General features: G+C 45.7%; 3 protein-coding genes across 3 annotated transcripts; all 3 read right to left on the reverse strand.

Moving 5' to 3' along the window:
- Positions 1-14,909: 14,909 nt before the first annotated feature.
- On the reverse strand, positions 14,910-16,882 carry LOC125536702 (transcription factor MYB41-like). Its single transcript, XM_048699945.1, has 3 exons — positions 16,484-16,882; positions 16,247-16,376; positions 14,910-16,104 (listed from the first exon to the last, which is right to left on the reverse strand). The coding sequence occupies exons 1-3, from the start codon at positions 16,614-16,616 to the stop codon at positions 15,318-15,320; spliced, it is 1,050 nt and encodes a 349-aa protein (XP_048555902.1). The 5' UTR covers positions 16,617-16,882; the 3' UTR covers positions 14,910-15,317.
- A 6,371-nt stretch (positions 16,883-23,253) lies between these two features.
- On the reverse strand, positions 23,254-28,129 carry LOC125536703 (putative PAP-specific phosphatase, mitochondrial). Its single transcript, XM_048699946.1, has 9 exons — positions 27,969-28,129; positions 27,730-27,862; positions 26,046-26,148; positions 25,721-25,956; positions 25,576-25,635; positions 24,005-24,378; positions 23,813-23,891; positions 23,673-23,723; positions 23,254-23,565 (listed from the first exon to the last, which is right to left on the reverse strand). Exons 1-9 carry the CDS (start codon positions 28,067-28,069, stop codon positions 23,422-23,424), a joined length of 1,281 nt encoding a protein of 426 aa, XP_048555903.1. The 5' UTR covers positions 28,070-28,129; the 3' UTR covers positions 23,254-23,421.
- Positions 28,130-31,643: 3,514 nt separating this feature from the next.
- Positions 31,644-32,634, reverse strand: LOC125541392 (laccase-4-like). Its single transcript, XM_048704817.1, has 2 exons — positions 32,021-32,634; positions 31,644-31,921 (listed from the first exon to the last, which is right to left on the reverse strand). Exons 1-2 carry the CDS (start codon positions 32,538-32,540, stop codon positions 31,794-31,796), a joined length of 648 nt encoding a protein of 215 aa, XP_048560774.1. The 5' UTR covers positions 32,541-32,634; the 3' UTR covers positions 31,644-31,793.
- Between the last annotated feature and the right edge of the window lie 39,455 nt (positions 32,635-72,089).

Genomic DNA, 72,089 nt, shown 5'->3' on the forward strand with positions numbered 1-72,089 from the left:
AACGAAAGACCTCGGTGAAGCTGCTTATATATTGGGCATCAAGATCTATAGAGATAGATCAAGATGCTTGATTGGACTTTCACAAAGCACATACCTTGATAAAGTTTTGAAGAAGTTCAAAATGGATCAGGCAAAGAAAGGGTTCTTGTCTGTATTACAAGGTGTGAAGTTGAGTCAGACTCAATGCCGGACATTGCAGAAGATAGAGAGAAAATGAAAGGTGTTCCCTATGCTTCAGCAATAGGCTCTATCATGTATGCAATGTTGTGTACCAGACCTGATGTGTGCCTTGCTATAAGTTTAGCAGGGAGGTACCAAAGTAATCTAGGAGTGGATCACTGGACAGCGGTCAAGAACATCCTGAAATACCTGAAAAGGACTAAGGATATGTTTCTCGTATATGGAGGTGACAAAGAGCTCGTCGTAAACGGTTACGTCGATGCAAGCTTTGACACTAATCCAGATGACCCTAAGTCACAAACCGGATACGTGTTTCTATTGAATGGTGGAGCTATCAGTTGGTGCAGTTCCAAGCAGAGCGTCGTGGCGGGATCTACGTGTGAAGCGGAATACATAGCTGCTTCGGAAGCAGCAAATGAAGGAGTCTGGATGAAGGATTTCATATTTTAGGTGTCATACCTAGTGCATCGGGTACAATGAAAATCTTTTGTGACAATACTGCTGCAATTGCCTTGGCAAAGGAATCCAGATTTCACAAGAGAACCAAGCACATCAAGAGACGCTTCAATTCCATCCGCGATCAAGTCAAGGAGGGAGACATAGAGATTTGCAAGATACATACAGATCTGAATGTTGCAGACTCGTTGAATAAGCCTCTCTCAAGAGCAAAACATGACCATCACCAAGACTCCATGGGTGTTAGAATCATTACAATGTAATCTAGATTATTGACTCTAGTGCAAGTGGGAGACTGAAGGAAATATGCCCTAGAGGCAATAATAAATTTATTATTTATATTTCTTTATATCATGATAAATGTTTATTATTCATGCTAGAATTGTATTAACCGGAAACTTAGTACATGTGTGAATACATATACAAACAGAGTGTCACTAGTTTACCTCTACTTGACTAGCTCGTTGAATCAATGATGGTTATGTTTCCTAACCATAGACATGAGTTGTCATTTGATTAATGGGATCACATCATTAGAAAATAATGTGATTGACTTGACCCATCCGTTAGCTTAGCATGATGATCGTTTAGTTTTTTGCTATTGCTTTCTCCATAACCATATATAGATGTTCCTATGACTATGAGATCATGCAACTCCCGAATACCGGAGGAACACTTTGTGCGCTACCAAACGTCACAACGTAACTTGATGATTATAAAGGTGCTCTACAGGTATCTCCGATGGTGTTTGTTGAGTTTGCATGGATCAAGATTAGGATTTGTCACTCTGATTGTCGGAGAGGTATCTCTGGGCCCTCTCGGTAATGTACATCACTATAAGCCTTGCAAGAAACGTAGCTAATGAGTTAGTTACGGGATGAAGCATTATGAAACGAGTAAAGAGACTTGATGGTAACGAGATTGAACTAGGTATTGAGATACCGACGATCGAATCTCGGGCAAGTAACATACCGATGTCAAAGGGAACAACATATATCGTTATGCGGTTTGACCGATAAAGATCTTCATAGAATATGTAGGAACCAATATGAGCATCCAGGTTCCGCTATTGGCTATTGACCGGAGACATGTATCGGTCATGTCTACATAGTTCTCGAACCCATAGGGTCTGCACGCTTAACGTTCGGTGACCATCGGTATTACGAGTTTATGTGTTTTGATGTACCGAAGGTAGTTTGGAGTCTCGGATTTGATCACGGGCATGGCGAGGAGTCTCGAAATGCTCGAGACGTAAAGGTCGATATATTGGAAGCCTATGTTTGTGTTGGAAATATTCCCTAGAGGCAATAATAAAATGGTTATTATTATATTTCCTTGTTCATGATAATTGTCTACGGTTCATGCTATAATTGTGTTATCCGGAAATCGTAATACATGTGTGAATACATAGACCACAACATGTCCCTAGTGAGCCTCTAGTTGACTAGCTCGTTGATCAATAGATGGTTACGGTTTCCTGACCATGGACATTGGATGTCATTGATAACGGGATCACATCATTAGGAGAATGATGTGATGGACAAGAACCAATCCTAAGCATAGCACAAGATCGTGTAGTTTGTCTGCTAAAGCTTTTCTAATGTCAAGTATCTTTTCCTTAGACCATGAGATTGTGCAACTCTCGGATACTATAGGAATGCTTTGGGTGTGCCAAATGTCACAACATAACTGGGTGGCTATAAAGGTGCACTACGGGTATCTCCGAAAGTGTCTGTTGGGTTGGCACGAATCGAGACTGGGATTTGTCACTCTGTATGACAGAGAGGTATCTCTGGGCCCACTCGGTAATGCATCATCATAATAAGCTCAATGTGTCTAAGCAGTTAGTCACGGGACCATACATTACGGAACGAGTAAAGTGACTTGCCATTAACGAGATTGAACGAGGTATTGGGATATCGATGATCGAATCTCGGGCAAGTAATGTACCGATTGACAAAGGGAATTGTATACGGGATTGATTGAATCCTCGACATCGTGGTTCATCCGATGAGATAATCATGGAACATGTGGGAGCCAACATGGGTATCCAGATCCCGATGTTGGTTATTGGCCAGAGAGATGTCTCGGTCATGTCTGCATGATTCCCGAACCCATAGGGTCTACACACTTAAGGTTCGGTGACACTAGAGTTGTTATGGGATTTAGTATGTGGTTACCGAATGTTGTTCGGAGTCCCGGATGAGATCCCGGACGTCACAAGGAGTTCCGGAATGGTCTGGAGATAAAGATTTATATATGGGAAGTCCTTATCTGGTCGCCAGAAGTGTTCGGGAGATTATCGGTATTGTACCGGGACCACCGAAGGGGTTCTGGGGGTCCACAGGGAGGGTCCACCTGCCCCGGAGGGCCCTATGGGCTGAATATGGAGGGGAACCAGCCCCTAAGTGGGCTGGGCGCCAAACCCCCTAGGGCCCATGTGCCTAGGGTTTAGGGGAAACCCTAAATGGGGCGCCCCCTTTGGCTTGGGGGCAAGCCGCCCCGCTTGGCTGCCCCCCCCCCCCTCTAGATCCATCTGGAGGGGGCCGGCCCCCTCTCCCTTTCCCCTATAAATAGAGGGGAGGTGGGAGGGCTACCGCACCCTTCCCCTGGCGCAGTCCTCTCCCTCCCCAACACCTCCTCCTTCGTGGTAGTGCTTGGCGAAGCCCTGCCGGAGAACCACAAGCTCCACCACCACGCCGCCTGTGCTACCGGAGCTTATCCTCAACTTCTCCTCTCCCTTTCTGGATCAAGAAGGAGGAGACGTTCTCGGGCTGTACGTGTGTTGAACGCGGAGGCGCCATTGTTCGACGCTTAGATCGGAATCAACCGCGATCTGAATCGCTGCGAGTACGACTCCTTCATCCACGTTCTTGTAACGCTTCCGCATCGCGATCTTCAAGGGTATGAATATACACTCTCCTCGCTCTTGTTGCTAGTCTCTCCATAGATTGATCTTGGTGATGCATAGAATTTTTTTAATTTCTGCAACGACCCCCAACAGTGGCATCATGAGCTAGGTCTATGCGTAGTTTCTACGCACGAGTAGAATACAAGTTGTTGTGGGCGTCGATTTTGTCAATTTACTTGCCGTTACTAGTCTTATCTTGATTCGGTGGCATCGTGGGATGAAGCGGCCCAGACCGACCTTACACGTACGCTTACGTGAGACAGGTTCCACCGACTGACATGCACTAGTTGCATAAGGTGGCTAGCGTGTGTCTGTCTCTCCCACTTTAGTCGGATCGGGTTCGATGAAAAGGGTCCTTATGAAGGGTAAATAGAAATTGGCATATCACACTGTGGTTTTGGCGTAGGTAAGAAACATTCTTGCTAGAAACCTATAGCAGCCACGCAAAAACTTGCAACAACAATTAGAGGACGTCTAACTTGTTCTTGCAGCATATGCCGTGTGATGTGATATGGCCAAAAGGATGTGATGAATGATATATGTGATGTATGAGATTGATCATGTTCTTGTAATAGGAATCATGGCTTGCATGTCGATGAGTATGACAACCGGCAGGAGCCACAGGAGTTGTCTTAATTTATTGTATGACCTGCGTGTCAATGAAAACGCGATGTAATTACTTTATTTTATTGCTAACTGTTAGCCATAGTAGAAGAAGTAACAGTTGGCGAGACAACTTCATAAAGACACGATGATGGAGATCATGGTGTCATGCCGGTGACGATGATGATCATGGCGCCCCAAAGATGGAGATCAAAAGGAGCAAAATGAAATTGGCCATATCATGTCACTATTTGATTGCATGTGATGTTTATCATGTTTATACATCTTATTTGCTTAGAACGGCGGTAGCTTAAATAAGATGATCCCTCGCTAAAATTTCAAGAAAGTTTTCCCCCTAATTGTGCATCGTTGCGAAGGTTCGTTGTTTCTAAGCACCACGTGATGATCGGGTGTGATAGATTCTCACGTTCAAATACAACGGGTGTAAGCCAGATTTACACATGCAAAACACTTAGGTTGACTTGACGAGCCTAGCATGTACAGACATGGCCCCGGAACATGAGAGACCGAAAGGTCAAACATGAGTCGTATAGTAGATACGATCAACATGGAGATGTTCACCGTTGATGACTAGTCCGTCTCACGTGATGATCGGACACGGCCTAGTCGATTCGGATCATGTATCACTTAGATGACTAGAGGGATGTCTGTCTGAGTGGGAGTTTATGAAATAATTTGATTAGACGAGCTTAATTATCATGAACATAGTATAAAATCTTTGCAATATGTCTTGTAGATCAAATGGCCCACGCTAATGTTGCCCTCAACTTCAATGCGTTCCTAGAGAAAACCAAGCTGAAAGACGATGGTAGCAACTATACGGACTGGGTCCATAACTTGAGGATCATCCTTGTAGCTGCCAAGAAAGAATATGTCCTTGAAGCACCACTAGGTGAAGCGCCCATTTTCCCAGCAACTCAAGACGTTATGAACGCCTAGCAGTCGTGTAGTGATGATTACTCCCTGGTTCAGTGCGGCATGCTTTACAGCTTAGAACCGGGGCTCCAAAAGCGTTTTGAGCAACACGGAGCATATGAGATGTTCCAAGAGCTGAAAATGGTTTTCCAAGCTCATGCCCGGGTCGAGAGATATGAAGTCTCCGACAAGTTCTACAATTGTAAGATGGAAGAGAATAGTTCTGTCAGCGAGCACATACTCAAAATTTCTGGGTTGCACAACCGCTTGTCTCAGCTAGGAGTTAATCTCCTGGATGACGCGGTCGTTGACAGAATCCTTCAGTCGCTCCCACCTAGCTACAAGAGCTTTGTGATGAATTTCAATATGCATGGATGGAGAAAACCATTCCTAAGGTATATTCAATGCTAAAATCAGCGGAGGTGGAGATAAAAAAAGGAACATCAAGTGTTGATGGTCAATAAAACCACTAGTTTCAAGAAAGGCAAGGGTAAGAAGAACTTCAAGAAGGACGGCAAGGGAGTTGTCGTGCCCGGTAAGCCAGTTGCCGGGAAGAAGCCAAAGCATGGACCCAAGCCTGAGAATGAGTGCTTTTATTGCAAGGGAAACAGTCACTGGAAGCAGAACTGCCCCAAGTACTTAGCGGATAAGAAGTCCGGCAATACCAAAGGTATATATGATATACATGTTATTAATGTGTACCTTACCAGCACTTGTAGTAGCTCCTGGGTATTTGATACCGGTGCGGTTGCACATATTTGTAACTCAAAACAAGAGCTGTGGAATAAGCGGAGACTGGCGAAGGACAAGGTGACGATGCGCGTCGGGAATGGTTCCAAGGTCGATGTGATCGCCATCGGCACGCTCGCTCTACCTCTACCTACGGTATTAGTTTTAAACCTCAATAATTGTTATTTAGTACCAACTTTGAGCATGAACATTGTATCTAGATCTCGTTTAATGCGAGATGGATACTCATTTAAATCCGAGAATAATGGTTGTTCCATTTATATGAGAGATATGTTTTATGGTCATGCCCCGCTGGTCAATGGTTTATTATTGTTTAATCTCGAACGTGATGTTACACATATTCATAGTGTGAATGCCAAGAAGTGTAAGGTTGATAATGATAGTCCCACATACTTGTGGCACTGCCGCCTTGGTCACATTGGTGTCAAACGCATGAAGAAACTCCATGCAGATGGACTTTTGGAGTCTCTTGATTATGAATCATTTGACACGTGCGAACCATGCCTCATGGGAAAAATGACCAAGACTCCGTTCTTTGGAACAATGGAGCGAGCAACCAACTTATTGGAAATCATACATACTAATGTGTGCGGTCCAATGAGCGTTGAGGCTCGCGGTGGCTATCTATGTTCTCACCCTCGCTGATGACTTGAGTAGATATGGGTATGTCTACTTAATGGAACACAAGTCTGAGACCTTTGAAAAGTTCAAGGAATTTCAGAATGAGGTAGAGAATCAACGTGACAAGAAAATAAATTTCTTATGATCAAATCATGGGGGAGAATATTTGAGTCACAAATTTGGCACGCACTTAAGGAAATGTGGAATTGTTTCACAACTCACGCCGCCTAAAACACCTCACTGTAATGGTGTGTCCTAACGTCATAATCGCACTCTATTGGATATGGTGCGATCTATGATGTCTCTTACCGATCTGCCGCTATCATTTTGGGGTTATACTTTAGAGACTGCCGCATTCACTTTAAATAGGGCTCCGTCGAAATCCGTTGAGACGACACCGTATGAATTATGGTTTGGGAAGAGACCTAAGCTATTGTTTCTGAAACTTTGGGGATGCGATGCTTATGTCAAGAAACTTCAACCTGAAAAGCTCGAACCCAAGTCGGAAAAATGTGTCTTCATAGGATACCCTAAGGAAACTATTGGGTATACCTTCTACCTCAAATCCGAAGGCAAGGTATTTTTTGCCAAGAATGGATCCTTTCTGGAGAAAGAGTTTCTCTAGAAAGAAGTAAGTGGGAGGAAAGTAGAACTTGATGAGGTATTGCCTCTTGAACCGGAGAGTGGCGCAGCTCAGGAAGATGTTTCTGTGGTGCCTGCACTGACTAGAGAGGAAGTTAATGATGATGATCATGAAACTTCAGATCAAGTTGCTACTGAGATTCATAGGTCCACAAGGACACGTTCCGCACGAGAGTGGTACGGCAACCCTGTCCTGGAAATCATGTTGTTAGACAATGGTGAACCTACGAACTATGAAGAAGCGATGGCGGGCCCGGATTCCAACAAATGGCTTGAAGCCATGAAATCCGAGGTAGGATCCATGTATGAAAATGAAGTATGGACTTTGACTGACTTGCCTGATGATCGGCGAGCCATAGAAAATAAATGGATCTTTAAGAAGAAGACAAACGCAGATGGTAATGTGACCATCTATAAGGCTCGGCTTGTCTCTAAGGGTTATCGACAAGTTCAAGGGGTTGACTACGATGAGACCTTCTCACCCGTAGCGAAGCTGAAGTCCGTCTGAATCATGTTAGCAATTGCCGCATTCTATGATTATGAGATATGGCAGATGGACGTCAAAACGACATTCCTTAATGGTTTCCTTAAGGAAGAATTGTATGTGATGCAACCGGAAGGTTTTCTCAATCCTAAGAATGCTGACAAGGTATGCAAGCTCCAGCGCTCAATCTATGGGCTGGTGCAAGCATCTCGGAGTTGGAACATTCGCTTTGATGAGATGATCAAAGCATTTGGGTTTACACAGACTTATGGAGAAGCATGTGTTTACAAGAAAGCGAGTGGGAGCTCTGTGGCATTTCTCATATTATATGTGGATGACATACTATTCATGGGAAATGATATAGAATTCTTGGAAAGCATAAAGGCCTACTTGAATAAGTGTTGTTCAATGAAGGACCTTGGAGAAGTTGCTTACATATTAGGCATCAAGATCTATAGAGATAGATCGAGACACCTCATTGGTCTTTCACAAAGCACATACCTTGACAAGATATTGAAGAAGTTCAATATGGATCAGTCCAAGAAGGGGTTCTTGCCAGTATTGCAAGGTGTGATATTGAGCACGGCTCAATGCTTGACCACGGCAAAAGATAGAGAAAAGATGAGTGACATCCCCTATGCCTCGGCCATAGGGTCTATTATGTATGCCATGTTGTGTACCAGACCTGATGTGAACCTTGTCGTAAGTTTGGTAGGAAGGTACCAAAGTAATCCCGGCATGGAACACTGGACAACAGTCAAGAATATCCTGAAGTACCTAAAAAGGACTAAGGATTTGTTTCTCGTTTATGGAGGTGACGAAGAGCTCATCGTAAAGGTTTACGTCGATGCTAGCTTCGACACAGATATGGATGACTCCAAGTCACAAACCGGATACGTGTATATTTTGAATGGTGGGGCAGTCAGCTGGTGCAGTTGCAAGCAAAGCATCTTGGCGGGATCTACATGTGAAGCGGAGTACATGGCAGCCTTGGAGGCAGCACATGAAGAAATCTGGATGAAGGAGTTCATTACCGACCTAGGAGTTATTCCCAATGCGTAGGGCCCGATGACTCTCTTCTGTGACAACACTGGTGCTATTGCCCTTGCCAAGGAGCCCATGTTTCACAAGAAGACGAGGCATATCAAGCGTCGCTTCAACTCCATTCGTGAAAATGTTCAAGATGGAAACATAGATATTTATAAAGTGCATACGGACCTGAATGTCGCAGATCCGTTGACTAAACCTCTTCCACGAGCAAAACTTGATCAACACCAGAACTCTATGGGTGTTCGAATGATCACAATGTAACTAGATTATTGACTCTGGTGCAAGTGGGAGACTGTTGGAAATATGCCCTAGAGGCAATAATAAAATGGTTATTATTATATTTCCTTGTTCATGATAATTGTCTATTGTTCATGCTATAATTGTGTTATCCAGAAATCGTAATACATGTGTGAATACATAGACCACAACATGTCCCTAGTGAGCCTCTAGTTGACTAGCTCATTGATCAATAGATGGTTACGGTTTCCTGACCATGGACATTGGATGTTATTGATAACAAGATCACATCATTAGGAGAATGATGTGATGGACAAGACCCAATCCTAAGCATAGCACAAGATCGTGTAGTTCGTCTGCTAAAGCTTTTCTAATGTCAAGTATCTTTTCCTTAGACGATGAGGTTGTGCAACTCCCGGATACTGTAGAAATGCTTTGGGTGTGCCAAACGTCACAACATAACTGGGTGGCTATAACGGTGCACTACAGGTATCTCCGAAAGTGTCAGTTGGGTTGGCACGAATCGAGACTGGGATTTGTCACTCCGTATGACAGAGAGGTATCTCTGGGCCCACTCGGTAATGCATCATCATAATGAGCTCAATGTGTCTAAGCAGTTAGTCACGGGATCATGCATTATGGAACGAGTAAAGTGACTTGCCGGTAATGAGATTGAACGAGGTATTGGGATACCGATGATCGAATCTCGGGCAAGTAACGTATCGATTGACAAAGGGAATTGTATACGGGATTGATTGAATCCTCGACATCATGGTTCATCCGATGAGATCATCGTGGAACATGTGGGAGCCAACATGGGTATCCAGATCCCACTGTTGGTTATTGGCCAGAGAGATGTCTCGGTCATGTCTGCATGATTCCCGAACCCGTAGGGTCTACACACTTAAGGTTTGGTGACGCTAGAGTTGTTATGGGAATTAGTATGTGGTTACCGAATGTTGTTCGGAGTCCCGGATGAGATCCCAAACGTCACGAGGAGTTCCGGAATGGTCCGGAGATAAAGATTTATATATGGGAAGTCCTTATTCGGTCGCCGGAAGTGTTTGGGGGTTTATCGGTATTGTACCGGGACCACCGAAGGGGTTCCCGGGGTCCACCGGGAGGGTCCACCTGCCCCGGAGGGCCCTATGGGCTGAATATGGAGGGGAACCAACCCCTAAGTGGGCCGGGTGCCAAACCCCCCTAGGGCCCATGCGCGTAGGGTTTAGGGGAAACCCTAAAGGGGGCGCCCCCCTTGGCCTGGGGGGCAAGCCACCCCCTTGCCCCCCCCCCTCTAGATCCATCTGGAGGGGGCCAGCCCCCTCTCCCTTGCCCCTATAAATAGAGGGGAGGTGGGAGGGCTGCCGCACCCTTCCCCTGGCGCAGCCCTCTCCATCCCCAACACATCCTCCTTCGTAGTAGTGCTTGGCGAAGCCCGGCCGGAGAACCGCAAGCTCCACCACCACGCCGTCGTGCTGTCGGAGCTCTTCCTCAACTTCTCCTCTCCCCTTGCTGGATCAAGAAGGAGGAGGCATTCCCGGGTTATACGTGTGTTGAACACGAAGGCGCCGTTGTTCGGCGCTTATATCGGAATCAACCGTGATCTGAATCGCCGTGAGTACGACTCCTTCATCCGCGTTCTTGTAACGCTTCCGCATCGCGATCTTCAAGGGTATGAAGATACACTCTCCTCTATCTTGTTGCTAGTCTCTCCATAGATTGATCTTGGTGATGCGTAGAACTTTTTTTAATTTCTGCAACGATCCCCGACAGTTTGGACATCGGAATGGTTCCGGATGAAATCGAGAGTATACCAGAGCACCGGGAGGTTACCGGAACCCCTCGGGAGGTATATGGGCCTTATTGGGCCTTAGTGGAAGAGAGGGAAAAGAAGCAAAGGAGGGGGCGCCCTCCCCCCCCCAAGCCCAATCCGAATTGGGAGGGGGGTCGCCCCCCCCTTCCTTCCTTCTTCTCCTCCTTCCTTCTCTGCTAGAACCAACAAAGGGAAGGGGGAATCCTACTCCTGGTGGGAGTAGGACTCCCTTGGGGCGCGCCTAGAGAGGCCGACCCCCTCCCCCTCCTCCACTCCTTTATATACGGGGGAGGGGGGAACCTCATGGACACACAAGTTGATCATTGATCTCTTAGCCGTGTGTGGTGCCCCCGTCCACCATAATCCACCTCGATCATTGTTGGGGAACGTTGCAGAAAACAAAAAAAATTCCTACTCGTTTCACCAAGATCCATCTAGGAGTTCATCTAGCAACGAGCCATCGGATGCATCTACATACCTTTGTAGATGGCGCACGGAAGCGTTCAAAGAACGGTGATGATGTAGTCGTACATGACGTGATCCAAATCACCGATGACCAAGCGCCGAACGGACGGCACCTCCGCGTTCAACACACGTACGGGACGGGAGACGTCTCCTCCTTCTTGATCCATCAAGGGGGGAGGAGAGGTTGATGAAGATCCAGCAGCACGACGGCGTGGTGGTGGATGCAGGGCGTCACAGTAGCAGGGCTTCGCCTATACTACGAGGGAGAGACGTAACGGGAGGAGAGGGAGGCGCCAAAGCTCAGGTGTGAAGTCCTCCCCTCTCCTCAACTATATATAGGGGTGCCAAGGGGGGGGCGCCGGCCCTAGTAGATGGATCTACTAGGGGGGGCGGCGGCCAAGGGGTGGGGGGCTTGCCCCCCAAGCAAGGGGGCGCCCCCTTTAGGGTTTCCCCCAACCTTAGCCGCATGGGCCCTTGGGGGGTTGGCGCCCCAGCCCACTTTGGGCTGGGTCCCTTCCCACTTCAGCCCATGGGGCCCCCCGGGATAGGTGGCCCCACCCGGTGGACCCCCGGGACCCTTCCGGTGGTCCCGGTACAATACCGGTGACCCCGAAACTTGTCCCGATGGCCGAAATAGCACTTCCTATATATAATTCTTTACCTCCGGACCATTCCGGAACTCCTCGTGACGTACGGGATCTCATCCGGGACTCCGAACAATATTCGGGTTACTGCATATACATATCTTCACAACCCTAGCGTCACCGAACCTTAAGTGTGTAGACCCTACGGGTTCGGGAGACAAGCAGACATGACCGAGACGACTCTCCGGTCAATAACCAACAGCGGGATATGGATACCCATGTTGGCTCCCACATGCTCCACGATGATCTCATCGAATGAACCACGATGTCGAGGATTCAATCAACCCCGTATACAATTCCCTTTGTCAATCGGTATGCTACTTGCCCGAGATTCGATCGTCGGTATCCCAATACCTCGTTCAATCTCGTTACCGGCAAGTCACTTTACTCGTACCGTAATGCATGATCCCGTGACCAGACATTTGGTCACTTTGAGCTCATTATGATGATGCATTACCGAGTGGGCCCAGTGATACCTCTCCGTCATACGGAGTGACAAATCCCAGTCTCGATCCGTGTCAACCCAACAGACGCTTTCGGAGATACCCGTAGTCTACCTTTATAGTCACCCAGTTACGTTGTGACGTTTGGTAGACCCAAAGCACTCCTACGGTATCCGGAAGTTACACGATCTCATGGTCTAAGGAAAAGATACTTTGACATTAGAAAACTCTAGCAAACGAACTATACGATCTTGTACTATGTTTAGGATTGGGTCTTGTCCATCACATCATTCTCCTAATGATGTGATCTCGTTATCAATGACATCCAATGTCCATAGTCAGGAAACCATGACTATCTGTTGATCAACGAGCTAGTCAACTAGAGGCATACTAGGGACATGTTGGTGTCTGTTATTCACACATGTATTACGATTTCCGGATAACACAATTATAGCATGAATACAGACAATTATCATGAACAAGGAAATATAATAATAATCCTTTTTATTATTGCCTCTAGGGCATATTTCCAACAATCATATCGTAGCAGTGCTTAGGCAAAGCCCTGTTCCGGTAGCATCATCATCACCATCATCACGTCGTCGTGCTGATGAAGCTCTCCCTCGATACTCAGCTGGATCGAGAGTTTATGGGACGTCACCGAGCCGAACATGTGTAGATTGCGGAGGTGCCGTACTTTCGGTACTAGGATCGGTCGATCGTGAAGATGTGTGACTACATCAACCGCGATGTCATAACGCTTCCGCTTACGGTCTACGAGGGTACGTAGACAACACTCTCCCCTCTCGTTGCTATGCATTACCATGATCTTGCGTGTGCGTAGGAAATTTTTGAAATTACTGCGTTCCCCAACACCCCCCCCCCCCCCAAGAAATTATCATACAAGGATGCTGGAACATATGGATCTAACGAAATGGTAAAGTTTTCATAAATGAAGTAGCAAGTGTGAACTGCAGGAAATTCAAATTAAAGTAGACTTACAATTCTTGGAGTACAGAATAAAGTCAAAGCACCTAAGGGCTCTGCAAGATTGGATAGCAGCTTCGATGATGATCGGCTAGAGTTTAATCATTTTCAACGAAATGATTGTGACACGAACTGGTATTGGTTAGTTGCTTTTATTTTGGAAGCTTAAACTCCTTGTAATTGATTTGTAAATATTTTTAATGAAAATTACAGTAGAACTATTATTCTACGGTTTGCGCTTAAAAAAAGAATAAACAACTGCACACAAGAGACATTCATAGATATTGAAGAAAACAAAGGGTGCCTCTCTAAATGGAGATTAAAGTTCATGTGAGTATTTAGATTGTTAGAGACATGGAAGGTTTTTTGGAATGAAGGCCCATCTTTTGTTATGTGGTAGCAAGTCTACATGCTTGAACTAGAAATGATAGGTCATTGAGCTAGAAAGTAAAATACGCCTTCACCGTTTATGGATTGCCTAAGATCCTTGTGATGTCTTATTATTTGGCCAACTCCAGGCATCATGTTGGAGAAAGCAATGAGTTTCCGCTCTTGCCTGGGATCCATGGTCGTTCCGATCTTCACGACTCATGGGCAGGTTGGAGGAGTCTAGCACGATTTCATTGGTTCTGTCGTGACTAGTCAAGAGCACATTCGGTCTAAGTGGTTCTGGATGCCCACGAATACAGTGATGGTCATGACCAGGATAGAGATCGGTAGTGTCGCAATTGCACCGCTTGTGGGTTGACAAACAAAATACAGCTAGGCTCCAGGCGTGCGTGAGCTGCCGATAATTGATTCACCGTCGATCTTAAGGTCAAAATGAGGGGTCATGAAGAAACAATAGAGAGAGTGGTAGTGTCCGGAGGGATCTCATAGGAAACATGGTAGTTTAACAAGGTCTAGGCCCACTAAAGGTACCTACTTATATACTCCCTCTGTAACATATCCAATGCATGTTTGTTCATCAAAGTTGTTGTTGAATAATGAGCTCGACGGACAGTGGCTCCATTTGAGCAAACATATTATGCGTACATAATTACACAATGCATTTAAAGACAAGGTCATGGCCTCATTAATCTGATGTTTTTTCCAGTTAAGGCCTTAAATACGTACGGAAATAATGATATGCCATACGTATAACTAAGAATGCATGCATACATTGAGTTACTTTGGTATGTGTGTACGTACACTACACACATTGGCCTTGGAGGTGTACCACGACCTAGGCTCATGCAGCCTTGTACGAGTTGTGTGTGTTGACCTGACCATACCCAAACAAGACGGTTATATATATCAAACTACAACTACAACATATAGTATTACGAGGAATGTAAACTTTGATGAAGCTTGCTAATTAATCCATTGCCATAGATTTCTCTTTGACTTACAGAAAAACAAATACATATGTGGTCGATCGGGTAACTGTTGGTCGCTCATCGATCAGACGGAGCAGGCAGCAGCAATGATTAAGTTGCACACCAACTCCAGTCTATTTTCCCAACGATTTAAGAATAATTGCTTGTCATGTGACCATCAGTGACTTGACAGTTACTTGTGTCCTTATTCTAGTTGGTTTTTCTCCCTCCCTTTGATTTCTTCTATTATACTTATATTAAATTCTCAGCAGTGCAGTAACCAATGAAATAGAAGAGGCAGCAAAATTAAACTAAAGAAATCGAATGAACAAGAACAAACAGACAATAAAAGTAGCATTCTAAGAAAAGCAACCGGAGTGACCCTATTTTTCTTCACTGGAGACAAAGCATATGATGCAAGTGAGAGGGATAGCAGCCGCCTCCACCAATCATATGAAGCCACCTTTGCCATGATTTCCCCACACTGACATGCACCACACACACCAATGAATTGAAGATCGAAATAAGAATAACAGGAAAAACAAAAGTGAAGTTTCTAACAGTAACCAGTGACCATGAACTGGATAAAAATGGTACAATCCTGTACAAAAACGGCTCTCGTACGAGATCATCATCGTATGCATGTTTTGCCCCCTGTCGGTCGGTACGTGATGAACTGTTCGACCTAGCTTCCACATGCATGCAGATGCAGGTGGAACCCGTACTTGTATTTTTCATTACATGTAGTCGCTCACATCCAGGAGATCGGACAGGTGCATGTCGAACAGCCCGGCGGCGTCGGCGCTGAAGGCGTCGATGTTGCTCGCGTTGGCGCAGAAGGTTGTCGGTGAAGCCGAGTTCACACGCCCCGCGGGGCTCGATGACGGCGTGGATACGCCGGAGCCGACGTTGCAGTTGTTGTTGTTGTTGCTACTTGTGACCGGGCTGCTCCACTGCAGGTTCGACGTGTCTGACGCCATCTGCATCAGCGCCGGCACGTAGTCGAGCTCGAGCTGGTTGTCGTAGCCCGGGAGCTGCCCGTAGTCAGAGGGCACCATGTGATCCTGGTGTAGTTGCTGCGCGGGGTTCGCGTGAACCAGACCCGGCATTTGGCACGCCGAGCTGGGCTGCAAAAACATGTCTGCGGCCGTGGCATGTTGAGGCGGCGCCTGAGATACCTGCTGCGCCATCTGCGCCTGGATCAGCCAAGGGAGGAGCATCTGCTGTTCGGTCGTGGGCTGCGAGGAGGTTGTGGTCGGGGCTGCGAGGAGGGTGGAGGCGAGGCGGAGGAGGTCCGGGTAGTTGGCGAGCGGCTCGAGGGCGCGGAGCGTGTCGAGGTCGGCCTGTGTGGGGTAGTAGGCGGCGGGCTTGAGGAGCGAGGAGAGGTCGAGGAGGTCGAGGCGCGGCGCGTGGGTAACGGGGTCGATGCCCATGCGGAGGAGGCGCTTGCGGATGTGCGTGTTCCAGTAGTTCTTGATCTCGTTGTCCGTCCGTCCGGGCAGCCTCGCCGCAATGGCTGACCACCTGAGCAATCATGCAAAAAAGCACATCAAAATCAAACTCGCCAGGAAACCGTACGCCTAGCTGCTGCTGCTGCTGCTATAGCAACAGAGACGCCTAGCTAGTACTACGTCGAGTTGAATGATGTGAAGTGAGTAGTTCTTACTTGTTGCCGAGGATGCTGTGTAGCTGGATGATGGTCTCCTCCTCCTCGAAGGAGAAGCGGCCGCGCTTGATGTCCGGCCGGAGGTAGTTGGTCCACCGCAGCCGGCAGCTCTTCCCGCACCGCTCAAGGTCTGCACACACAGACGCAACACAGTTAATTATTGTGTGGGATCGATCGGTGGATAACTAACTAACCAACTTGGCAGAGCAAGCAGCTGCATGAGTCCGAGTCGCTTACCGGCATTCTTGGGGAGGGTGCGCCAGTTGCCCTGGCCGTGCTTCTTGATGTAGGCGACGAGCTTCTCGTCCTCCTCCTGCGTCCACGGCCCCTTCTTCAGCCCGGTCCTGTCGCAGCACGGCGCGCGCCCCATCTAATCGCGTATACAACTGTAGAGTAGAGACGGATTGGGCGATGGAGCGAGCAGGAAAAGGCTCAGTTTGTCTCGCAGCCGCTGTAGAGGATGGAGAGGAGCTAGCTAGCTAGCCAGCCAGGAGAGTGTGAAAACTGAAAACTGGACGGATGGATGGAGGTAGAGGACGGGAGACGAAGGTGTGTGGGGGCGAGGGAAAGGCTTATAAAGGGCGCGAGCGCGACGGGCCGGGGGTGGCGGTCCAAGTCAACAGGATTCGGTGCCGGCCTTTGTTTATCGCGGCCGCGACGTGGCTCTCCTGCCGGCTGCGGGCTGCGTCTCGTCTCACGGCCACGCCCACGGCAGCGACCGTCTCGTCCGTTGGATGAGGATGGAAGGGGTAAAAAAGGGTCGCGACCGGAAGACAAGAAACGCACGCAGGGCGGGACGCCACCCCCCAAAGTGGCCAAGCAGATCCCACGGCACGCGCTGGCGTGCCACCCCGACTATCCCATCGTCGCAGGCAAGGCTAGCCCGTAGCCCCGTGCAACATTGTCTCGTGTTTTGACTGACTAGGATAATCACATGTGTCGATCCTTGCGGAGTAGAGTGCGCTTCCCTTTGCCAGTTCCATCAGGAACATGCCATTTTTACCGATGGTGGTAGAATCTAGTACTAGACTCCATCAGGCTGAACGTACGAGCTAGGAAACAAAACACAATGATGGAGTGAAAAACGGTCAACTGTACTGTATTTTACTTTTACTACTACTATAGACCAAGGATGTACTGGGCAGGGTAAATTTCTTGGCGGGCAAAAACATCCGATCCAATCCAATCCAATCAATGGATATTGACTCGTGTTTCGCCACTCCCGTCGGCTAGCTGGCGTTGACGAACGTCCCCGCCCCGCCCTGCCTTGTGGCGCCCGCCCTCCTGCGCCACCTCGCCCCGCTGACGGAACGCAGCGCCGGGGACGGACGGCCCAGACTCGTGCCGGCCCGGCCAACTCTTATCTCTAGCTCGCCCTTGTGGTCGAGGAACTGCACGGACGCTGCTGCGTGGAAGGAAAACCGCACTGCCCTGCTCCCACGGCCACGGGCCATGGCCATGGCAGCAGCAGCAGCGGCGGGAGGGGCCAGCAGCACCAGCGATAAACTGGCAAGGCGGCAGAGGCCCGCGTGCAGCTTTCCTTTTAATTCCTGTGCATGGGCCTGCGCCCGCACCGCCTTCCCGCCGTACGTCCTCGCTACCTGCCATGCCGGCCGGCCACATGACAGTCTCGCCCCGCCGTGGTCCGTAACGAAAGAAGATCTGACTAAAGGAGGCGCGCCACGCGCATGTGTTCGAAATCGAATTCGGGACGGACGCTCTTGCTCGGGGGCCTCGCCCTCGCCCTCGTGTGTGTTTGAGCCGACGTCGACGTCGAGATCTATCTGCGGATCATGCAAGATCCCGACGTGGCCACGTTTTTGCTTCTTTTTTTGCTCGTTTTTGGATTTGCGTCGTGTAAAACGACCGATGGATCGATTTTCGCGCGGAGGTTTTTAGAGGCTCCCCACGTACGTCGTGTGCCGGCCGGCGACCGTGTGTGTGGCTGACAAGTACGCGGGTGTGCACAGGTGTGCCACCTGCTCATGTGGTGTGAGGGCTCGTGTGCTTCTTTTCGGGCAATTGCGACTCGTACTTGGTGTCCCTTCACAACCAGCAGGTGCGGTTTCTTCGCTGATATTACTAGTTAATATGTAAAGCGAAAACAAATGTCAAAAAAGTTTGCCCAAGCATATCAGAGTGTGTGTAAAGGAAAATGAAAGTGACATCAAGCCAGGAAAATGCGACCTTGGAGATAATATCATATTTGTACTGCCTTGCTGTACGGATGCTATCCACGAGTGAACGAAGCATGAACTATTGATGTCGCAAGTGAAGGCTCATATATGGAGTAGTACAAAACAGCATGTACGTACATACCCTGAGTGGAGTACCTAATAATATTACTAAAAAGATTACTACGTTCCGGTTAAATCACCCGCAAAGAAGAAGATCTTAGTTAAATGGGTGAAAATGAAACATACTTGGCATTTAGCATCGTCTTTTTGTTGTCCTAGTTCCATGAAACACGCAAAACTCACTTGGTACTCCGCTAAGCTCTCTCTCTTTGGTAGGGACGCGTGTCTGCCAATCGAGCTTCTAGTGTCCATGTCAATTGACCTTTTGTGCATCACAATAATTGCTCGACACGGCCGGCACACATCAAGCCACTCGTACATGCCAGTACAACACGAGAGCACGCTTGAATGAAGTTTTTGACAGTCTTACGTTTTCCTCCAGGACGGAGCATTAATTTGTTGATTTAATTAATGTTCAAATATAAGGTGACGCAAAACAAGCTACTAGTAGCGCAGACGAAACCAACGAGCAGGTTCAATTTAGCTGATGAGCACATCCACAAATAGAAGATTAATTTGGAGAAGGGACGAAAAGAAAGCCAAAGTGTGCCGCTTACGGCAAAGTTAACAATGCACAAATATCTCATCCACTCCATCAAACGCGCAACGACTAAAACAGTCAATGCCCTATAGAATGCTTGCTTGCTTGCGGTGAATACTAATGTAATAAGATTAATAATGAACTCTGTTGCCCAACTACAAACCTGTACCGCGACCCCCTGATTAGCCAGCCCTCCAAACTAAGGCACCCATCTTAATAATTAGTTTAAGCAAGAGGGCGGGGAACCAAGTCCAAATTAGGCAAGGCGATTAGTATGCAGGTCGCTCCACTAACGGTACGGATTCACACAGCGACATTATAATTTTGGGAGGCAGTGGCCGCTTTTGGCATACGTTTCCAAATGCAGACATCATATACGTATGTCATGAAAATAACCCCGCGTCCAATAAAACAGTGCTGTTTCGGACTAGTTGGCCGACCGTCCTTCTCTTAGACTTAATTGGGGAGCATGGGCAATGCATGCATGCATGCTATCAATGGTCTACATGCAATCACTGTTTCAGCTAAGATTACATGATTGCATGTAACCTTTTATTTACCACATACTAGTACTTTGTAGTGCTCAATTAATTGAGCATGCGTGATGAGCTCAATTGTACTGTACGTGCCAATCGACTGGTCCGAACGAAACTGGAGGCAAAAATTACCGAGAGGTGATTAGACTAGCGTGCAGACGTAACGACGACAGCGCCTCGCCGTGTGAGCGCACCGTGCACACCTGTGAAGTGCCAGCGAGCAACGCTTGCCGATGCTTCCGGGGATCGACCGGCGTACTTTAACCTGTGTCCGTACACGGATCGCTATTAGCAATAGGGAAAGTATATGTAGTGATAAAAGTACGGGCAGTGAGATCACACTCTCGCGCAGCTTCCGCTGGCGATCGTTGTTCATACGGCAACGCAGATACTACGCCAGTACGTACGCATATCGCATATATATGCATACGTGTACGCATTTCCTTTTTTGCCGGGAATAAACCTACCGAGCTCGCTACGTAGCTATAGCTAGTAGATTTGCTTCAAGACTTGACAGGTCGTCGTATACGTATTACTAGTAGATAAGACGAACAAGGTACGTAGACATGCATGTTACACCATTTGTTAATCCGCATGAGATACACTGATACATACACATGGCGTATACAATTAACCCACCTACCTAGCTACTTAATCAGGCAGAGCTTGCACACAGAGATAACCTAGCCAGCTAGCTAGATTTGGTAGTAACTTAACTCTACTTATAATCAACATATAAGCTGCATACGCCTCCATGTCTCTCGCCATGGAGACACCGGCCCTCTTCCACGCAGTAGCTACTCAAAACAAATCCCCAGCAGTTTTCAACACACGCCCTCAAATTAACAACCATTAACCCGCCCACACGAAGCTCTTAAGTATTCCCGTAATACCTGATCGGGGGGTCGCGTGGCGCGCGATCAGGATTCCATGGCGTATCCCCTGCCCGAAACGGAGCTCCGCCGACGTCGCTCCGTTTGACGGACGGGCAGATGGTTGCTGCGACTGCGAATAACGCGACGCACACACGCGCCTACGTGTCCCCCGGCCTCCAATAGTCTAGGCGCTACGGCGTCCTTCTCTATAATACGCGCGCGTGCATAGTTAATTCGCGGTTGGGTGATCCGGGAGATCTCCGTGAGGTCACCCCGGTCTCGCCTGCTTCATCCTAACATTGACGTTTATCCTATTCAAATCCCTCTCATAATTGTGTATTTTTAGCCTGGGATCCGTGGGTTTGATTGTTTGGACGCAAAAGGCACCGGATTGGAAGAGCAAACCGCGCGTTAGATACTGTAGATTAATGCGGAGCTGGATGGCCAAGGCAACTCTGACTTTGTCTTGCTGCACTTTACGCGGATGTGATCGCGTTTTCTACTCCGGGATGGTTGATTAGCACCTGCGATCACGGATCAGGGTCTGCCACGTTGGAACACGATCAGATCGACCAAGGTAAAAGTAAAATGGTCCACTAGCTGCTGTGCGCATCGGCCAATTGATCTTTACCTCCATCGTTCGTGGTATAGGGCATCCATGCATAGTTAAGTGTAAGTGTATTATCTGAACCAGATTCTGCTAGAACATTCATTTGGTGATCAGGCATGAACATGATTGAGAGGTTAGTTAATTGCGATAGCTGTGACGATCTCCTATACTATTTCTTTTCTTTTTTGGCATCTCTGCGAGCCTGTGATCACTGTTCATGCGTGCGGTCCGTATAAAACTATGGTATTTGCATGGGGGTCGAGGTACGTACATACGTGGATCCATGGATGAGGTGTCAACAAACTGTCAACTCAACACACAAACTGGCGCCTCCGTTGCATCACGCCCCAGCTGCTCCATATAAGTATTTGTGACTGGCCAGGATGAGGCGCCCGTGGCTGTGGTTGCGTTTGGTTGTGACCTGGATCGCCTCCGCCTATGGTTAGCAAGAGTAGATGGGCGGGAAGCATTGTTATTTCATGTGATGGAACATGCATATCGTACTTGCTCCCTGGATGCATATGGCTTGGAAACGGCAAGAAGGGCATTTAATTTTCTAGGGGTGTATCTTTCTTATGCGACATTATTGTCATCTGGATGCGGCAAGTTGGTGGCATAATAAAAACAGCTAGCGCACTTGGTTCCGTATATGCCTTGGACCTTGGTCGATTCAGCATATGGGTCAGAGCATCAGAGGACAATTCATGATGGAGTGCAATCTGTGGCTAGAAAGAGAAGGGGAGAAATTAATGTTCATATGTCTGACTGAAAAGACGTGCTGAGGAGTATATTAGTCGGAATTATTCAGAACATTTGGAACCTGTTTTCAGCTGTTCATATGTAGTACGTAGTACATTGGTTGGCCGTTCCGACGCTAGCTCATGCTCGTGCACTCGGAGAGAGTTTTCTTCCATTTGTGTCTTTATACATTAATTTCCTGTAAGCTTTTTATGTACACCAAAGACATTGGTTTTGATAATGAAATCGGAGGGAGCGCTCTCTTTTTTGGAGCAAAAAAGAGCTCATGCTTAGTGGCCAATACGCACAGCTTGTTGTTAAGCAGCAAAACAACAATTTCCTTGATGTTTTTATATGGTGTCAAGTGAGATACCAAGATTTCAGTTGCGTGGCTCAATACGCGAAACTTGCGCCGACAATGCTCGATCTCGGACGCCAGCGCAAATAGTAGTTCACCAGCACATACACTTGAGAGCATTTGGCACTTGATCTCTTGGGCAAGAAGGGCATTGGCTCGTTCCATACACTTTCACGGTATCTGAAGTCCAACCACTTGTACATCCAAGTCATGTCATTTCCGGTGGTCAATCAGCCGGGGTTTGCCGGAATGGCTGACTCTTGGCAAGCATGGGCGGTTCCTGCAGCAAGCGACAGGCAGCATTTCAGTATCCAGTTAACCCTCTTGATGCCTTCGACAACTTAATTTCACCCTGATAGCTAAGCTAGCTTGCTTACGCAGCAGAGCTATTCTGAAGACGCGTACGGCAATCGCGACTTCGTGCAGGCAAAAACATCTGATCAGTAGCCTTTCTTATATTACGCCCATCAAAGTCAGCATGGGCTACAGCAAGAAGATATAATGTCGGGTCATCTCGGTTTACTGAACCCGCGGCAGGCGGAGGTACGTGTCACCGGAGAGGCCAACGGATCAGTGTCCAGACCGTCGTGCTGGCTGCAGCAGTAAAGCTCGCCCTGGTGTACGTGACGGGGATTTGCTGGGCTAATCATGCTTATGCTTGGAAGGTGCCGATTTTGCATTACGAACGATCGCTGCAGGTCGTTATCCTGCGAGCTTTGGGGGTGTCTTTTTCTTGGGCTTGAATTGGTGGCCAAACATGTTGCAAGGTGCAGCGATGTCAGATTGGTCCGAGATTTCGCTTCTCCATGCTGCAAGCTTCGCCTGAATGAGGCCTACGGCTCAGGGGTGCGTGCCTGCGTGGACGTCGTACGACCATGCAATGCAAGCTTCTGAGGGTTATCCAACAGGTTCAGAGACTCTGAAGGCCAAGGACTGTAGAATCCTGAAGGCGATTTAGATGCCGACTCAAGGGAACATCGAGCACGGTACCGCATTTCATCACGCCTATAGCTTCTGGGTGACGTTGCTTGACAAGTTCATTCAGGTGCTCATTAGTCAAAGGGAACTGTGCTGTTTGATTCATGTAAAATATTCTGAACAAGGATGCGTTTTTTTCCCCTCTCTGAATGCGAGACCCGATACAGATTGTTGGTCCACACGGTAAAATGTTACAGACAAAACAAAATTGTGCTCCTGTTTGAAGCTGTGAAACATTGCATCTATTCGTGGTTTGCTGATATCAGTTCGACGAGTTCGTCGTGCACAGCACCGTTTGTCACAAGAACACCGCCTGAAGGGTAGAGAATTCTGCGCCCTGTTAGGTCAGCTGCAAGATCCAACGGTTTCCCACTCCAGTCACTGATCTGCCAGTTTCAAAAAAAAAAAGGTTATAATACTAATGCCGGTGAATCGATAGAACAAATGTACATTTGACTGAGTTCTGGCTTAACAGACAGAGGTGTGTATATACCTGACCGCCAGCTTCCTGCACACAAATCATCCCAACAGCATGATCCCAAGCCTATGCAAACAGTGGGAGTAGAAAAGGTCAGCGTATGTGTAAACATATTCCACAAGTTGGAACCATTGGAATTTCAAGCAAGCGGACACCTTGATTTGAGTGTTCACCCGGGCTCGACTGAAAAAAACTGAGGCTCTCCCAGATGCTACCATTATATATTTGCACAAGCTACAAAACATCAGCAAGAGCATTATCACTCACCGATGATTAGTCTAAGATAGTCACTATCAACCTAACATACTTTTCTAGTATAGTGGTAATAAACAGAAAATGCAACAAACCTGCCACAGCAAGCATATCGGAGAAGAATTTTATTCTCATCTCGAGTATCAGATTCGTCCGTCGTTGAGTCAAAGAGGAGGGATAATGGTATCATGTTCCAAGTTTGGCTATCCGGAATGCAGAAGCGTGCCATGTGCACAACTGAACATGCATCAACAAAACATCTCTTCCAAACATCCTGTGCTGTGGTGAGCTGGCCAATCTCAGGAGACAAGTGCCTAGACCAAGTACCACAGCCTACATGAGACACCATAAGGATGCCATTGCCAGGACAGGGATCAAGATTTTCTTCTTTCTTGTTTGCCGTGGTCCAATTTGGACATCCCATCACTCCTACTGCTACCTTTCCGTTCACCACAAGAGCCAAACCGACCTTAAGACAAAGCAAGAATAGCTTCATATCAGAATAAAAAGAATACGAAAATGTAGTGACCATGATCTATTGCCCAGATAGCACTTAGAATTTTAGAAAGCATGGACCTGCAAAATTCAGGCTGAACAGCTACCATAGATGAGCGAACAAAAATGGTATTTACAAACCCTAATTTGCCAAACTAAGTATTCAGACATCCTATTTTGTCAAACTTGGTATTATCAAAGTTTGCAAATTCAAAAGGACAGTGCTTCATTAAAAAAAACTGCAAGAAAACTTTACGCCGGTAAATAAAATGACGATGTTACAATGTTAAATATGGTTTGTTTCAGTGAGGAACCATGTGGAAAATCATCAAGCTACAAACATCAACGTGCTATGAATCTCATAATGTTGATTGTGGCTTTTGATACATGCATCTGGATCGCTTATGCTACAGGGAACACATGATGGAGGCCCAGAGACAAGCTACACATATAAATAGTCCAATATGCATCATCACGACATTTTCTAGTACAATACACATTTTAATGTGTGTTTGAGAAAATAGTGTCCGACACACATAATGCCCAGAAACAGGATGCGGTCAGCAATACCCAGTGATAAGCCTTATAATGAACACAGAGCCACCCCACCAAGAGAGGATGGCCTTCAGGAACAATCTTGCCCCGCACTGACACATCACAGAAAACGGTGTTCCAACTATGCCTGTTATGCTCCTTGTTGCTAAATTTGTGCGGAATACAGTACTCAGCTGGCTAGGCTGTGACATCATGAATATTGTGGACTCTTACAACTTGGTTTCCCTGTCAGCTTTGTGACAAGAGAAAGGTACAATTTTCAAAAGAAAGGTGTCGAATGACTCCATTGGGTTAGTTATGCATAGCTGGTAGAATGTATGCAAGTAGAGGAGTAGTAGAATCTTGCAGAATCAACCCTTAAGTCCAAGATAGAATGCACGCGAAGTTCGTGAGGACAATGAACAATGGGATGGAGCAATGATAGACTGCTAGCTACCTACTTAGCTCAGCCAGCCTAATGCTGTTTCTGCAAGCTCCTGTACAGATTAAATAGTTTTGGCACCTAGCTGTTTGTCTTTTAGCCCCCTGTACATAATCTTTCCCTCCCATAAAATAATTAGGAAGAGCTCCTGCCGTTCATTCAAGCAAAAAGAAACAAATAAACAGAGAGCTGTACCACATACAGAGCATCATCTCCTTTCAAGAAACCTTTAGTGCCATCAATTGGATCAAGTACCTTCAAAACCGCAGCATCATGATAACTCAGTGGAACGAACTTTTACAGATCCTGATATGCGATTAATGAAACCTTGGCAGTTTACCCAATAAGTAGCAGGATTTGAATCAAAGGAGACAGCATCCTTGCCTCCTCTATCAATAGCTCTCAACACATCATCATGAGTTAAAGGTGAACCACTATTTTTCACTTTGTCTGTGACAGCACTTGAAATTGACTCAATGAGTACATTACCACTGTTATCATCAGGATTAGATGACTTCAGAAATGTTGAGTCCTCTTCTGCCACCAGAGGTATTGATGGAAACAGTTGCTGGAGCTCTTCCAGTAGCACCAGGGTAAATGTGGCATCAGATGAAGGCACAAAGTGCATATGGTAAGCTGAACTAAGGAATTATGCTATGAATTACCGAAGCTGATAAGGGCCTGAACTCCAAAATCTGCAATTGTCACAGGACTTTGGTCATTCTTTTCAAGAATCTTCCTTCCACCTGAAAGAAGTGATCTCTTCACCTGTCAAAGCATACAAATTAACCAGCAAAATGTAGCTCAGGTCATCAGCTAGATAATCGATGACATGCTAGGCATTTGAATTTATTACATCACCATTAAATGATGCACTGAGCACTCGCAAAGTCAACGTTTGGGTTTAGTGCAGTTTATTGCTGCTGAAACCTTTGGGGCTTCTGTTTTTTACTTATGCTCTTCTCAGTAACCGCAACAAAACTGGCTAGACCAAAATGGGTCTTTGCCAATTTGAACCTAAACGAAGAGATACACAAGAAATAATTCTGGCTTCCGTGAATGCATGTACCTCTCATTTCCTAACTATCCCATAGTTTATACTTATTTTCAGGTATATATGTTGGAATTTGGGAAGAATTTAGACATACTAAACTGAGTGATGTCAATACTTCAGAAATAAACGGTGCATAATATGAAGCATTTGATGGCCGTATGATCCACAATGCCAACTATGTCTGGGGGAGCCGGAAATGGCCATGCACCTCTGCAAGAACTGCCCCTTCTTGACAGCGGTCTGGAGCCACATTAAAGATTGGACGGGAGAGAATATGGATATGGCGGCGGACCCAACACTTCTATTCACCATGGCAGTCTCACATTGGTGGGACGAGATGATCCCCAATAGCCTGAAGGAGGTCAAGCGACACCAGAGTGGTATTCTCTTATACACGTTGTGGAACATATGGAAGAAACACAACCATCGCATCTTCAGCGGAACCCGCCTCACCCATTTTGAGGTTGCTGCTCTAGCTCTCCAACGCGACATGGCTTTTGGGCGCACCCATGCCACGGAAGGTATTGGCTATAAGGTACTCCCTCCGTAAAGAAATACTATAAGATCGTTTAGATCACTAGTTTAGTGATCTAAACGCTCTTATTTTTCTTTACAGAGGGAGAAATAGTCAGTCTGTTCCTGTCTTATGGTTTCCACCAAGTTCCCTTAAAAAACATGACACATCTGTACATAAACCTTCTTCTTCGTCCAAATGAAAAGGCAGTGCTCCTGCCGGTTCCTCGAAAAAAAATGAAGTGTATTATTGTTGTTCTACTCTGTATGGTTAAATTTTTCCAAATGAGATTGTGTACCTTTTATGATCACACTCACATGGCGACCACAATACACAACTGTGTTTTAGAATAGGTAAATCATTTTGATGATTTTACTAAAGCTACCGAGTACATGAAATGACTTGATTTTCTCTGTGTCTAGCATACCGCATTACGCATTGGATGCTTAATGTTCTGTCTTGCAAAACTTTACCCCAGAAATAAACCTCTTCACACAATATGTCTCGTGCTTTATCATACAGTTGCAAGGACTGACATTTTGGTGTTCCACGGAGCTTTTCACTCATTTTTTGCAAAACAAATTGCAACACCGCAGGAATTGACTTCAGAGAATAATATGCAAATTAGTTGATCCTTCCTAATTTTTTTTCTCAACTTTGTTGTCATCGAACTTTACATCAAGAGAGCTACTTTACAGTGGTAAATCACTGCTATGCCACCGAATGGCAACTACCCCGGCGCCCAATCTGAAACCTAGAGGAGGGGATGAGGTCAACTCACGTCTACGCAGAGGCGGCAGGCGCGCTCGACAGAGGCAGCGGCCGCGGCGAGCTCGCGGTGGTGGGGAGCGCGCTCTGGAGGGAAGGGGAGATCGCTTCCATCCTCCGCGGCTGACGATATCAACGCTGCCGCCCTGTCCAATAACAGAACAGATCAGCCGAAGAGGCGGCGGCGGCGGCTGCTGCTACCAAAATCACATCGGAGGATGGATGTATGGCCTGGGAGCTTGCGAGGGAAACCTTATCGAGATACGAGAGGGAGGAGGCGTCGGCGGGGCGAATAGTCGCCGGCGGCCGACGAGGAGACGGTGCGGCGGAAGCGAGAGGTGGAGGAGCGGCATGTGTGATATGGGTGTGTGTGGCGGGAGCAGGACGGCTGATACTGTTGAATGATGTTTTTTTTCTTCAGAAAATTATGTACCCATTTGTTGATCACATGACAAAAGTATTTGGAACAAACCAAACTTGTGTTGGATGGTTAAGAGGATAGTGATATCCTTAGTCCACCAGGATTCAAAATTTTAATATTTATATTATTTTAGATTTATTTTAGAATTTTCGGCGACGCAAGAGATGTTTTCGTCTACTACGAAAGTCAGGCCTCTGTTGGATCAATCAGCCAAACAAACAGGCCGAAATTATTTCAAAGGCAAGTGTGTGAGCTTTGTTCAGAAATATTTTTTCAAGAAACTTTTAATCCATTTATTGTTAATTATGACAATTGACAGTACAAATGACATCAAAGCTAATAAAAATTACAGCCAGTTCCATGGACCACCTAGCAACGATTATAAACACACGTGCAAGTTGAAGACGTGCCACCGTCATCGCCTTTCCTTTTCCGAAGTCGGACAAATCTAGTTATAATAGACAGTCGAGAAGTCGTGTGCTAAGGCCACCAACGCATTAGAGAAGCAACCATTGTTGATGAAAAAAGTCGTAGATCGAAAAGATCGAACCAATAAACATACAAATGAAGATGAACGAAGACCAAATCGAAACAGATTCACCGAAAACCAACACCGACCGAATCCCACGAGATCCGACAAAGACACACCTTTACACGCCCTCTATAACGCTCCGGACACACCTGTCGGTGGTCGTTACTCCTGGCGGGATATAGACTGGCCCCACAGATCAATACTAGTTTTTTCTGCGCATTTTGTCCTCACTCGCGCACCCGGAAGCAACTTCCCGATCGGTCACCCGTTCTGAAATTACTCCAAGCTGAGCACGCTTAACTTTGGACTTCTGTCCGAATGGGCTTCCGGAAAAGAAGGAATTCCTTATTGATATGAGTAGTCTATCATCTCTGTTAAGCCAGGCTATCACATACACCCCCACTCAGAGAAACCGACACCCTTGTCGGGTCACAGGAACGTTTCCTCTTGGCACATACGTCTGTGCATCCAGTCCGGTACATGTGTCATGTCGTGTGCCACGACGGGTCACAAACGTCATGGACAACATGACCGTGCATCTGTCCGCAAACATCCGTGTAACCGCGAGGGTTGGCTCTGATACCAACTTGTAATGCCCCGGACACATTCGCCGGTGGTCGTTACTCCTGGCGGGATCTAGACTGGCTCCACAGATCATTACTAGTCTTTTCTGCATACTTTGTCCTCACTCGTGCGCACCCGGGAGCAACTTCCCGATCGGTCACCCATCCTGAAATTACTCCAAACTGATCACAGTTAACTTTGGAGTTCTGTCCGAATGGGCTTCCGAAAAAGAAGGAATTCCTTATTGATATGAGTAGTCTATCATCCCTATTAAGCCAGGCTATCACACTCTCCAATGAAGCCTAGACACGCGATCAGGACGGGATAGAATGTGGGAGACATTATTCCTGCCGAGGGACGTCGTTGCCGCCACACAACCCCAACCAAGACACTGAACCTAACAAGAATGAGAACGAGATCCCTCCCGCTGGCAGGGGGCCGAGGTCCTCTGCACCTACATGGCCCAAATGTCATCGAAGATGAGGCGGAAAGCAATATCATCAAAATCTGATCCTATAGCCATAATCTCATTAGCAATTAGAAAGTATTGGCTTGTCATGATCCTCTACCAAGGAGAGAGCCTCTCGCAATGCAAGTGCTTTGACAATTTCAGTGTCTGATACCCCTCAAAAACTGTTGAGGATGCCCCGGGAAATCACTACTACCGCAAGCAACAACTGCCACTGTAAACACAAAATCACCATATATAGACTTTAATTTGTTTCCTTATTCTGCCATTTAACAACCCACACTTGTATGAACAACATTAGTTTTAAAAGTAATCATGTACACATTCTTAAGAAAATTAAGTAAATTGCATCAACCACAAATAAAGCATCATGCACACATTCAACGTCATGTGCAAATCACACATGGCATGTTCTCATCTGCACACCGTCCCCTCCTCCAATGTGTTAGGCTCTCCATGCCACCCTAAAAAGCGTGATCTCCACTCGCGCTATCTCCCAAAGATTGCCATGTATTACTTTGACTAAGGTGTTGATGGAAATAAATCGGGAAGTATCCGTCATGTGATAAATCACATCCAATTTCACTGGGAAATGGAAATTTCCTAATATAAATGCTAAATAGTTCAAAATGTGGAACAAATGGTTCAAAACAAATACTTGTAGCACTCTATATTCATCGAGCATGTGAAGATAAGAATTGAAGTTTATTTTAGCTCAAGTAAGTTTAGCCAATCATGCTATTTGTACCTCTAAAGATAGTTTCACTGAAACTAATGAACATTTATTTTTAACAACAAACTAGTGAAATACCAACAAAAAATGGCTTAAAGATTTGGACATTCTATTGAAGTCATTGTTTATTCGAGAAGAGTCAAAACATTGTCGCTACAAAGTATTAATAAAATATTTAGAAATCACAAGAAAATTACAAGACCAACACACTGATTAAATACACTAAAAATCTTCTGAAGGAGAAAACAATTGCTAGTTAGCAAACCGGTAAATGAGGAAAAATCAACAACTTTGATCCTCTCCGACTAGCATTTGGGAAGATCGGATGGCGGGGGGAGCAGCTTCTGGTTCGGTAGGCTCCCGTCTTGCACCAGCCATGCCATTCGTAGTCCCCAAGTTGTGTGCACCTCCAAATGGCAATGCATGAACCATACACCTGTGGATACATGCATACCACAAATATGAGCACAGGCTACGCATTCAGTTTCATGAATAGATAGTAAGTATATACAACTCTGCTTTACCTGGGTTGTCGGCGAGAAAACGTATGGCCACCCATCCACCAGCTGGCACGCCAACGGTGTTTCGCTCGACGGGGTCGACGAGGTTAAACCTCGTTGGGTCATTCACAGGGTCGTAGTTGCCAAAGCCTTGCCCCACGACAAAGAAATTGAAGCCGTGAAGGTGCAGAGGGTGGCTCTCGATGCCAAGGATGCTCGTGTCCTGCATCACCAGCTCCACCGTGGCGTTGAATGGCAGGCGTGTGGTTGGCGACGGAGAAGAAGAGCTCGTCGTTAAGAGCAGCGTTGATGAGGCGCAACATGTATGTTTTTCCAGGTTTCACCTTCAGTTTGAACGTGTCTGCAATATGCCATGGATGCACGGTAAGTATATAAATCCTTGACGATTACCGAAGGTGTAACATAAAAGATGCATGGAAGCATAGAGTGAGTGCAATGTACCTTTAGCGGAGCAGTTGTATAGCGGCCCAGGAAGGCCATTGATGGTGAAAGCATCTGAGATGTTTGGGGCGCCGCCCGTCCGGAGCGCCTGGCTGACCACCGCCTCTGTGTCCGCCCTCCACCACTCGCCGAAGAGAAGAGGAACTTCCTTGTGCGGCGCAACGAACGGGTAAGGCACGCCGAGCTTGGGGAGGATGACGATGGCGCCGTATACGGTGGCGCGTAGCCAGGAGATGTGCGCGTGCCACCACAGCGTGCCGCGCTGCCCGGCGACGGTGAAGTTGTAGACGTAGCTCTGGCCCGTCTGAATCGGGCACTGCGTAACGTACGCCGGCCCGTCGGCCCAGCCGCTCCGCAGCTGCCGGATGCCGTGCCAGTGCAGCGTCATGTTGTGCGCTACGCGGTTGGTGACGCAGACGATACAGACGGGTTGGCGACGGAGAAGAATAGCTCGTCGTTGAGAGCAGCGTTGATGAGGCGCAGTAGGTATGTTTTCCCAGGTTCCACCTTCAGCTTGAACGTGTCTGCAAAGTGGCATGGGCGCACGGTAAGCATACTGGTCACTAGGTTTATAAATCTTTGAAGATTAAGATGCATGGAAGCACAGAGTGAGCGCAATGTACCTTTAGCGGAGCAGTTGTATAGCGGCCCAGGGAGGCCATTGATGGTGAAAGCGTCTGAGATATTTGGGGCGCCGCCCGTCCGGAGCGCCTGGCTGACCAGTGCCTCCGTGTCCGCCCTCCACCACTCACCGAAGAGAACTGGAACTTCCTTGTGTGGCGCAACGAAGGGGTAAAGGACGCCGAGCTTGGGAAGGATGACGATGACGCCGTAGACGGTGGCGCGTAGCCAGGAGATGTGCGCGTGCCACCAGAGTGTGCCGCGCTGCCCGGTGACGGTGAAGTTGTAGACGTAGCTCTGGCCCGTCTGAATCGGGCACTGCGTGACGTACGCCGGCCCGTCGGCCCAGCCGCTCCGCAGCTGCCGGATGCCGTGCCAGTGCAGCGTCATGTTGTGCGCTACGTGGTTGGTGACGCGGACGAGCACGCGATCGCCCTCCCTCGCCACCAGCGTCGGGCCGGGGTACTCCCCGTTCACCGTCACGATGCTCTTGCTGGCGCACAGCCTCGTCACGTTCGCCATTTGCACCTGCAGAGATCAAGGTTATGAAGACGATCCCCGTCCATGTGAGAAAATGCATGTAGAACATAGATGAATGCGGACGTACGTGCATATATACGTACATTGAAATCGTAGTGCCTGTGATGCTTTGTGCCTGGACGATGAGTAGCATGAGAGTCGCCATGAGGAGAGAGCATGGAGCCGGAAGACGGGAGGAAATCGCCATGGTCAGAGTTTTCAAGTATGCCCCGATCAGCTAGCTGATCGATGTTGAGCTCTTGAGGGGAAGATGTATGGCCAGGTGAGGATGGAATGCTTTTGCTCGAACAGGTACTTGAGTTTATATATACATGTATGTAGGAAGTGGCAAGCGTGTACCACCAGCTACGTACCACCGTCCCATTTCTTTGAGGTTTTCTACGTGGTCAATTTTCGTTAGGTGCTTCGGTGGATGAACTATCAAGGCAGGAGCTTGAGCTGGAGTGCTATAGCTTTGGAGTCGAGCGAAAGACAGTGCATTCGTTCCATCCATCACCTCTGGTTTAATTTGCATGCCTCCTACCCCCAGTCACGTACGGCTTCCGTTGCCGATCGACAAGTAGGGTAAAGCTAATAATAGGGACGCCGAATTTTGTGGCCAAAAACAACAAATATGACCTATGATCGAAATCAATTCACAAACTGAACTGTTGATGAAATTTTTTCGCTCCGCTAATCCTTTCGTGTAACGCCCGACAGCCAAACATCACACTACACTATGCAGGTAGGGTAGGCGCTACACGCCTGGCCAGCGTCGCATCCTAGGTTGCTTGAAAATTGCTAAGTCAGTGTACAATGCCTGACAGCTAGGCGCTACACTATAAACGCTAGGCGATGCACTAGTAGCTGCTTCGTCTTGTAGTAGCAAATAGTGCAGCCACTAGTGCAACGCCTAGACACTAGGCGCTACACTATATAGTGTAGCACCTAACCCTATCCCGCTCCCGTGGGGTGCCGCGGTGCCGCACCGGAGCGTCCCCGTCGGCTGCCTCCTCCCATTCACTTCAGCACCTCCTCCCCCCGCCGCCGCCACCGGGGGCGTCGCAGGCAAAGCCTGTGTGCTGCAGCGGCATCGGCGTTCCTCCTCAGCCCGCGCTTCGGTCAGAACGGCGGCGACCCGTGATGGCCGGATCTACGGCAGGGTGTGAGGGGAGGCGGCGGCGTACGACAGCAGGTCCAGCGACGGCGCTCGATTTCGGCCCGGATGGGCTTCGGCGAGTCGCAACCTCGTGTACCGTTCCATCAATGGCTTGCTGTCCCTGGGATCGACCGGCAACTCGAGGATGTCGGGGGCTGCGGCCCTGGGCGTGGCGGTGGTGGCCACCTCCTCCGCCGAAGATGGGTCGGCCTGAGACTAGGTGGTCGGATCTGCAGATTCGGCATCTAGTCTCGGCTGTGAGTTGGGGAGACAGAGTTGCCAATGAAAACCGAGCCGATGGCGGGCGATCGAGGTGTTTTGCGTCGCTACCTTGATGAAGGCATCGTCGTGTAACCTCTGTCGACCCACTCGTGTTGCTTTGGGGGAAACCCTAAGATCTGGTCATCCAGATCGGATGATGGCGGTACTTCGATATCGTTACTCTCTTGGGAGCATCGTTTGTGGAGCAGCGCTGGAAGTCAGAGGCAGGAGGTAGAGCGGCTAAGTCTTGCACGGAGCTTTGGTTGAGATGTCAAGTCATGACTGACAGACAGGTGCTACGTTGTGTCATGCCTGGTCGGCAGGTGCCACACATGATAGATCTTCCAGAGTTTTCGCGTCTGGATGATTGCGCGCAGGACGGTGGCCCGTTGGGCGCCGTGGTGGCATTGATGAATGTCTAAATTGGCAAGGATGATGCGGATATCTATCCTGAAAATGGGTCAGCGGTCCGAGGATGATGGCGGCTTCTGGCTTCTAAAACGTGTGCATGTGGTGCACGCTTTAGGTCTGCTGCACCAGCTGTTGGTCCCGATATGTTATGTGGATGGATCGGCGACGACACTGATTTTAGATATGAAGGGTGAGAGCACTCCATATTATTAAGTTTGTAGGTGTGAGTTGTGGCTTTGGGTGGCTTGATGTATTTTCTTGTCAGACCTTTGTGAAATAATTAATAAAGATGGATGTATATATCGGCTGTTGCAGAGGCAGATGGTTTAACCTCCTTTTCCAAAAAAATACTATATAGTGTAGCGCCTAACTCTCAGGCGTTGCACACTGACTTAGCAATTTTGAGACCGTCCGAGGTGCGACGTTGGCCAGGCGTGTAGCACCTGTTAGTCAGGCGTTGCACAGTATAATGTGGCGTCTAACCGTCGGGCGCTACACGAAAAGATTAAAGGAGTGAAATTTTTTCGCCAACAGTTTAGTTTGTGAATTGATTTCCATCACAGGTTAGAATAATGACTTTTGCCAATTTTGTGCTCCTCGGTGGACGATGGTTTCGCATCAATCTTTCCTACTGTATATATATGACAGATTTGGGATGTTGTTTACCGGAGTAGTCGATCAAAATTGACGTTTACATTATGTTTAATCCAAGGTATTCTGGATTAGCTCCTGGAGAAAAGGCAGAAACATCAGTCAAAGTTAGGTTCTGCAGCTTAATCATCGAAACATCACTTGCATGGTACAGCAAGATTGGCTAGCTCCTGGAGAAAGGCACAACACAATGGAAAATTAGTTCAGCCGGTCACTGTCGCCAAAGCAACCAGCATAGCTCCGAAACAAGTCCCACAGAATCGCAGGTAACTTCAGTTCGTAGCACCATCTTTCCTTCACCTACTACAGTCCAATATACGAATATAGTATCAGTATCCTATGTGCATGTACCAACGTTTGCATGATTACTTAACAATTCGACATGGTTGTTGACATCTCTTTCTATCTTTGACGTGTGTTCTCGACGGTTCTGGACGCGGAGTTTCTGCACCCGAGCTCAAATGAGCTCGGGTGAACAGTAAAATCAAAACTAAATCAAAAAAAATTTAAAAAAATCCAATTTTTTTTGGAAGAAACATTGACAAAAGTTCTAAGTGCTTACAAAAATTCGCCATGAAATCACATTTCTAGAAGGCGTGGCAAAAAAAAACAAAATCAGTACTCTGAAAAAGCTACTTTCAAAAGCATTTTGGAGCACTGAATTTGTTTTTTTGCCACACTTTACAGGAATGTGATTTCATGATGAATTTTTGCAAGCACTTAGAACTTTTGTCAATGTTTCTCCCCAAATTAGAATTTTTTGAATTTTTTTTGATTTTTTTTCGATTTTACTGTTCACCGAGCTCAAATGAGCTCGGGAGCAGAAAGGCACTTTGGGTTCTCGACTTCTTTCCTTGTACAATTCCCAATGGAGAGAAGGATGCCTTACCCAACCCGATCAACGTTTTTCAGTTGTTAACTCTCGCGAGAGGATTTTTGTCTTAGGGGAAGCAGATGTTTCTTTAGACAACACAACTAAGCTTTATTGATTAATCGTGTCATACGACGTGATCAAGTAAAATGCACATAACCACCACTTTCACGTCATAACTTTTGAAAAACCACCATTTTACAAAACGTGACACTTTGCATCAAACCGAAAATTTGATAGTGGCAAAAAAGCACCGATGAAAAATACTAAGCATTTGGATGACATCACTAATTGGTCAGACCCGCTGGTCAGGCTGAGTTGGCAGAATTTTTTTGCCACATACACAAATTGACTTGGTCTTCTTCTTCTTCTTCTTCTTCTTCTTTCTCATCCCCTCTCTCACACACACATCTGGCAAAGGGAAGCGGCCCAGGCGCGTGGTCGAGGCGGGGCATTGTCTCCCTCGTGCTACTGCACGAACAGGAGGTCCATGGCGGCGACGTGCTCGATCTCGAGCTGGGGAAGGTGTGCAGCAGCGGGAAGGAGCAGATCCGGACGAGGAGGTGCCTGGGTGGACGGATCTGGCGGCGGAGCTTGAAGCTAACAGTCATGGCGGGCTCCCTGTGCAAATGATGAGAGAGAGACTATTCTAACCATACCCATAACCGTATCAAAGTTGAAGGAAAGCCCATTTCCCTCATTATAGCCTGCAAATATGTCCATTCAACCCTATATAGGCTTTCATCATATCAAGCTCTAGAGCACAGTAGATATTCTTCTTCGCCCTATTTTGCTTCATGAAATGCAAACATTCATATGCTGAGATGATATTATCAGTTATGAGCACAATATATATGAATGCATGATGTTATTCTTCCGAAACAATTTTCGACAAAATCATATTTAGTCGGTTGGCCACAACTTTAGAAACAATTTTGTACAGTACACTTCATAGACTGGTTGGTCAGAAATGTGACAAGAGAGTGAGATTTGGTACCTTTGGAATGAGAAGCAAAATGGTGCCATTTATGCACTCCGCACTTTTCTCCCTGCGAACAGTCCTGGTCGCTGGGCCGCACACATCCCAATGGCATCGAAAAAATGTGTCTGGTATATATCTTGTCTCCGTGCTTTTGTCGGGAACATCTCGAACAATGCCTTATTAACTTCAATAGGAGATTACGGTGCAGTTTGGACACCCCTCATAGTTGGTGGTATAACTTTTCTTGGAACATGAGAGAGAACCTCCTAGATCCCCTACACACCCTCCGAGGTATTCCTTCATAGCTGGTGGTGTAAATTTTCCTGGTAAAATGTAAACAAGTTTGATTCTTTATCGTATCATAAAGCCTACTTTTTGAAGATCTCTTCCTTCTCCTTATTATCGGACATCAATTGCAGCGATTTGATAGAAAGCTTAAACAAGACAAAAAAAAGAATAAAATATAAAAGAAAAGCGTCCATTGTCTAATGGATAAGACCCCTAGAAGATGAATATGGGAGCCAAAATTTACTATGGAAACCCAGAGAAAGAATAATATAGGACTCTAGAGAAAGACTCAAACCAAACGCTCTGTTAATTGATATTTGTAATAATTTGGAGATGAAGGGATAGAGGTGATTTTTAAAGTACTTCTTTTTGCATAAAAATATTCAATCTCACTAACGAAAAGTGTTTCCAGAACTGAACATGAGAGTTTCTTCTCATCCAACTCCTCGCAAATGGAATGAGAAAGCATGTAAATTTATCTAATTCTAGCCATCTATTGCATCTCGATCGACTCTACCATCATGCTACCATCCAGTTTCTTCAAAGTGCTAATATTTTTTTACTCCGCATTGAAGCTCTCACATGAAAAGAAAAGTGTGTATTTTTATCTCCAGTTGAGAGTCATTCCACCCAAGACTGTTGACGCCACATGAGTTCTTCCCGGTAGTAAAGCTCAACAAGTCTATCATTAATCTTATTATCGATATGTGAAGGGCCTATGCTTGTTGGGTTATTACATAGATCTTCCTACTCTTTTTCCAAATTATTTATCTCCTTTCTAACATTTTTGAAAGACACAAACAAAGATCAAAAAGTAGTCTAATCAACTTGGATCAAACATCGTCCACCGTTGATTCATGGTCGTTCGACCTCCATGTAGCATCAACGGTTTGTTTTAAGTCTTCATGGGTACCCCACATCACTTCATAGCGAAACTGGATGTTCCCCCACCTAAATTTGTCTCGTTCTCTAGCGCAGCAAGATCGGAGAATGATCTTAGTCGCCGTGGTAAGGTGACTCAACAATGCCATAGGGAATTGTGATCCCATTCAGCTGAGCCAAGTGCTCAGTCCAATCTAATCCTGGTTTAGGAACTACCTGCCACCTTCCTTTTGAAAGTCCAAAATCAGCCATGTTGACCCAAATCTTCAAGCCCAAACATGGCAATTGTATCCACGAATGCATTCATATGTGCCTAACTGTGTTCCCCCACTCTGATACGTCTCCGTCGTATCCATAATTTTGTGTTGTGTCATGCTATTATCATACCACTTTTACATATTTCTTGACAACAATTTATATTATTTCTATTTGGACTAACCTATTAATCCAGTGCCAATGGCCAGTTCTTGTTTCTATTGTATTGGGGGTTTTAGGTGAAAAATTCATAGAACCGGAATGACCTGAAACTTTACGTGGATTTTTTATTGTACATATCTGAATTTATGGCCCAAGAATCAACACAAGATGAGGGTCCTGGGCCTTAAAAGCCAGTAGGGCGCGCCTACCCCCCCCCCCCAAGGTGCGGGGGCCTGGCTTGTGGACAAACCGTAAGTCTGTTGGAGCTCTCCTTCGGCCGCAACGAAGCTAATTATGAATAAAAAATCATGTGAAAATTTCAGCCCGATCAGAGTTATGGAATTTCAAATATTTAAGAAACGGTGCTCGGCCAGAAAAGAGGACCAAAAATAGATAGAAACCCTAGATAAAAAGAGGAGGATAGATCCAATATCGTAGGGGCCCCCGCCCTCTAGGGGGTATTTGTTGGGGGAACGTAGTAATTTCAAAAAAATTCTTACGCACACACAAGATCATGGAGATGCATAGCAACGAGAGGGGAGAGTGTTGTCTACATACCATCATAGACCGAAAGCGGAATCATTAGCACAACGCAGATGATGTAGTCGTACGTCTTCACGATCCGACTGATCCAAGTACCGAATGTACGACACCTTCGAGCTCAGCACACGTTCAGCTCGATGACGTCCTGGGAACTCCGATCCAGCAGAGCTTCACGGGAGAGTTCCATCAGCACGACGGCGTGGTGATGGTGATGATGTTGCTACCGACGTAGGGCTTCGCTTAAACACCGCTACGATATGATCGAGGTGGAATATGGTGGAAGGGGGCACCGCACACGGCTAAGAGATCAAGAGATCAATTGTTGTTGAAGGAAATATGCCCTAGAGGCAATAATAAAGTTATTATTTATTTCCTTATAATCATGATAAATGTTTATTATTCATGCTAGAATTGTATTAACCGGAAACATAATACATGTGTGAATACATAGACAAACAAAGTGTCACTAGTATGCCTCTACTTGACTAGCTCGTTAATCAAAGATGGTTATGTTTCCTAACCATGAACAATGAGTTGTTATTTGATTAACGAGGTCACATCATTAGTTGAATGATCTGATTAACATGACCCATTCCGTTAGCTTAGCACACGATCGTTTAGTATGTTGCTATTGCTTTCTTCATGACTTATACATGTTCCTATGACTATGCGATTATGCAACTCCCGTTTACCGGAGGAACACTTTGGGTGCTACCAAACGTCACAATGTAACTGGGCGATTATAAAGGAGCATTACAGGTGTCTCCAAAGGTAGATGTTGGGTTGGCGTATTTCGAGATTAGGATTTGTCACTCCGATTGTCGGAGAGGTATCTCTGGGCCCTCTCGGTAATACACATCACATAAGCCTTGCAAGCATTACAACTAATATGTTAGTTGTGAGATGATGTATTACGGAACGAGTAAAGAGACTTGCCAGTAACGAGATTGAACTAGGTATTGGATACCGACGATCGAATCTCGGGCAAGTAACATACCGATGACAAAGGGAACAACGTATGTTGTTATGCGGTCTGACCGATAAAGATCTTCGTAGAATATGTAGGAGCCAATATGGGCATCCAGGTCCCGCTGTTGGTTATTGACCGGAGACATGTCTCGGTCATGTCTACATTGTTCTCGAACCCGTAGGGTCCGCACGCTTAAGGTTACGATGACAGTTACATTATGAGTTTATGCATTTTGATGTACCGAAGGTTGTTCGGAGTCCCGGATGTGATCACGGACTTGACGAGGAGTCTCGAAATGGTCGAGACGTAAAGATTGATATATTGGAAGCCTATGTTTGGACATCGGAAGTGTTCCGGGTGAAATCGGGATTTTACCGGGTTACCGGGAGGTTACCGGAACCCCCCGGGAGCCATATGGGCCTTCATGGGCCTTAGTGGAAAGGTGAAAGGGCTGCCCACAAGGGCTGCGCGCCTCCCCCCCTTCCCCTAGTCCTATTAGGACTAGGAGAGGTGGCCGGCCACCCCTCTCCCTCTTTCCCCCTCGGGGAATCCTAGTTGGAATAGGATTGGAGGGGAGTCCTACTCCCGGAAGGAGTAGGACTCCTCCTGCGCCTCCCTCCTTGGCCGGCCAGCCTCCCCCCTCTACTCCTTTATATACGGAGGCAGGGGACACCTCTAGACACACAAGTTGATCCACGTGATCTATTCCTTAGCCGTGTGCGGTGCCCCTGCCACCATATACCTCGATAATACTGTAGCGGAGTTTAGGCGAAGCCCTGCTGCTGTAGTACATCAAGATCGTCACCACGCCGTCGTGCTGACGGAACTCTTCCCCGACACTTTGCTGGATCGGAGTCCGGGGATCGTCATCGAGCTGAACGTGTGCTCGAACTCGGAGGTGCCGTAGTTTCGGTGCTTGATCGGTTGGATCGTGAAGACGTACGACTTCTTCCTCTACGTTGTGTGATCGCTTCCGCAGTCGGTCTGCGTTGGTACGTAGACAACACTCTCCCCTCTCGTTGCTATGCATCACATGATCTTGCGTGTGCGTAGGAAATTTTTTGAAATTACTACGAAAGCCAACAGTTGTGTCTATGGGGTGCCCCCTGGCCACGTATATAAAGGAGTGGAGGAGGTGGGAGGGCCGGCCCTTATGGCGCGCCCTGGAGGAGTCCTACTCCCACCGGGAGTAGGATTCCTCCCCTTCAAAGTAGTAGGAGTAGGAGACAAGGAAGGGGAAGAGGGAAGAGAAGGAAGGAGGGGGCGCCGCCCCTCCCCCTAGTCCAATTCGGACAAGTCATTGGGGGGGGGGGCGTGCAGCCTGACTCTCTCTCTCCCCTAAAGCCCGATAAGGCCCATATACTTCTTCCCCCGTATTCCTGTAACTCCCCGGTACTCCGAAAAAATACCCGAACCACTCGGAACCTTTCCGATGTCCGAATATAGTCGTCTAATATATCGATCTTTACGTCTCGACCATTTCGAGACTCCTCGTCATGTCCCTGATCTCATCCGGGACTCCAAACTACCTTTGGTACATCAAAACACATAAACTCATAATACAAATCGTCACCGAACGTTAAGCGTGCGGACCCTACGGGTTCGAGAACTATGTAGACATGACCGAGACACGTCTCCAGTCAATAACCAATAGCGGAACCTGGATGCTCATATTGGCTCCCACATATTCTACGAAGATCTTTATCGGTCAAATCGCATAACAACATACGTTGTTCCCTTTATCATCGATATGTTACTTGCCCGAGATTTGATCGTCGGTATCTCAATACCTAGTTCAATCTCGTTACTGGCAAGTCTCTTTACTCGTTTCGTAATACATCATCCCGCAACTAACTCATTAGTTACAATGCTTGCAAGGCTTATAGTGATGTGCATTACCGAGTGGGCCCAGAGATACCTCTCCGACAATCGGAGTGACAAATCCTAATCTCGAAATATGCCAACCCAACAAGTACCTTTAGAGACACCTGTAGAGCACCTTTATAATCACCCAATTATGTTGTGACATTTGGTAGCACACAAAGTGTTCCTCCGGTAAATGGGAGTTACATAATCTCATAGTCATAGGAACATGTATAAGTCATGAAGAAAGTAATAGCAACATACTAAACGATCAAGTGCTAAGCTAACGGAATGGGTCAAGTCAATCACATCATTCTCCTAATTATGTGATCCCGTTAATCAAATGACAACTTATGTCTATGGTTAGGAAACATAACCATCTTTGATTAACGAGCTAGTCAAGTAGAGGCATACTAGTGACATTATGTTTGTCTATGTATTCACACATGTACCATATTTCCGGTTAATACAATTCTAGCATGAATAATAAACTTATCATGAAATAAGGAAATAAATAATAACTTTATTATTGCCTCTAGGGCATATTTCCTTTAGTCTCTCACTTGCACTAGAGTCAATAATCTAGTTCACATCGCCATGTGATTTAACATCAATAATTCACATCACCATGTGATTAACACCCATAGTTCACATCGTCATGTGACCAACACCCAAAGGGTTTACTAGAGTCAACAATCTAGTTCACATCGCTGTGTGATTAACACCCAAAGAGTACTAAGGTGTGATCATGTTTTGCTTGTGAGAGAAGTTTAGTCTACAGGTCTGCCACATTCAGATCCGTATGTATTTTGCAAATTTATATGTCAACAATGCTTTGCATGGAGCTACTCTAGCTAATTGCTCCCACTTTCAAAATGTATCCAGATTGAGACTTAGAGTCATCTGGATCAGTGTCAAAATTTGCATTGACGTAACCCTTTACGGCAAACCTTTTGTCACCTCCATAATCGAGAAACATATCCTTATTCCACTAAGGATAATTTTGACCGCTGTCCAGTGATCTACTCCTAGATCACTATTGTACCCCCTTGCTAAACAGAGTGTAGGGAATAAAATAGATCTAGTACACAACATGGCATACTTTATAGAAACTATGGCTGGGGCATAGGGAATGACTTTCATTTTCTTTCTATCTTCTGCCGTGGTCGGGCTTTGAGTCTTACTCAATTTCACACCTTGTAACACAGGTAAGAACTCTTTCTTTGATTGTTCCATTTTGAACTACTTCAAAATCTTGTCAAGGTATGTACTCAATGAAAAAACTTATCAAGCGTCTTGATCTATCTCTATAGATCTTGATGCTCAATATGTAAGTAGCTTCACCGAGGTCTTTATTTGAAAAAACTCCTTTCAAAAACTCCTTTGTGCTTTCCATAAAATTCTACATTATTTCCGATCAACAATATGTCATTCACATATATTGATCAGAAATGTTGTAGTGCTCCCACTCACTTTCTTGTAAATACAGGCTTCACCACAAGTCTGTATTAAACTATATGCTTTGATCAACTCATCAAAGCGTATATTCCAACTCTGAGATGCTTGCACCAGTCCATAGATGAATCACTGGAGCTTGCACATTTTGTTAGCACATTTAGGATTGACAAAACCTTCTGGTTGCATCATATACAACTCTTCTTAAGAAATCCATTAAGGAATGTAGTTTTGACATCCATTTGCCAGATTTCATAAAATGTGGCAATTTGCTAACATGATTCGGACAGACTTAAGTGATGTCTACTACACAACCTTCTTCTTGTAGACGTTGTTGGGCCTCCAAGTGCAGAGGTTTGTAGGACAGTAGCAAATTTCCCTCAAGTGGATGACCTAAGGTTTATCAATCCGTAGGAGACGTAGGATGAAGATGGTCTCTCTCAAACAACCCTGCAACCAAATAACAAAGAGTCTCTTGTGTCCCCAACACACTCAATACAATGGTAAATTATATAGGTGCACTAGTTCGGTGAAGAGATGGTGACACAAGTGGTATATGGATGGTAGATATAGGTTTTTGTAATATGAAAATATAAAAACAGCAAGGTAACTAATGATAAAAGTGAGCGTAAACAGTATTGCAATGCGTTGAAACAAGGCCTATGGTTCATACTTTCACTAGTGCAAGTTCTCTTAACAATAATAACATAATTGGATCACATAACTATCCCTCAACATGCAACAAAGAGTCACTCCAAAGTCACTAATAGCGGAGAACAAACGAAGAGATTATGGTAGGGTATGAAACCACCTCAAAGTTATTCTTTCCAATCAATCTGTTGGGCTATTCCTATAAGTGTCACAAACAGCCCTAGAGTTCGTACTAGAATAACACCTTAAGACACAAATCGACCAAAACCCTAATGTCACCTAGATACTCCAATGTCACCTCAAGTATCTGTGGGTATGATTATACGATATGCATCACACAATCTCAGATTCATCTATTCAACCAACACAAAGTACTTCAAAGAGTGCCCCAAAGTTTCTACCGGAGAGTCAAGACGAAAATGTGTGCCAACCCCATGCATCGGTTCATGGGCAGAACCCGCAAGTTGATCACCAAAACATACATCAAGTGAATCAATAGAATAACCCATTGTCACCACGGTTATCCCACGCAAGACATACATCAAGTGTTCTCAAATCCTTAAAGACTCAATCCGATAAGATAACTTCAAAGGGAAAACTCAATCCATTACAAGAGAGTAGAGGGGGATAAACATCATAAGATCCAACTATAATAGCAAAGCTCGCGATACATCAAGATCGTATCACCTCAAGAACACGAGAGAGAGAGAGATCAAACACATAGCTACTGGTATATACCCTCAGCCCCGAGGGAGAACTACTCCCTCCTCGTCATGGAGAGCACCGGGATGATGAAGATAGCCACCGGAGAGGGATTCCCCCTCCGGCAGGGTGCCGGAACGGGTCTAGATTGGTTTTCGGTGGCTACGGAGGCTTTTGGCGGCGGAACTCCCGATCTATTCTGCTCCTCGAAGTTTTTAGGGTATATGGGTATATATGGGAGGAAGAAGTACGTCGGTGGACCTCCGGTCTGTCCACGAGGCAGGGGGCGCGCCCAAGCCCGGGACTCTCCTGGTCCAACTCCGATACTCCGTGGGCTTCTTCTGGTCCAAAAATAAGTTCCGTGAAGTTTCGGGTCAATTGGACTCCGTTTGATTTCCTTTTCTGCGATACTCTAAAACAAGGAAAAAACAGAACTGGCACTGAGCTCTGGATTTATAGGTTAGTCCCAAAATTCATATAAAATAACATATAAATGCATATAAAACATTCAAGGTTGATAATATAATAGCATGGAACAATAAAAAATTATAGATACGTCGGAGACGTATCAGCATCCCCAAGCTTAATTCCTGCTCGGCCTCGAGTAGGTAAATGATAAAAATAGAATTTTTGATGTGGAATGCTACCTAACATATTTCTGTAAGTAATTCTCTTTATTGTGGCATGAATGTTCAGATCCATAAGATTCAAGACAAAAGTTTAATATTGACATAAAAATAATAATACTTAAATTATACTAACTAAGCAATTATGTCTTCTCAAAATAACATGGCCAAAGGAAGCTATCCCTACAAAATCATATAGTCTGGCTATACTCCATCTTCATCACACAACGTATTTAAATCATGCACAATCCCGATGACAAGCCAAGCAATTGTTTCATACTTTTAATGTTCTCAAACTTTTTCAATCTTGTGACGCCCGGATAATTAAGCTACAGTAACCCTCTGCTAGCGATGCCACGTCCCCACGATTATTGTTGATAACCTCACGTTGATTCAAAACCTGTTCAAATTCAAATTTAAAATAAAGTCAAAAAAAGTTTTTAAATGTTAAAACTAAAATGTTCTAAATGTGGCAATTAAATCATAGGTAATATTGGTAGAGAAACCACATTTCTATAAAATAAATGCACTAAGATAATTAAAACAATAACTAAAACATCAATTAAATGCCTTTTATAAATTGTAAAAATACTAAAACATTTTATTTAGGGGTCAAACTTTTTGTGGCCATGGGTTAAATGATAATACTAATTTAGAAGTTTATTTTTGTCTTTTAATTAAACTAAAATACATTAAAGACTAAAAGATAAATAAACAGGAAGTAAAATAAAAAAAAGGTAAAAGAACCCCCATGGCCAACTGGGCCTCAGCCAAGCCGGCTGGCCACAACCACTCTGAGCAGGCCGGCCCACCTCGACCCCCCTGCTTAACCCCTCATCCTGAACCCTAACCCACCCCACTCTCCTCACTCCTCCCTCTCCCCGCCCCATTTCAAGATCGGGGGAGCGACCCCCCGGACCGCATCGCCGGCTGCCACCAAATCCACTACTGCTCGCGTCCGCCTGGGACTGGCCGGCCTCGGTCGCAGCAATCGCATCAGCACACCGCGTGCCTCGGCCTCCTCCTCGCCCCGTGCCGAGAGTCGCCGTGCCCGCCAGCCGCGCCCTCGATGCCCGCTGCGTCCGTCGCCGCCTCGACCTCTCCTCTCACCGGCGACGCATCCCGTCCTCTCCTCTGAACCCCCACTGCCACCCCCTATAGCTACGAGGTGAGCTCGCCGAGCCGGTCGCACCTCCCCTCTCCCCCCTCTCTACTTCCGGCCACGCCAGATGCGCGCGCCCGCGCTCACCGCCGCTTCCGCCATGCTCCCGTGCGCTCCCCGCCGTGGCCGTCGCCCGCACCGGCGCCCAGACCGCGCGCCCGAGTCGGCCAAGCCCTTCCTGGCCCCTCCCCTGTGCTCCACAACCCCCGCTCCCTTGCCGACCCCCCTGCACTGCCCCGCACCACCACAACCGCCTCGCGCGCACGCGCTCGCCGCCCGCCCGGCGCGGGCTTGCCAGCCCGTGTTCGCAGCTCGCCGCCCACCACGGCGACCGCCTGGCCCCGCTCCGTCCTGCTCGCCGCCCGCTGCTGCTACTACGCCCCGCTAATGCATCCGTCACTCCACTCGCTGTCACGAGCACCCGCGCTCGCCTGCTTCGCTCGCTGCTAGGGCCCTCGCCCCCTTCGCGCCCGCCCCGCTCTGCCGCTTCTGCAGTCGTCGGCGCCCGCCGCTCCCTCCAGCTGCGGCCGCCCTACAATGGCCGTCGGCCAGCCAACACGCGCCCGGGTCCGGCGACCCGGTGCCCACAGCCTTGCTCGGGCGCTCACGTCAGTACGCCCAGCGCCCGTAAACCGCCACCCGTGCACCCGTTGGGGCCCCTGGCCCAATGACAGCCAGGGCCCACCCCAGAACATATTTAAAAAAATGAAAATGAAAATAATAATAATATTATTAATTAATTAAATTTGATTAATTAAACTAATTAATTAACTAAATTAATTAAACTGTTAGTCTTAGTCAATGACAGTGGGACCCACATGTCAGTTTGACCCAGTCAACGGTCATAGTTGACCGCTGACGTCATGATGACGTCAGCTCGCACTATTCTGGATAATGTTGAATTAAAATAATTAAATAAATCCTAAAAATGATTTAAATCTTTTAAAATCAATATAAAATAAACCGTAGCTCGGATGGAAAAACTTTGTACATGAAAGTTGCTCAGAACGACGAGACGAATCCGGATACGCAGCCCGTTCGTCCGCCATGCATCCCTAGAATAGCGAACACGCAACTTTCCCCCTCCGGTTCATGTGTCCGGAAACGCTAAACACTGGGGATATTTTCCTGGATGTTTTCCCCCTTCACCGGTACCACCTCATACCGCGTTAGGGCACCCCTAGCACCGCTACTTGTCATGTCATGCATCGCTATGCATCTGTTTGCTTACTATTTATTGTTTTCCCCCTCTTCTCTCGCTAGACACCGAGACCGACGCTGCTGCTACCCAGTACGACTACGGTGTTGACGACCCCTCTCTCTTACCAGAGCAACCAGGCAAGTCCCCCCCCTTGATCACCAGATATCACCTACTCTTCTCTATACTGCTTGCATTAGAGTAGTGTAGCATGTTACTGCTTTCCGTTAATCCTATCCTGATGCATAGCCTATCATTGTTGCTACAACTGTTGATACCTTACCTGCAATCCTACATGCTTAGTATAGGATGCTAGTTTATCATCAGTGACCCTACATTCTTGTCCGTCTGCCATGCTATACTATCAGGTCGTGATCACTCGGGAGGTGATCATGGGTATATACTTATACATATATACATACTATACAGGTGGTGACTAAAGACGGGTCGGCTCGTTGAGTACCCGCAAGTGATTCGGATGTGGGGGCTGAAGGGGCAGGTGGCTCCATCCAGGTAGTGGTGGGCCTGAGTTCCCGACGGCCCCCGACTATTACTTTGAGGTGGAGCGACAGGGTAGGTTGAGACCACCTAGGATAGAGGTGGGCCTGGCCCTGGTCGGCATTCACGGTTACTTCAAAATAACATGCTTAACGAGATCTGGGTATTTGATCTGAGTCTGGCTACTGGCCTATATGCACTAACCAACTACGCGGGGACAGTTATGGGCACTCGACGTCGTGGTATCAGCCGAAGCCTTCGTGACGTCAGCGACTGAGCGGCGCGCGCCGGGTTGGACTGGAACACCTGCTCTTGTATAAGAGAGGCTAGGTCTGCTCACCGGCCGCCCTCGCAACATGCAGGTGTGCAATGGGCGATGGGCCCAGACCCCTGCGCCATAGGATTTAGACCACCGTGCTGACCTCTCTGTTGTGCCTAGGTAGGGCTGCGACGTGTTGATCTTCCGAGGCCGGGCATGACCCAGGAAAGTGTGTCCAAACAAAGGGGTTCGAGCGTGTTGGGAAATGTGGTGCACCCCTGCAGGGAAGTTAAACTATTCGAATAGCCGTGATCTTCGGTAACAGGACGACTTGGAGTTGTACCTTGACCTTATGACAACTAGAACCGGATACTTAATAAAACACACCCTTCCAAGTGCCAGATACAACCCGGTGGTCGCTCTCTAATAGGGCGACGAGGAGAGGATCGCCGGGTAGGATTATGCTACACGATGCTACTTGGTGGACTTACCTTCTGCTCTCTTCTACATGCTGCAAGATGGAGGTGGCCAAAAGCATAGTCTTCGATAGGACTAGCTATCCCCCTCTTATTCCGGCATTCTGCAGTTCAGTCCACATTTGATAGCCTTATTCCATTTGATACCAATGCATACATATGTAGTGTAGCTCCTTGCTTGCGAGTACTTTGGATGAGTAGTCACGGTTGCTTTGCTCCCCCTTTCCCCCCTTCCTATACCCGATTGCTGCGACCAGACGATGGAGTCCAGGAGCTAGACGCCACCGTTGACGATGACTCCTACTACACTGGATGTGTCTACTACTACATGCAGCCCGTTGACGACGACCAGGAGTAGTTTAGGAGGATCCCAGGCAGGAGGCGGACGCGTCTTTCGATCTATATCCCATTTTGTGCTAGCCTTCTTAAGGCAAACTTGTTTAACTTATGTCTGTACTCAGATATTGTTGCTTTCGCTGACTCGTCTATGATCGAGCACTTGTATTCGAGCCCTTGAGGCCCCTGGCTTGGAATATGATGCTTGTATGACTTATTTTATTTGTAGAGTTGTGTTGTGATATCTTCCCGTGAGTCCCTGATCTTGATCGTACACGTTTGCGTGTATGATTAGTACACGATTGAATCGGGGGCGTCACAAGTTGGTATCAGAGCCAACTGCCTATAGGAATCCCCCTTTCCAACTCCTTGGCTGAAGTTGAATCTAGTCATTGAAAAACTTCTACTAACATGGCTGTGTGGCTTACGGGCCCACGTCGCCATTGGGTGGTATTAGGATCTTTTACTCCTTGTCTATACTCTGGGACTCTGATCTCTCTCCTATTCGGGTTAAATGATATGCTAGCTCTAAACTCTAGGTTCTCGTAAATACTTTCTCCCGGAGAGCCCCTCGGTCTGAACAATCGACTGCTTCAACAAAAGATTCTGACAATACTCTTAGATGTACTCCTGAGAACTTGTGTTGATTTCTTTTGCAATCCCTTAACACCGTTGCATCCTTATGGATAACTGTGTACCCTCGCCATTCATACTTTCATCCCTAGTTGTTCTTGTTATTACAAGATACTCGAAAGTATTCTCCGACTTTCGAGAATCCTTTTTCGACTGCCATGCAGCTCTTTTCTGCCTGAATAACCCTATGAATAATTCCTCAAACTTATCAGGGGTTCGTTCATCCCTAGTTGATCATATGTCTCACAAAATTCTTCGAATGCAATTGGATCTCCTGAAGATCCTCTGCAGCCTAGTGCTCCCGAAAGTCTTGTCTACCCGCATTATGGTTAAATCCATATGTCCATCAATATTCATTAACATCCTTTGTCATTGCCTTCCTGAGCCTATTGATTCATTATGTTGCGATTGCTCGCAATCATCAGCCGAACCCTGAAATTTGACCTTCCTGCTCATACGTCATTCTAGACATGGCTGGATCTCGGCCAATCATGTTGTAATTGATTGTCCACCTAGTTCCCTTCAACTTGAACGTCGAATTATTCAGCTATTTCTATAATCTAATGCCTTTGCATTCTTTCCCCCTTCTGATTGAGTACTGATACTCACATCAGATCCATTGAGGACCGCTGAATCCTTTGTTGAATTATTATCTGGCAATGTCCTTCATATTCAAAATCTCATGCGCTCCTCCCCTGATACATATTGCCTTCGGTAAATTGTATCCTTTCCTTTTGCCAACCATGCTTTACTTTCGAACTTGTGTTAATTACTCCTGAAGTTTGTGTTATATGTTCCTAAGGTGCCCTGATGGGTTGAACCTATGCCTTCCCTAAACCGTATGGACTCGAAAGTTTTTCACGAGTCATACTCTTGTAGTGTTATGCCAATTAAATTTTCAACACTACAATTTCTTTGAAAGTGAGAGGTGAATGGAAGGTTATGCATTGAAGAAGTGGGAGTCGACCTTGAACTTAGTGTTCATGCCCATGGACCCGATGTGGAACTTATCATGGAAGCTTCTTGCAAAACTTTTAATCAGTTGGATAATTCTTCCGGTGTCTTTGAATTGGATCCCTTGCAACTATGGTTTCGGCCATATTGATATTCCTTGATTCCTTTTCTCGGGCAAGTTTAAGCATTTGTCTTCTGTGGATCAATACCCCAGTCCAACCTTTACTTTGATCTACCGTCGAGTATTACACTCTGGTATCTCGAGAATATCATGGAACCGCATAATTTCTTATGAGCTCTTCATCAAGTGCTACATTCCCATTGATTCCAATTTTTCACGGGCTCTGAGTTATTAAACACTCAAAGACACCGATAACTGACTCAAGTCCGCACCATGATTAATCAACTCTTGAGGTGATAAACTCGATCACGTCATTCCTAGCCTGCTTGGCTATACCTTTGTCATGCCGATTTTAACTGTGCTACCTGGTCCTTCTTCCCGGAGCAAACATTTCGAGGTGAGCTAATCTTACGTCGATCTTCCTTTTCATAACAATTGTCCTTGAATGACAAGCTTGATTTCAAGTTTGTGTTGTACCTATGGTTTCAATAACTTCTCGCTTCATCATTCCGTTGACTTGATGTCATCGCCGATCGGTTACATCTTCTTGAAACCTCTCGACGAATGTGTCGTGATCATCATCAACATTTTGACCCCTTCCAGGATATCAATTGAATTCATGATGAGAAGTACCATCCTTGCCCTCATGATTTGTGTTATCATCGACCACTTTATTGTCTTCCGTTCAACACAAACTTGTTCGTGTTTCTAGCAACCCTATTGCTTTCAAGTTAATGGTCAATATTTCATTCTTAGACTATTGGTTGTTGAATCACCTTTCTAACATTGATCATGCTACCTAAGACCATATTTTGGGTGCACTTTTCAACCAATGCTTAATTGTGTATGTTTTCCTCGAGCATACGTCCTTATATCATTTGATCCGACAAATGTTATCTCCTTGTTCACATAATGTGGAAATCCATCTTTTGAAAATCTCAATGAATTGTCACTGAGTTCATCAGCCACCTCTTCATCCTCTCCTTGGTTTTAATGATGAACTCCTGTTTCAGAACTCGCTTCCATAGTACATTTCCCGAGAATCTTACAATGTCATCTCGTCAATTGTGTTGCACCTTTTCTTCTCAGGCATCCTGAGTCTGAGGCATCCTGGCACCAATCAGATCTGAATCTCGGTCAGATATGATGGTTGGAATATATTTCCAAGAGTTATTACATTAGTCCTTATATATCTGTAAGGTGATGTCATGCCTATCACACCTGGCCGGAGGACTTGTTGTTATAGATTCCTTTTCAGCAAGGTTATCCCTTCTTCCATGAGGGAATTGTAAGACCTATTCTACAAGTTATTCCTGATGGATCCTTTATGTCTCCAAAGTCTGATCTTCACCTGTTGACCATGTCAATGCTATCTCGAAGCATGTCTATGGTACTCCGATTTTCAACAAGAACATTGAAGCTAATGCTAAATGTTTCCTGCTCAATTATCCAAACACCGTTGTATGTGTAATATCATGAGCTTCCTCCCCCTTACTTAAGTGGTTTTCTACCTTCTATCCGGTCTTGGATATCAGACTCTGCTTGTTCTTGGGAAGGATATACCCCTGAAATATGTGTTTAAACACATTTTCCTTTCCATTGTTCTATTTAATCTGATAATCAAATTTTCCTTTCCATTGTTCTGTTTAACCTTCTTGAGGTTTATATGATCTAAGCAGCAATACATCACTGCTTTTATAAGCACCTCAGTGCACAACTCTGTCAGTAAGACCCTGTTACTATTGTTGTTGACATTCCGGTAACCATCGATGGACGAGAACTTTGCCTATTGGTCCGCCTCGTTCAACGAGCAGGAAGATGGTTCTCTTCGTCCCTCGCCCTTGGTACCGATGTTGTTGCCGACATAACTGGCAGGCTACCCTCTGACATGCCTTGCTATCATGACCATGCAAGATGTCACCACTCCTCCTACTTTCAACCCACATGGTGGGCCCATAACCCACAAGTCCCAGGATCAAAACCTGACTCTCCTGTACACCCTAGCTCCTAAAGGCTATTCCTCATGCTTGGCTTCGTATGTAATTCATGAGCCACCTTCCAAGAAATCATCAATTCTGGTATCAGACATATTACTTATTCCCGTTGCTCTAAAACCCTTTCACACTCGGTTTTAGGCAACGAACGATTGGCTAGCCACTTGAAACTTCTTACCGCACCTTCTTGCTAGGCTCTCGATGTGTTCCATTTGACCAATTCGAGAGTTACTCGTGTGAACATTCAAGGGATAAACCCCAGATGATTTCCCCTGATAGCAATCTATCGTTGTCAGGCTGCCTCTTTCTTATTAATAAGTACGATGAAGTTCACCAAGAAAGGCTGATGATTTATCCTGATAACCCGAAGCTAAGGAATGACGACATCAACGGAAGCGGTCAACTTCTTCGAGAAGAGCAACCACAACCGAGAAGATCCATTCGAATCTCGTAACCTAATCTCTTCCCCCTTACTCCCGCTCCTAAATCTCGGGACGAGATTTCTTGTAGTGGAGGAGAATTGTGACGCCCGGATAATTAAGCTACAGTAACCCTCTGCTAACGATGCCGCGTCCCCACGATTACTGTTGATAAACCTCACGTTGATTCAAAACCCGTTCAAATTCAAATTTAAAATAAAGTCAAAAAAAGTTTTTAAATGTTAAAACTAAAATGTTCTAAATGTGGCAATTAAATCATATGTAATATTGGTAGAGAAACCACATTTCTATAAAATAATTAAATGCACTAAGATAATTAAAACAATAACTAAAACAATAATTAAATGCCTTTTATAAATTATATAAAAATACTAAAACATTTTATTTAGGGGTCAAACTTTTTGTGGCCGTGGGTTAAATGATAATACTAATTTAGAAGTTTATTTTTGTCTTTTAATTAAAATAAAATACATTAAAGACTAAAAGATAAATAAACAAGAAGTAAAATAAAAAAGGTAAAAGAACCCCCCATGGCCAACTGGGCCTCGGCCAAGCCAGCTGGCCACAGCCACTTCGGGCAGGCCGGCCCACCCCAACCCCCCTGCTTACCCCCCCCATCCCGAACCCTAACCCACCCCACGAACCCCACGAACCCCACTCTCCCCACTCCTCCCCTCTCCCCGCCCCATTTCCAGATCGGGGGAGCAACCCCCCCGGACCGCATCGCCGCCTGCCACCTCCACCCGACGCGTCACGCCTGAGGACTGCCGCCTCCGCGTCGCAGCATCGCCATCGCCCCGCGTGCCTCGGCCTCCTCCTCGCCCCGTGCCGAGGTCACCGTGCCCGCGCCGCGCCCTCGATGCCCGCTGTCGTCCGTCGCCGCCTCGACCTCTCCTCCTCACCGGCGACGCATCCCCGTCCTCCTCCTCAACCCCCACTGCCACCCCCTACAGCTACGCGGTGAGCTGCCGAGCCGGTCGTGCCTCCCCTCTCCCCCTCCCTGCTTCTGGCCACGCCAGATGCATGCGCCCGCGCTCACCGGCGCTTGCCCCATGCTCCCGCGTGCTCCTTGCCGTGGCCGTCGCCCGCAACGGCGCCCAGACCGCGCGCCTGAGTCGGCCAAGCCCTGCCTGGCCCCTCCCCTGTGCTCCACTACCCCCCCCCCCCCCCCCCCCCCCCCCCCCCCCCCCCCCCCCCCCCCCCCCACCCCCCCCCCCCCCCCCCCCCCCCCCCCCCCGCCGACCCCCCTACACTGCCCCGCACCACCACAACCGCCTCACGCACACGCGCTCGTCGCCCGCCCGGCGCGGGCTTGCCAGCCCGTGTTCTCCGCTCGCCGCCCGCCATGGCGACCGCCTGGCCCCGCTCCGTCCTGCTCGCCACGCGTTGTTGCTACTATTCCCCGCTGATGCATCTGTCGCGCCACTTGCTATCACGAGCACCCGCGCTCACCTGCGTCGCTCGCTGCTAGGGCCCTCGCCCCCTTCGTGTCCGCCCCGCTCTCCCACTTCTGCAGTCGTCGGCGCCCGCCGCTCCCTCCAACTGCGGCCGCCCTGCTGTGGCCGCCGGCCAGCCAACAGGCGCCCGTGTCCGGTGGCCCGGTGCCCACAGCCCCGCTCGGGTGCTCACGTCAGTACGCCCAGTGCCCGTAAACCGCCACCCATGCACCCGTTGGGGCCCCTGGCCCAATGACAGCCGGGGCCCACCCAGAACGTATTTAAAAAATGAAAATAATAAAATAATAAAATAATATTAATTAATTAATTAAAGAATTAATTAACTTAATTAAATTTGATTAATTAAACTAATTAATTAACTAAGATAATTAAACTGGTTTAGTTAGTCTTAGTCAATGACAGTGGGATCCACATGTCAGTTTGACCCGGTCAACGGTCACAGTTGACCGTGACGTCATGATGACATCAGCTGGCACTATTCTGGATAATTTTGAATTAAAATAATTAAATAAATCCTAAAAATGATTTAAATCTTTTAAAATCAATATGAAATAAACCGTAGCTCGGATGGAAAAACTTTGTACATGAAAGTTGCTCAGAACGACGAGACGAATCCGGATACACAGCCCGTTCGTCCGCCACGCATCCCTAGCATAGCGAACACGCAACTTCCCCCCTCCGGTTCATCTGTCCGGAAACGCTAAACACCGGGGATATTTTCCCGAATGTTTCCCCCTTCACCGGTACCACCTCATACCGCGTTAGGGCACCCCTAGCACCGCTACTTGTCATGTCATGCATCGCTATGCATCTGTTTGCTTAATATTTATTGTTTCCCCCCTCTTCTCTCGCTAGACACCGAGACCGACACCGTTGCTACCAAGTACGACTACGGTGTTGACGACCCCTCTCTCTTGCCAGAGCAACCAGGCAAGCCCCCCCTTGATCACCATATATCACCTACTCTTCTCTATACTGCTTGCATTAGAGTAGTGTAGCATGTTACTGCTTTCCGTTAATCCTATCCTGATGCATAGCATGTCATTGTTGCTACAACTGTTGATACCTTACCTGCAATCCTACATGCTTAGTATAGGATGCTAGTTTATCATCAGTGGCCCTACATTCTTATCCGTCTGCCATGCTATACTATCGGGCCGTGATCACTCGGGAGGTGATCACGGGAATATACTTATACATACATACATACATACATACATACATACATACATACATACTATACAGGTAGTGACTAAAGACGGGTCAGCTCATTGAGTACCCGCAAGTGATTCGGATGTGGGGGCTGAAGGGGCAGGTGGCTCCATCCAGGTAGTGGTGGGCCTGAGTTCCCGACGGCCCCCGACTGTTACTTTGAGGCAGAGCGATATGGCAGGTTGAGACCACCTAGGAGAGAGGTGGGCCTGGCCCTGGTCTGCGTTCGCGGTTACTTCAAAATAACACGCTTAACGAGATCTGGGTATTTGATCTAAGTCTGGATACTGGCCTATACGCACTAACCAACTACGCGGGGACAGTTATGGGTACTCGACGTCGTGGTATCAGCCGAAGCCTTCGTGACGTCAGCGACTGAGCGGCGCGCGCCGTTGGACTGGAACGCCTGCTCTTGTATAAGGGAGGCTAGGTCTGCTCACCGGCCGCCCTCGCAACGTGCAGGTGTGCAATGGGCGATGGGCCCAGACCCCTGCGCCATAGGATTTAGACCGGCGTGCTGACCTCTCTGTTGTGCCTAGGTAGGGCTGCGACGTGTTGATCCTCCGAGGCCGGGCATGACCCAGGAATGTGTCTCCGAACAAAGGGGATCGAGCGTGTTGGGAAATGTGGTGCACCCCTGCAGGGAAGTTAAACTATTCAAATAGTCATGATCTTCGGTAATAGGACGACTTGGAGTTGTACCTTGACCTTATGAGAACTAGAACCGGATACTTAATAAAACACACCCTTCCAAGTGCCAGATACAACCCGGTGGTCGCTCTCTAACAGGGCGACGAGGAGAGGATCGCCGGGTAGGATTATGCTACACGATGCTAGTTGGTGGACTTACCTTCTGCTCTCTTCTACATGCTGCAAGATGGAGGTGGCCAGAAGCGTAGTCTTCGATAGGACTAACTATCCCCCTCATATTCCGACATTCTGCAGTTCAATCCACATATGATAGCCTTATTTCATTTGATACCAATGCATACATATGTAGTGTAGCTCCTTGCTTGTGAGTACTTTGGATGAGTACTCACGGTTGCTTTGCTCCCCCTTTTCCCCCTTCCTATACCCGATTGCTGCGACAAGACGATGGAGTCCAGGAGCCAGACGCCACCGTTGACAACGACTCCTACTACACTGGAGGTGTCTACTACTACGTGCAGCCCATTGACGACGACCATGAGTAGTTTAGGAGGATCCCAGGCAGGAGGCCGGCGCCTCTTTCGATCTGTATCCCAGTTTGTGCTAGCCTTCTTAAGGCAAACTTGTTTAACTTATGTCTGTACTCAGATATTGTTGCTTTCGCTGACTCGTCTATGATCGAGCACTTGTATTCGAGCCCTCGAGGCCCCTGGCTTGTAATATGATGTTTGTATGACTTATTTTATTTGTAGAGTTGTGTTGTGATATCTTCCCATGAGTCCCTGATCTTGATCGTACAAGTTTGCATGTATGATTAGTGTACGATTGAATCGGGGGCGTCACAAATCTTCACGCAATACATGAGCGTGAGCCATGGACATAGCACTATAGGTGGAATAGAATGGTGGTTGTGGAGAAGACAAAAAGGAGAAGATAGTCTCACATCAACTAGGCGTATCAACGGGCTATGGAGATGCCCATCAATAGATATCAATGTGAGTGAGTAGGGACTGCCATGCAACCGATGCACTAGAGCTATAAGTGTATGAAAGCTCAAAAAGAAACTAAGTGGGTGTGCATCCAACTTGCTTGCTTACGAAGACCTAGGGCATTTTGAGGAAGCTCATCATTGGAATATACAAGCCAAGTTCTAAAGATTCCCACTAGTATATGAAAGTGACAACATAAGAGACTCTCTATCATGAAGATCACGGTGCTACTTTGAAGCACAAGTGTGGTAAAAGGATAGTAGCATTGCCCCTTCTCTCTTTTTCTCTCATTTTTTATTTTTTTATTTGGGCCTTTTCTCTTTCTTTTTATGGCCTTTTTTTATTTTTTTATTTTTCGTCCGGAGTCTCATCCCAACTTGTGGGGGAATCATAGTCTCAACCATCCTTTCCTCACCGGGACAATGCTCTAATAATGATGATCATCACACTTTTATTTACTTACAACACAAGAATTACAACTCGATACTTAGAACAAGATATGACTCTATATGAATGCCTCCGGCGGTGTACCAGGATGTGCAATGACTCATGAGTGACATGGATGAAAGAATTATGAACGGTGGCTTTGCCACAAATACAATGTCAACTACATGATCATGCAAAGCAATATGACAATGATGGAGTGTGTCATAGTAAACGGAACGGTGGAAAGTTGCATGGCAATATATCTCGGAATGGCTATGGAAATTCCATGATAGGTAGGTATGGTGGCTGTTTTGAGGAAGGTATATGGTGGGTGTATGATACCGGCGAAAGGTGTGCGGTACTATAGAGGCTAGCAATGGTGGGAGGGTGAGAGTGCGTATAATCCATGGACTCAACATTAGTCATAAAGAACTCACATACTTATTGCAAAAATTTATTAGTTATCGAAACAAAGTACTACGCGCATGCTCCTAGGGGGATAGATTGGTAGGAAAAGACCATCGCTCGTCCCCGACCGCCACTCATAAGGAGGACAATCAATAAATAAATCATGCTCCGACTTCATCACATAACGGTTCATCATACGTGCATGGTACGAGAATCACAAACTTTAGCACAAGTATTTCTTAAATTCACAACTAGTCACTAGCATGACTCTAATATTACCATCCTCATATCTCAAAACAATCATCAAGTATCAAACTTCTCATAGTATTCAATGCACTTTCTATGAAAGTTTTATTATACTCCTCTTGGATGCCCATCATATTAGGACTAAATTCATAACCAAAGCAAATTACCATGCTGTTTAGGACTCTCAAAATAATATAAGTGAAGCATGAGAGTTCAATTATTTCTTCAAAATAAAACCACCGCTGTGCTCTAAAAAGATATAAGTGAAGCACTAGAGCAAATGACAAACTACTCCGAAAGATATAAGTGAAGATCAATGAGTAGTCGAATAATTATGTGAAGGAAATATGCCCTAGAGGCAATAATAAAGTTATTATTTATTTCCTTATATCATGATAAATGTTTATTATTCATGCTAGAATTGTATTAACCGAAAACATAATACATGTGTGAATACATAGACAAACAGAGTGTCACTAGTATGCCTCTGCTTGACTAGCTTGTTAATCAAAGATGGTTAAGTTGCCTAGCCATACACATGAGTTGTCATTTGATTAACAGGATCACATCATTAGGAGAATGATGTGATTGACTTGACCCATTCCGTTAGCATAGCACTTGATCGTTTAGTTTGTTGCTATTGCTTTCTTCATGACTTATACATGTTCCTATGACTATGAGATTATGCAACTCCCGTTTACCGGAGGAACACTTTGTGTGATACCAAACGTCACAACGTAACTGGGTGATTATAAAGGTGCTCTACAGGTGTCTCCGAAGGTACTTGTTGGGTTGGCGTATTTCGAGATTAGGATTTGTCACTCCGATTGTCGGAGAGGTATCTCTGGGCCCACTCGGTAATGCACATCACTATAAGCCTTGCAAGCATTGCAACTAATGAGTTAGTTGCGGGATGATATATTACGGAATGAGTAAAGAGACTTGCCGGTAACGAGATTGAACTAGGTATTGAGATACCGACGATCGAATCTCGGGCAAGTAACATACCGATGGCAAAGGGAACAACATATGTTGTTATGCGGTTTGACCGATAAAGATCTTCGTAGAATATGTGTGAGCCAATATGAGCATCCAGGTTCCGCTATTGGTTATTGACCGGAGACGTGTCTCGGTCATGTCTACATTGTTCTCGAACCTGTAGGGTCCGCACGCTTAAGGTTTCGATGACAGTTATATTATGAGTTTATGAGTTTTGATGTACCAAAGGAGTTCGGAGTCCCGGATGAGATCGGGGACATGACGAGGAGTCTCGAAATGGTCGAGACGTAAAGGTCGATATATTGGACGACTATATTCGGACATCGGAAAGGTTTCGAGTGATTCGGGTATTTTTCGGAGTACCAGAGAGTTACGGGAATTCGCCGGGGAGTACATGGGCCTTATTGGGCCATACGCGAATAGAGGAGAGAGGCCAAAAGGAAGGAGGCGCGCGCCCCCCTCTGGTCCGAATTGGACAAGGGGTGCAGCCCCCTTTTCCTTGTTCCTCTCCCCCTCTTTCCTTCTCTCCTACTCCAACAAGGGAAGGAGGAGTCCTACTCCCGGTGGGAGTAGGACTCCCCCCTTGGCGTGCCCTCCTCCTAGGCCGGCCTCCTCCCCCCTTGCTCCTTTATATACGGGGGCAGGGGGCACCCCATAGACACAACAATTGATCCCTTGGATCTCTTAGCCGTGTGCGGTGCCCCCCTCCACCATAATCCTCGATAATATTGTAGCAGTGCTTAGGCGAAGCCCTGCGATGGTAGAACATCAAGATCGTCACCACGCCGTTGTGCTGACGGAACTCTTCCCCGACATTCTACTGGATCAGAGTCCGGGGATCGTCATCGAGCTGAACGTGTGCTAGAACTCGGAGGTGTCGTAGTTTCGGTGCTTGATCGGTCGGGCCGTGAAGACGTACGACTACATCAACCGCGTTGTGCTAACGCTTCCACTTTCGGTCTACAAGGGTATGTAGACAACACTCTCCTCTCTCGTTGCTATGCATCACCATGATCTTGCGTGTGCGTAGGAATTTTTTTGAAATTACTACGTTCCCCAACAGTGGTATCCGAGCCAGGTTTTATGCGTAGATGTCATATGCACGAGTAGAACACAAGTGAGTTGTGGGCGATACAAGTCATACTGCTTACCAGCATGTCACACTTTGGTTCGGCGGTATTGTTGGATGAAGCGGCCCGGACCGAAATTACGCGTACGCTTACACGAGACTGGTTTTACCGCCGTGCTATGCACACAGGTGACTAGCGGGTGTCAGTTTCTCCAACTTTAGTTGAACCGAGTGTGGCTACGCCCGGTCCTTGAGAAGGTTAAAACAGCACTAACTTGACAAACTATCATTGTGGTTTTCGATGCGTAGGTAAGAACGGTTCTTGCTCAGCCCGTAGCAGCCACGTAAAACTTGCAACAACAAAGTAGAGGACGTCTAACTTGTTTTTGCAGGGCATGTTGTGATGTGATATGGTCAAGACGTGATGAGATATAAGTTGTTGTATAAGATGATCATGTTTTGTTGAAGTTATCGGCAACTGGCAGAAGCCTTATGGTTGTCACTTTATTGCATAAGATGCAAGCGCCAAATAATTGCTTTACAATTATCGCTATGCGATAGCAATAATTGCAAGAGCAATAGTTGGCGAGATGACCATGTGATGACACATTGATATAGATCAAGATGATGGAGATCATGGTGTCATGTCGGTGACGATGGAAATCATGACGATGTTTTGGAGATGGAGATCAAAGGCACAAGATGATGATGGCCATATCATGTCACATATTTTGATTGCATGTGATGTTTATCTTTTATGCATCTTATCTTGCTTTAATTGATGGTAGCATTATAAGATGATCTCTCACTAAATTTCAAGTTAAAAGTGTTCTCCCTGAGTATGCACCGTTTCCAAAGTTCGTCGTGCCCAGACACCACGTGATGATCGGGTGTGATAAGCTCTACGTCCATCTACAACGGGTGCAAGCCAGTTTTGCACACGCAGAATACTCAGGTTAAACTTGACGAGCCTAGCATATGCAGATATGGCCTCGGAACACTGAGACTGAAAGGTCGAGCATGAATCATATAGTAGATATGATCAACATAGTGATGTTCACCATTGAAAACTACTCCATTTCACGTGATGATCGGTTATGGTTTAGTTGATTTGGATCACGTGATCACTTAGAAGATTAGAGGGATGTCTTTCTAAGTGGGAGTTCTTAAGTAATATGATTAATTGAACTTAAATTTATCATGAACTTAGTCCTGGTAGTATTAGCATATCTATGTTGTAGATCAATAGCTCGCGTTTAGCTCCCCTGTTTTATTTTTGATATGTTCCTAGAGAAAACTAAGTTGAAAGATGTTAGTAGCAATGATGCGGATTGGATCCGTGATCTGAGGTTTATCCTCATTGCTGCACAGAAGAATTATGTCCTTAATGCACCGCTAGGTGACAGACCTATTGCAGGAGCAGATGCAGACGTCATGAACGTTTGGCTAGCTCAATATGATGACTACTTGATAGTTTAGTGCACCATGCTTAACAACTTAGAATCGGGACTTCAAAGACGTTTTGAACGTCATGGATGATATGGATGTTCCAGGAGTTGAAGTTAATAATTCAAGCAAATACCCGAGTTGAGAGATATGAAGTCTTCAACAAGTTCTGTAGCTAAAAGATGGAGGAGAATAGCTCAAGCAGTGAGCATGTGTTCAGATTGTTTGGGTACTACAATCGCTTGAATCAAGTGGGAGTTAATCTTCCAGATAAAATAGTGATTGACAGAATTCTCTAGTCATCATCACCAAGTTAGTAGAACTTCGTGATGAACTATAGTATGCAAGGGATGACGAAAACGATTCCCGAGTTTTTCATGATGATGAAATCGATGAAGGTAGAAATCAAGAAAGAGCATCAAGTGTTGATGGTTGAAAAGAACACTAGTTTCAAGGAAAAGGGCAAAGGGAAGAAGGGGAACTTCAAGAAGAACGGCAAGCAAGTTGCTGCTCAAGTGAAGAAGCCCAAGTCTGGTCCTAAGCCTGAGACTAAGTGCTTCTACTGCAAAGGGACTGGTCACTGGAAGCGGAACTGCCACAAGTATTTGGCGGATAAGAAGGATGGCAAAGTGAACAAAGGTATATTTGATATACAGATTATTGATGTGTATTTTACTAGTGTTCGTAGCAACCCCTCGGTATTTGATACTGGTTCAGTTGCTAAGAGTAATAACTCGAAACGGGAGTTGCAGAATGAACAGAGACTAGTTAAGGGTGAAGTGACGATGTGTGTTGGAAGTGGTTCCAAGATTGATATGATCATCATCGCACACTCCCTATACTTTCGGGATTAGTGTTGAACCTAAATAAGTGTTATTTGGTGTTTGCGTTGAGCATGAATATGATTTGATCATGTTTATTGCAATACGGTTATTCATTTAAGTAAGAGAATAAATTGTTGTTCTGTTTACATGAATAAAACCTTCTATGGTCATACACCCAATGAAAATGGTTTGTTGGATCTCGATTGTGGTGATACACATTCTCATAATATTGAAGCCAAAAGATGCAAAGTTAATAATGATAGTGCAACTTATTTGTGGCACTGCCGTTTAGGTCATATTGGTGTAAAGCGCATGAAGAAAATCCATGCTGATGGGCTTTTGGAATCACTTGATTATGAATCAGTTGATGCTTGCGAACCGTGCCTCATGGGCAAGATGACTAAGACTCCGTTTTTCGGAACAATTGAGCAAGCAACTGACTTATTGGAAATAATACATACTGATGTATGCAGTCCGATGAATGTTGAGGCTCGTGGCGGGTATCGTTATTTTCTGACCTTCACAAATGATTTGAGCAGATATGGGTATATCTACTTGATGAAACATAAGTCTGAAACATTTGAAAAGTTCAAAAACTTCAGAGTGAAGTGGAAAATCATCGTGACAAGAAAATAAAGTTTCTATGATCTGATCGCAGAGACAAATATTTGAGTTACGAGTTTGGTCTTCAATTAAAACAATGTGGAATAGTTTCACAAAATCGTGCCACCTGGAACACCACAGCATAATGGTGTGTCCGAACGTCATAACCGTACTATTATTGGATATAATGCAATCTATGATGTTTCTTACCGATTCACCACTATAGTTTTGAGGTTATGCATTAGAGACAGCTACATTCACGTCAAATAGGGCACCATCTAAATCCATTGAGATGACACCGTATGAACTATGGTTTGGCAAGAAACCTAAGCTGTCGTTTCTTAAAGTTTGAGGTTGCAATGCTTATGTGAAAAAGTTTGAACCTGATAAGCTCAAACCCAAATCGGAGAAGTGCATCCTCATAGGATACCCAAAAGAAAATGTTGGGTACACCTTCTATCACAGATCCGAAGGCAAGATATTCATTGCTGAGAATGGATCCTTTCTAGAGAAGGAGTTTCTCTCGAAAGAAGTGAGTGGGAGAAAAGTAGAACTTGATGAGGTAACTGTACCTGCTCCCTTATTGGAAAGTAGTTCATCACAGAAATCTGTTCCTGTGACTACTACACCAATTAGTGAGGAAGCTAATGATGATGATCATGTAACTTCAGATCAAGTTACTACTGAACCTCGTAGGTAAACCAGAGTGAGATCCGCACCAGAGTGGTACGGTAATCCTGTTCTGGAGGTCATGTTACTTGACCATGACGAACCTACGAACTATGAGGAAGCGATGATGAGCCAAGATTCCGTGAAATGGCTTGAGGCCATGAAATCTGAGATGAGATCCATGTATAAGAACAAAGTATGGACTTTGATTGACTTGCCCAAAGATCGGCGATCCATTGAGATTAAATGGATCTTCAAGAGGAAGACGGACGATGATAGTAGTGTTACTATCTACAAAGCTAGAATTGTCGCAAAAAGGTTTTCGACAAGTTCAAGGTGTTGACTACGATGAGAGTTTCTCACTCGTATCTATGCTTAAGTCTGTCTGAATCATGTTAGCAATTGCCGCATTTTATGAAATCTGGCAAATGGATAAACAAAACTGCATTCCTTAATAGATTTATTAAAGAAGATTTGTATATGATGCAACCAGAAGGTTTTGTCAATCCTAAAGGTACTAACAAATTATGCAAGCTCCAGCGATCCATCTATGGACTGGTGCAAGCATCTCGGAGTTGGAATATACGCTTTGATAAGTTGATCAAAGCATATAGTTTTATACAGACTTGCAGTGAAGCCTGTATTTACAAGAAAGTGAGTGGGAGCATTACAACATTTCTGATAAGTATATGTGAATGACATATTGTTGATCAGAGATAATGTAAATTATTCTGCAAAGCATAAAGGAATGTTTGAAAGGAGTTTTTCAAAGAAAGACCTCGGTGAAGCTGCTTACTTATTGAGCATCAAGATCTATAGAGATAGATCAAGACGCTTGATAAGTTTTTCAATGAGTAGATACCTTGACAAGATTTTGAAGTAGTTCAGAATGGAACAGTCAAAAAGGAGTTCTTGCCTGTGTTACAAGGTGTGAAGTTGAGTAAGACTCAAAACCCGACAACGGCAGAAGATAAGAGAGAGAATGAAAGTCATTCCCTATGCCTCAGCCATAGGTTCTATAAAGTATGCCATGTTGTGTACCAGACCTATTGTATACCCTGCCCTGAGTTTGGCAAGGGAGTACAATAGTGATCTAGGAGTAGATCACTGGACATTGGTCAAAATTATCCTTAGTGGAATAAGGATATGTTTCTCGATTATGGAGGTGACAAAAGGTTCATCGTAAAAGGTTACGTCGATGCAAGTTTTGACACTGATCCAGATGACTCAAAGTCTCAATCTGGATACATATTGAAAGTGGGAGCAATTAGCTAGAGTAGCTTAGTGCAGAGCATTGTTGACATAGAAATTTGCAAAATACTTACGGTTCTGAATGTGGCAGACCCGTTGACTAAACTTCTCTCACAAGCAAAACATGATCACACCTTAGTACTCTTTGGGCGTTAATCACATAGCGATGTGAACTAGATTATTGAATCTAGTAAACCCTTTGGGTGTTGGTCACATGACGATGTGAACTATGGGTGTTAATCACATGGTGATGTGAACTATTGATGTTAAATCACATGGCGATGTGAACTAGATTATTGACTCTAGTGCAAGTGGGAGACTGAAGGAAATATGCCCTAGAGGAAATAATAAAGTTATTATTTATTTCCTTATATCATGATAAATGTTTATTATTCATGCTAGAATTGTATTAACCGGAAACATAATACATGTGTGAATACATAGACAAACAGAGTGTCACTAGTATGCCTCTGCTTGACTATCTTGTTAATCAAAGATGGTTAAGTTGCCTAGCCATACACATGAGTTGTCATTTGATTAACAGGATCACATCATTAGGAGAATGATGTGATTGACTTGACCCATTCCGTTAGCATAGCACTTGATCGTTTAGTTTGTTGCTATTGCTTTCTTCATGACTTATACATGTTCCTATGACTATGAGATTATGCAACTCCCGTTTACCGGAGGAACACTTTGTGTGCTACCAAACGTCACAACGTAACTGGGTGATTATAAAGGTGCTCTACAGGTGTCTCCGAAGGTACTTGTTGGGTTGGCGTATTTCGAGATTAGGATTTGTTACTCCGATTGTCGGAGAGGTATCTCTGGGCCCATCTCGGTAATGCACATCACTTAAGCCTTGCAAGCAACTGCAACTAATGAGTTAGTTGCGGGATGATGTATTACGGAACGAGTAAAGAGACTTGCCGGTAACGAGATTGAACTAGGTATTGAGATACAGACGATCGAATCTCGGGCAAGTAACATACCGATGGAAAAGGGAACAACGTATGTTGTTATGCGGTTTGACCGATAAAGATCTTCGTAGAATATGTGGGAGCCAATATGAGCATCCAGTTTCCGCTATTGGTTATTGACCAGAGACGTGTCTCGGTCGTGTCTACATTGTTCTCGAACCCGTAGGGTCCGCACGCTTAAGGTTTCGATGACAGTTATATTATGAGTTTATGAGTTTTGATGTACCGAAGGAGTTCGGAGTCCCAGATGAGATCGGGGACATGACGAGGAGTCTCGAAATGGTCGAGACGTAAAGATCGATATATTGGACAACTATATTCGGACATCGGAAAGGTTCCGAGTGATTCGGGTATTTTTCGGAGTACCGGAGAGTTATGGGAATTCGCCGGGGAGTACATGGGCCTTATTGGGCCATACGGGAATAGAGGAGAGAGGCCAAAAGGCCCCTCTGGTCCGAATTGGACAAGGGGTGCAGCCCCCTTTTCCTTGTTCCTCTCCCCCTCTTTCTTTCTCTCCTACTCCAACAAGGAAAGGAGGAGTCCTACTCCCGCTGGGAGTAGGACTCCCCCTTGGCGCGCCCTCCTCTTAGGCCGGCCGCCTCCCCCCTTGCTCCTTTATATACGGGGGCAGGGGGCACCCCATAGACACAACAATTGATCCCTTGGATCTCTTAGCCGTGTGCAGTGCCCTCCTCCACCATAATCCTCGATAATATTGTAGCGGTGCTTAGGCGAAGTCCTGCGACGGTAGAACATCAAGATCGTCACCACGCCGTCGTGCTGACGGAACACTTGCCCGACATTCTACTGGATCGGAGTCCGGGGATCGTCATTGAGCTAAAAGTGTGCTAGAACTCGGAGGTGCCGTAGTTTGGGTGCTTGATCGGTCGGGCCATGAAGACGTACGACTACATCAACCGCGTTGTGCTAACGCTTCCGCTTTCGGTCTACAAGGGTACGTAGACAACACTCTCCTCTCTCGCTGCTATGCATCACCATGATCTTGTGTGTGCGTAGGAAATATTTTGAAATTACTACGTTCCCCAACATTATGCAACTATGTGAAGACTCTCTAACATTTAATAATTTCAGATCTTGGTATTTTATCCAAACAGCAAGCAAAACTAAATAAAATACAATGACGCTCCAAGCAAAACACATATCATGTGGTTAATAAAAATATAGCTCCAAGTAAAGTTACCGATGAATGAAGACGAAAGAGGGAATGCCTTCTGGGGCATCCCCAAGCTTAGGCTCTTGGTTGTCCTTGAATATTACCCTGGGGTGCCTTGGGCATCCCCAAGCTTAGGCTCTTGCCACTCCTTATTCCATAGTCCATCGAATCTTTACCCAAAACTTGAAAACTTCACAACAGAAAACTCGTAAGCTCCGGTAGCGAAAGAAAACAAAACACCACTTCAAGGTACTGTAATGAACTCATTATTTATTTATATCGGTGTTAAACCTACTGTATTCTAACTTCTTTATGGTTCATACCCTCCGATACTACTCATAGATTCATCAAAATAAGCAAACAACACATAGAAAACAGAATCTGTCAAAAACAGAACAGTCTGTAGTAATCTGGATCAAACGTATACTTATGTAACTCATAAAATTCTAAAATAAATTTCTGGACGTGATGAATTTATCTATTAATCATATTCAAAAATAATTAACTAAATAGCGCTTTCCAAATAAAAATGGCAGCATTTCTCGTGAGCGCTAAAGTTTCTGTTTTTTACAGCAAGATTAAAAAGACTTTCCCCAAGTCTTCCCAACGGTTCTACTTGGCACAAACACTAATTAAACACAAAAAACACAACCAAAACAGAGGCTATATTAAATATTTATTATTAAACAGGAACACAAATAAAGTTGGGTTTCCTCCCAATAAGCGCTATCGTTTAACGCCCCTAGCTAGGCATGATGATTTCAATGATGCTCACATAAATGATAAGAATTGAAACATAAAGAGAGCATCATGAAGAATATGACTAACACATTTAAGTCTAACTCACTTCCTATGCATAGGGATTTTGTGAGCGAACAACTTATGGGAACAATAATCAACTAGCATAGGAAGGAAAAACAAGCATAACTTTGAAACTTTAAGCACATAGAGAGGAAACTTGATATTATTGCAATTCCTACAAGCATATATTCCTCCCTCATAATAATTTTCAGTAGCATCATCAATGAATTCAACAATATAACCAGCACCTAAAGCATTCTTTTCATGATCTACAAGCATAGAAAATTTACTACTCTCTACATAAGCAAAATTTCTTCTCATGAATAGTAGTGGGAGAAAACTCAACAAAATAATTATCATGTGAGGCATAATACAATTGAAAACTAAAATCATGATGAAAATTTTCATGGTTATCATTATTCTTTACAGCATACAAGTCATAACAATAATCATCATAGATAGCAACTTTGTTCTCATAATCAATCGGAACCTCTTCTGGAATAGTGGATTCATCACAAATTAAAGTCATGACCTCTCCAAATCCACTTTCATCAATATAATCATCATAAATAGGAGGCATGCTTTCATCATAATAAATTTTCTCATCAAAACTTGGGGGACAAAAAATATCATCTTCATCAAACATAGCTTCCCCAAGCTTGTGGCTTTGCATATCATTAGCATCATGGATATTCAAGGAATTCATACTAACAACATTGCAATCATGCTCATCATTCATATATTTAGTGCCAAACATTTTATAGATTTCTTCTTCTAGCACTTGAGCACAATTATCCTTTCCATCAAACTCACGAAAGATATTAAAAAGGTGAAGCGTATGAGACAAACTCAATTCCATTTTTTTATAGTTTTATTTTATAAACTAAACTAGTGATAAAACAAGAAACTAAAAGACTCGATTGCAAGATCTAAAGATATACCTTCAAGCACTCACCTCCCCGGCAACGGCGCCAGAAAAGAGCTTGATGTCTACTACACAACCTTCTTCTTGTAGACGTTGTTGGGCCTCCAAGTGCAGAGGTTTGTAGGACAGTAGCAAATTTCCCTCAAGTGGATGACCTAAGGTTTATCAATCCGTAGGAGGTGTAGGATGAAGATGGTCTCTCTCAAGCAACCCTGCAACCAAATAACAAAGAGTCTCTTGTGTCCCCAACACACCCAATACAATGGTAAATTGTATAGGTGCACTAGTTCGGCAAAGAGATGGTGATACAAGTGCAATATGGATGGTAGATAAAGGTATTTGTGATCTGAAATTATAAAAACAGCAAGGTAACTAATGATAAAAATGAGCGTAAACAGTATTGCAATGATAGGAAATAAGGCCTAGGGTTCATACTTTCGCTAGTGTAATTTCCCTCAACAATACTAACATAATTGGATCACATAACTATCCCTCAACATGCAACAAAGAGTCACTCCAAAGTCACTAATAGCGGAGAACAAACGAAGAGATTATGGTAGGGTATGAAACCACCTCAAAGTTATTCTTTCCAATCAATCCGTTGGGCTATTCCTATAAGTGTCACAAACAGCCCTAGAGTTCGTACTAGAATAACAACTTAAGACACAAATCAACCAAAATCCTAATGTCACCTAGATACTCCAATGTCACCTCAAGTATCCGTGGGTATGATTATACGATATGCATCACACAATCTCATATTCATCTATTCAACCAACACATAGGACCTCAAAGAGTGCCCCAAAGTTTCTACCGGAGAATCACGACGAAAACGTGTGCCAACCCCTATGCATAGGTTCATGGGCGGAACCCGCAAGTTGATCACCAAAACATACATCAAGTGAATCATGTGATATCCCATTGTCACCACAGATATCCACGGCAAGACATACATCAAGTGTTCTCAAATCTTTAAAGACTCAATCCGATAACATAACTTCAAAGGGGAAACTCAATTCATTACAAGAGAGTAGAGGGGGGGGAGAAACATCATAGGATCCAAATATAATAGCAAAGCTCGCGATACATCAAGATCGTATCATCTCAAGAACACGAGAGAGAGAGAGAGAGAGATCAAACACATAGCTACTGGTACATACCCTCAGCCCCGAGGGAGAACTACTCCCTCCTCGTCATGGACAGCACTGGGATGATGAAGATGGCCGCCGAAGAAGGATTGCCCCCTCCGGCAGGGTGCCGGAACGGGTCTAGATTGGCTTTCGGTGGCTACGGAGGCTTCTGGCGGCGGAACTCCCGATCTATTGTGCTCCCGGATGTTTTTAGGGTATATGGAGATATATAGGCGGAAGAAGTACGTCAGGGGGGCCACGAGGGTGGAGGGCGCCCAGGGGGGTGGGCGCGCCCCCTACCTCGTGGCCTCCTCGAAGCTTCCTTGACGTAGACTCCAAGTCTCCCGGGTTGCTTTCCTTCCAAAAATGAGTTCCGTGAAGTTTCAGGTCAATTGGACTCCGTTTGATTTTCCTTTTCTTCGAAACCCTAAAATAGGCAAAAAAAACAGAAACTGGCACTGGGCTCTGGGTTAATAGGTTAGTCCCAAAAATAATATAAAAGTGTATAATAAAGCCCATAAACATCCAAAACAGTAGATAATATAGCATGGAGCAATCAAAATTATAGATACATTGGAGACGTATCAGCATCCCCACTTAATTCCGTTCAGCATTCGGAGAATGTACGATGAGTGATGACCCACAAGTATAGGGGATCTATCGTAGTCCTTTCGATAAGTAAGAGTGTCGAACCCAACGAGGAGCAGAAGGAAATGATAAGCGGTTTTCAGCAAGGTATTCTCTGCAAGTACTGAAATAATAGGTAACAGATAGTTTTGTGATAAGATAATTGTAACGAGCAACAAGTAACAAAAGTAAATAAAGTGCAGCAAGGTGGCCCAATCCTTTTTGTAGCAAAGGACAAGCCTGGACAAACTCTTATATGATGTAAAGCGCTCCCGAGGACACATGGGAATATTGTCAAGCTAGGTTTCATCACGTTCATATGATTCGCGTTCGGTACTTTGATAATTTGGTATGTGGGTGGACCGGTGCTTGGGTGCTGCCCTTACTTGGACAAGCATCCCACTTATGATTAACCTCTATTGCAAGCATCCGCAACTACAACAAAAGTATTAAGGTAAACCTAACCATAGCATGAAACATATGGATCCAAATCAGCCCCTTACGAAGCAACGCATAAACTAGGGTTTAAGCTTCTGTCACTCTAGCACCCATCATCTACTTATTACTTCCCAATGCCTTCCTCTAGGCCCAAATATGTTGGAAAGATGCCCTAGAGGCAATAATAAATTGGTTATTATTATATTTCCTTGTTCATGATAATCGTTTATTATCCATGCTATAATTGTATTGATAGGAAACTCAGATACATGTGTGGATACATAGACAACACCATGTCCCTAGTAAGCCTCTAGTTGACTAGCTCGTTGATCAATAGATGGTTACAGTTTCCTGACCATGGACATTGGATGTCGTTGATAACGGGATCACATCATTAGGAGAATGATGTGATGGACAAGACCTAATC

Source organism: Triticum urartu, chromosome 2 (assembly GCF_003073215.2).
Source record: "Triticum urartu cultivar G1812 chromosome 2, Tu2.1, whole genome shotgun sequence".
Lineage (NCBI taxonomy): Eukaryota > Viridiplantae > Streptophyta > Magnoliopsida > Poales > Poaceae > Triticum > Triticum urartu.

Bases quoted from the DNA above. Each gene is read 5' to 3' on its own strand.
- LOC125541392 (XM_048704817.1), bottom strand. From the start codon at position 32,540: ATGGCGAACGTGACGAGGCTGTGCGCCAGCAAGAGCATCGTGACGGTG. The intron at 31,922-32,020 runs GTACATTGCGCT...GCCACTTTGCAG, and splicing joins ATACAACTGCTCCGCTAAAG to ACACGTTCAAGCTGAAGGTG.
- LOC125536702 (XM_048699945.1), bottom strand. From the start codon at position 16,616: ATGGGGCGCGCGCCGTGCTGCGACAGGACCGGGCTGAAGAAGGGGCCG. The intron at 16,377-16,483 runs GTAAGCGACTCG...CTGTGTGTGCAG, and splicing joins CACCCTCCCCAAGAATGCCG to ACCTTGAGCGGTGCGGGAAG. The intron at 16,105-16,246 runs GTAAGAACTACT...ATGATTGCTCAG, and splicing joins CACAGCATCCTCGGCAACAA to GTGGTCAGCCATTGCGGCGA.
- LOC125536703 (XM_048699946.1), bottom strand. From the start codon at position 28,069: ATGCCGCTCCTCCACCTCTCGCTTCCGCCGCACCGTCTCCTCGTCGGC. The intron at 26,149-27,729 runs GTGAGTTGACCT...ATGCTTTGACAG, and splicing joins CCTGCCGCCTCTGCGTAGAC to GTGAAGAGATCACTTCTTTC. The intron at 24,379-25,575 runs GTACAGCTCTCT...CTTTGTCTTAAG, and splicing joins GAGATGATGCTCTGTATGTG to GTCGGTTTGGCTCTTGTGGT.